The sequence below is a fragment of the Nyctereutes procyonoides genome, unplaced genomic scaffold (genome assembly GCF_905146905.1).
Source record: "Nyctereutes procyonoides isolate TBG_1078 unplaced genomic scaffold, NYPRO_anot_genome, whole genome shotgun sequence".
In the NCBI taxonomy this organism is placed as follows: domain Eukaryota; kingdom Metazoa; phylum Chordata; class Mammalia; order Carnivora; family Canidae; genus Nyctereutes; species Nyctereutes procyonoides.
The window spans coordinates 23,206,614-23,278,702 of record NW_026575082.1 but is presented as its reverse complement, the minus strand read 5'-3'; the positions used below and the strand labels follow the sequence as shown (position 1 = coordinate 23,278,702).

The following is a 72,089-nucleotide window of genomic DNA, read 5'->3' as shown; positions in this document are numbered from 1 at the left end:
CACGGAGGGGTGGAGGGGTGAGGCAGGGGAAGAGAGGGGGACAGGGACCCAGAGAGGAGGTGGCCAGTTTCTTGCCCTTGGGGCGCGAGGATTGCTCCTGGGGCCTCTTCCGCAGCCCATGTCCTTGTGGGGCTCCCTCTGCTCTGCCCCCCCCCATCTTCTCACCCCTCCTCACCCTTCTGCTCTGTCCTGGCGGCTCTCTGGGGCTGTGCTTCCTTGATGGCACTTCACCCCTCGGGCACACCCGGGGTCACCGGGCCAGCCTCCCCACTGTCCCCCCACAGCCGTGTCAGTCGAGGACCAGCAGAAAAGGGCCAAATCCAGCTCCCCCTCCCTCAGTCTCCTTCCTCCCTCCCTCTGCAGCTGCAGAGTTGAGACATTATCCTTTGCAGGACGCCCAGCTTGAGAAATCCTTAGAAGCCCTCCCTCAGCGAGCTGGGCTTTCCCTCCTGCCCCGCTGCATGCACTTGCTGTCCCACGTGCCCCCGCCAGGCATGCACAGGCCTCCACGCGTGTGCAGCAGACGACATGCTCTGAAGCCATCCCTTCTAGTTGGCGTCTCTGCACCGGAGGACGGGGCTGAGAGCTGGCCACCCTGCCTCTCCTTCTTCCTGGCCCCTCACCCCTGAATCTGAGAGCCCGAGAGAGCCTGCAGAGTGTAGAGCTCGACGGGCGCTAGAGATGACCCAGTTCGCCCTCCTTTTTCTAGATGAGGAGACTGATGCCCAAAGGTCATGGCTTGAGGTCACATATTTATAAGTGACAACTATGGGACAAGATCCCAAGTCACTTCCCTCCCAGTCTGGCAGCCTTCTTATCAAGTCCTAATGCTTACTGGATGGACTTTCCTGACCCCGGAAACCTCTAAGAGGCTCCACAGTTGTCCTATAGCTTTGTCCAAGTGCCAGCTCTTGCACCATGCTTGTATAGACGGACCCAGCCGTAAGGGAGTTCTTCATCCTCCAATTCCCCTTAGCACTTCTTAAATCATGCCAAGCATTCATAGTCTGCAGTGCTGCCACCAATTAGGGTTAATTATATACATGTTTTCCCACCAGACTGGACTCCAAGGGCTGCTTGAAGACAAGAATTGTACCTTTGTCATTTTTTTGTTTGTCCCATAATTGCTGGCGCAGTGCTTGGCACTGGTGGGTACTCAACAAAGGTCTGTGGCACAAATGAACCAGAGAATGAGTGAATGAACAATGAACCCATTGGAATAGCACCTTTGTTCCCTCTTGGAGTGGGGTGCTGTAAATCAAAGTGTGATGAATCTCTGGGGACTGGGAGCTTTGTGAGTTATGGGGAAGTCTCTCTGGCTGAGTGGGCAGTGATAACATTAAAACTGCAGCCTTGGAGGAGCTGGCAGTGATTTAGGAAGTACATTCATATGGGCTCTTCATAAATAAATCAATTAAATTGCTGCCACTTGCTAGTCAGGCAGGTCTGCCCCTCAACAGAGCAGGTTTGCGGTGTTTATCAGCTGCTGAAAACTGCTCCAGCGTCCGTGTTCCTGCACGGCTAGGGGCTTCTGGTCATCAGGGCTTGCCTCTTTGAGGACTTCCCTCACCAATGGGGAGAGAGCAGAACCACTCACTGTTGAGTCCCTGTGGTTCTACCAACCAGGGGCAGCTGCCCCAACTCAGGCTTTCCCAACAGGTGGCTGGTTTTTTATATTGGCATGGATTCCTCTACTGGATGGCTTTCCTTATGGGGGATTCAGCAGCTGTGGAGCTCAAAAGTCACATTTCAGCAAAGAACTGTGGGAAGCTCTGCTGATAAGAAAAATGCTTTGAATTCTGGTCCATCTAAAAAAAGAGTGACTCCATGTATCATCCTCCCCATTAAAATATTTTTGCTTCATCTTAGTCCCAAAGGCCAGGGGTCTCTGGATTTATAAGGTAGCAATGAATTTAGTTGAAAGGCTAATTTGTATTTCTGAGTTAATAGGAGATGATGAGTAGAGGTTCTCCAAGTTCCTTTTTTTCCTCACAATTTATTCAAAAACAAATATCTACGGAGCACCTAACATGTCTAAAACCATGGCAGGCTTTGGAGATACAAATATGAAGAAATCTTTGCTTTCAAGGATTTTATATTTTGATGGGGTTGCAGATATAGTCACTGATGAGGGTATAAAGGAGCAGCCCAGTGGTGGAAACTGCGTAAAGAGCTCTGGGAATAGGAACGAGACTAGTGTGTTGGCTTGGGGAAGGGTCACTAAGATGGGACTTAAGGGATGAGTAAGGTTTCACCAGAGGAGGGGCAGGTACTCCTGATAGAGGGAGTGACACTGAGTAAGGACCTGGAGCACTTAAGGCATTTATAGGATGGATCTATTTATAGGATGGGCATCTACTCACCCACAGGTAGTTAGTGATCCAGCCATGTGGTGGGCTCTGCACCACTCAGGTACTCGTGGAGCTGCCTCGGGCAGCGTCCCTGTCTGCCAGGAGCTGGAGGTTCACATGGAGGCTGGGATTCCTGCAGAGAGAGTGGGGGCTGAGGCTGGGAGCTTGGGTTGGTAGACTGTGTGAGCAGCTATGGCGCTGGCCCTGCGGCAGCAGTGCTCCTGCTGATGGTGTCTAAGCCTTCAGTCAGTGACTGAAGGACATTTAGGGTATTTCTATGTCTTTTTCTTTTACAAACATTCTTGCAGTGAATAACTTTGTGGTCCATACATCATTTCAAGCATGTGAAGCATGCATGTAGGATCAGTTCCTAAAATGGAATCACTGGACCAAAAGGTGTGTGCCTTTGGTGAATTTTGTCAAATATCCTTCATTAAAGGTTTATCAGTGTTCGCTCCCAGCAGCAGTAAATGAGATGCGCCTCCCTGCCTACTCTGACTCACACACGCACCGATGCATGCACACACACACGTGCTGTAGTAAGAATAGTCTTTCATTCCACTACCCAACAATTATCACTCTTGTGGAGCACAGATGGCCAAAGTCCAATACTCTCTAAAGGTATAAAGGCATGAGTTTGAGACAGATGAAATTCTGTCCTGGACAAATCCAGAAAACCTCCTGTGTCTTACCTCAGTTCAGATTTCTGTCCCATGGGTACCAGAGTGAAGCATTATGGGAAAAAGTGGTTGGCCTGCACACTTTGCTTTGGTTCTCTCTCCTTAGGGCTGTCAGGATACTTCCCTCCTTTTCTCCACTCCTTGGGAATCCATTCAGGACAGCACCACCTTCCATTCTTCCTAGGTTCTGTGGTTTACAGATTCCCCTCACTCATCACAGCAACCTGATCCCGTACCCCATAGTCCCCCTACTAGAGGACAAGTAAATGCCTTCAGGTCCTCAAAAAGTTAAACATAGAGTTAACGTATGGGGCTCAGCAATCCCACTCTTAGGAGACCAAGACCTGAAAACAGGGATTCAAACAGATGCATGGACATAAATATTCATAGCTGCCCCATTAACAGTGGTTAAATGTAAAACAACCCAAATGTCTATCGATGGTTAAACGAATTGTGGTAGAGCCATGCAATGGAACAGTGTTCAGCCAAAAGAAGGGGTGAAGTACTGATAAATGCTACAGCATGGACGAACCTTGAAAACAGTATGCTAAATAAAAGAAGCCAGACCAGAAGGTCTCATACTGCATGATTCCATTTATATGAAATGTCCAGAATAGGTAAATTTGTGGAGATAGCAAGGAAGATTGGTGGATACCAATGGTTGGAGGAGTGGTAAATGGAAAGTAGCTGCTTCATGTGCATGGAGATTTATTTATTTATTTATTTATTTATTTATTTATTTTTATTTTTATTTTTATTTTTATTTTATTATTTTTTATTACTTATTTTTTGGAGTTTTATTTTGAAGTGATACAAATATTTTGGAACTAGATAAAGACGGTCGTTGCAGAACACTGTGAATGTACTATATATTACTGAATTGTCCACTTCTGAACAGTCAGTTTTATGTGAATTTTTCTTAATTAAACAAAATGAAACAAAACAGATAACTCCTTCAGGAAACAGGCATTTGGGAGCCAATAGTTTACATGCTCTTCCTCCTGATATGACTGATTTGGGGGTCGGTGGATGTGGGTCATTGAAGAAAGAAGGTTGCGTTTCAGGGCGTAGTTTGGGCAATGACAGTAATCCATCAGATTGATACAGAGCTTTAAAGTTTAGGAAGTGCCTCGGGTCCAACCTCTTATATGTTCCTTATAACTTTTCCCCTCATGACATTGTTCTTCCTCATCTTATCGGTCGGAAAAGGTCATGGTTCACACTTTTCCCGTCACCTGGAATAATGTTACCGCACCCCTGTGTCTGAATATGATCCATTCATTAAGGAGCAGATCAAATGCCATCCCTGGAAGCCTCATCCGGAAATATAACCACCTTCTGGTTGCTCCAGACCATTTTAGGGTTTCAGACAAGCTCTAATTATGAGCCAATGTAACTAATGCCAACTTGGGCAGAGATGACACATATTCTCAGTAAGATCTGATGTCTAGACACTTTATGTGGACACCATAATGATTGAACAATGTTGGCGTGATGTATAGTATGAAGGCGTGGATGAAGTGACGGAGGATAGCATATGATTGGTCAAGGGGAGCTTGTTATGTGGCTGGTTAGTAGAGCCTCTGGGGCCAGGGACTCCCTGGTGTGCCTGTATCCGATGCCTTCCATGGCACTTGACATACAGTGAGCCATTTAAAAATGTTGATTCACTTCTTGTGTTCATTCACGTATCCATTTCTTTTTGGGGAGAAGATGGGCCTCAGAATTTAAACTGCCTGCAGATAAGAACCCCATGTCTATCACTCCCCAGCGGCTTGCAGAGTGTCTGGTATAATTGTCTCTCCATAAACATTTGTTGAATGCATGACTGAATTGAGTGGAGAGCATGAGACTTAAAACCTGGCAATCCTGTGCTTAAATCCCACCTTCGGTACTTACTAGCTGTGTTGTCCTCTAAGTAAGGAAGAAGAACAAGCCCAGTTGCACAGTTTAGTGCTGGATACGTTTGATAAATGGCAGGTGTTATTTATCCATCAAATAATTATCAAACCTGGACAATGTGCAAAGGGCAACAAAAAACAGCTCTCTTTGGCAACTTAAAATCATCCATTCGTGTGCTTTAGTCACGTGAGCCTGGCTGAGTGCTCATTTATTATTTCATTCAGCAGCTATTTACTGAGCTCTTACTATGTGCCAGGTTCTGTTCTAGGAACAATGGGAAGCCACCGGAGGGTTATAGACAGGAGTAGCACGCTTAGACAAATGTGTTACAAGGATTCCTCCTTTCTGTGTGTGAAGAAGGCTGGCAAGATGGAATAAGGAAGAACAGAGAATATATATTGCCTTTGTCTTGGGAGGCTGTGGGGCTGATGAGGAGATCTGGACTATATTTTAGAGGCTGAGCAGAAAGGAGTTGGTCGTGGGTTAGATCCTGGGGTGAGGAGTGAAGAAAAGGGGGGTTAGCTTTGTGCTTCGAGGAACTGGCTGAGTGGAGCTGCCATTTGCTAAGACAGTGGACACTTCTGAAGAGATCTGGAAAGGAATTTTGACAATCACGATTTCGCCAGGATACTTTTGAGACGTCTGTTGGATGTGGATGCGGGGCTCCGTACAGAGATTGGAGCTGTATCCATCTATTGAAAAGGTGGCCTAGGGGGTACTTAAAGCCATGATAATAGACACAATCCTTTTAAAAGGGAGAGAAGAGCAGAAGCCCTGGGAACGAGCTATGAGAGCATCCTCTGTTTAGAGCTTGGGTGGAGAAGTGGCCCAGCATGTGGGCTCGCAGAATTTAAGGCACAAAAGATTTTCTAGGAGGAAGAATGTCCATCCATATCAACAGCTGTTGAGAAGACTGAGCAAGGTGAGGACAGCGGAGGGGGACTGAAGCTGGCATCTTGGAGGTCATCTGTGATTTGGCAAAGGCAGGTGCAACCAAGGGGAGACGGGAGGGGTGAAAATACCAAGGTAATAGGTGGATGGGCTAAGGGCAGATGAGGGAACGCAGACCCTGTAGACTGCTCTCTCAAGATATTTTCTGTGAAGTGTGGCAGCAGCATGGGCTGGTAGGTGGAGGTGGATGTGGGCTACGGAAGCTGCTCTGCCTCTTTGAAGAGGGAAGCCCTAGAGCATGTTGGTAGGTGGGTTGGAAGAATCAAGAAGAGGGAAATGTTGCTAACCCATGAGGGGGAGGAGGAGACTGCTGGGCAAAGCATCCGAGAAGGTGAGAGTGAGGGCTCCAGCCCGCAGATGTCCTGTCGTACTTTGAGAGGCTCTTCTGGAAGGATGGAGAACACGAGTGGCATCTATTTTGAGAGATTCTGGAAAAGAGAGTAAAAATGACTGAGGAAAGTGAAATCAATGGGCCCGAGGCTTTCGGGAAGACCACACACACGGCAGGGAGATGCATAAGCCTGGTGCCTAAGCATTTTCTTGCAACAGAGATGTGATCCTGCAAGTAGAGGCTAACATGCCAAATGTCGCGGGAGTTCTGATGCCTCCAAGCCTGAGGCAAGAGGAAGGGAAGTAGAAACTTCTAGAGAAGGATGGAGTGCAAAGGAGGAGGAGGTTGGAGAGTAGGGAGGCTGGAGTGAGAGCAGAGAGGAAGAAAGTGGAGTCATGGAGGCAGAAGGCAAACTCGTGTTGGAGGCGGCCCAGCACACACACGGCTCTGCCCCTAACTGCCACCAAGGGCCCCAGAGTCCTAGGAAGCCACTGCAGCCAGCACAGGTGTGACAACACGGCTGGCTCCGCTCTGGCCGTGAGAAAGGAAATGCAGTGATGGGGCCTGGCTATAATTAGCGCCCTGGGCAGCCCGGAAAGCCGCCTGCTCTGAGGTCGCTGAGTTCAGAGCCAGGGTGTGAAAACCGGGGCCTGCAAACGGCCGTGGAAACCCCCTCTGGAGGCTGGCCTCTGGCCCCTGAGCTCCCTGCCGGCCGGACTGGGTGGGGGGGCGGCCCTGCGGCTGGCCAGGCCCTGGGGCTGGCTTGCCCTGGCTCCTGGGGTGCCCCAGCCAGAGAGGGGGGGCTGGCATGGGGGCCTGGCTGGGCCGCTGCAGGGCCTCTGCTGCCCGGGCCTCTCTCCCTGGAGAGTATTTCTTTCTAAGTATTTCTTTCTAACATCCGTGCTGTTCCCCCCCGCCGCCCCCCCCCCCACGACGCGGCCCGTCTCTGGCTTTATTGCTCATTGCCCACATGGGAACATCCTTTTTTTTCTTTTTCTTTTTTCTTTTTTTTTTTTTTGATCTTTGCAGTGAAGTAGAGAGGAAACCTAGAAGCTCTCTTCTCCCCTCCCCTCCCCTCCCCCCTCCCCTCCCCTCCCCTCTCTCTCTCTCTCTCTGTCTCTCTCTCTCTCTCTCTCTGTTAGTTTGGAATTTAGGAGGGAAAAGGTAGAGTGTTTGATCTTTTCCTTTACACCCCTAGACAGTGGACACAAGTGTCCCCCTTGCTGCTACTCCTCTGTTACAGACTCCTTAGGTCTCAGCTTGGACGGCACCTGTTTGGCCTAGCTAGCCTCCAGAAGCAGGACCCCCAGCCCTGATGAGCAGGACTCCCAGCAGAACCCCATCCCTCCTCCTGGGGCCGCTGCCCTTCCGGCTCTCCACCTGCCCAATTCAAAGAAAATTCTTCCTTCTGTGGATCCCACACTAACTTCCTTGTAACTCGCCATCTCCCATCTTGGTTTTCCTCTCTGTACGTCCCAGAATTAGCTGGCCCTCCCCCTTCAAATAAGAGCCCTTCCTTTTTTGATTTGTGAAATAGATCATTATTTCCAATCTATTTCCTCTTTTTCGGGCTAATCATTCCCACTTATTTTGATCACTCATTAATTCACCAAATATCTGCTTCTTGCCATTTGAAGGCCTTCTACTGTGCTAGGCACCGGGGGATGTATCCCTTAGTGAAATGAAGCTCTGGGGGCTGGGGAACTCACATTTTATTTAAAAGAACACGAGTGGGCCGAGTAGAAACCTGCCAGAAAATTCGAAGATGGGGGGATAAGAACCGTAGTAGAGACAGAAGGTCTCTCTTGCCCACAGATAAGGTCTCTCTTATCACCTCCTGTTACTGAGCGTGCTGCGCACACGATCCACTGCACGCACGAGCCAAGGTTCTGGCCGTCTTCACAAGGCCTTTGAGGTGCCGGCTGACCTTATGCTGAAGGGAGGACTTGCAATCCCACCGAGGTGGGTGTCAGGCCTCCCCCTCAGGCTTAGGCACCGAGGGCAGGGATGTGGGCCCTGGCCGCCTGGCTGCAGGGCACGTCTGCGGGCCCTCTCTGCTGTGGGGACACCAAGGGAGGAGGAGAGATGTCTCCCCAGCAAGCCTCCTGCCTCTGACCTGTGCTCAGGAGATCTTTCCAGAAGCTCCCCTGACCTATGCGGCCGTTGGGTTTCACGTGCCTGCTTCTGTTCTTTCCCTTCACATCCTCGTGGGAGCCGCCCCGCAAGTCCAGGCCACCCACAGGGGCCCATTCTGGGCGGAATCCCCTTCCTGAGCCATCCTGGGAGCTGCTGAGTTAAACCCCACAGACTGGAGCTAGTGGTTGTCCTGGGCGGGGGGGGGGTGGGGGTGGGCAGGCGTCCTCACGGCCGGTTGGCAGCCTTGCCCAGATGGCTTGGGCTGCCAGGGGTTCCCAGGTGCTCCTGTGGCGGATCCCCGTAACACCTGCGGGGGCACGGGGTGGGGGCCTGAGAGCTGCCCCTCTTCACCCCCTTCCCAGCCGCGGCCGACAGCAGCAATTCTTGGCAGGGCTGGTAGGGCTCCGCAGGCTTGAAAAACCCACTAGGAGCTCCCCTTCTAGTCTCTTCTTCTGGCTCCAAGCAGCTTTTCTGAGGACTGCATATTCCGGTGTGGGGTTGCGTGTCTGCTTATTATTCCATTCTGGATGATGGCGTGTCCCGTACTGAACATGGTGTGCGGGACACATGATAATAATTACTATGGATGATACTAATTACTATTATCATTATTATTTCTCACATCAATTGTGCATCATTGAGAGCAGTGGGTGTTGTCAGAGAAGAGAATTCTCTCCCCTCGCCACTTCTGTTTCCCCAGTCCATTCCATTCTCAATTTAAGCAGAGATTGCGCATCAACAGGACGTCAGGGCTGTGGTGGTGCGGGGCTGTTTGGTACAGTAAATTTAGTTCATTTTTTCTTTTTTTGTGGTGGGAGCAGATGTGACTCTTGTATTTCTCCTCTCTGATATGGATGATTTTTCTCGTTTAGTAAAAACCACCAACAATAATGATAGTATGCAGAATTCGGACCGCTCAGGCAACATTTTTGCAATGACTTAAAGACTCTGGGGAAACCAAAATTCATTATATTTGAATTCACGTCTGCATTTCACTTTGGGGCCTTGTGGTAGGCTGAATAATGGTCCTTCAAAGGTGTCCATGTCCTAATCCCTGTCCCTGTGAATGTGTTAATTTAGATGACAAAAGAGACTTTGCAGATGTAATTAAGGATCTTTAGGAAGAGTAGCTTGGGTTTTTCTTTTTTTTTTTTTTAATTTTTTTTAATTGGAGTTCAATTTGCCAACATACAGTATATTACCCAGTGCTCACCCTGCCAAGTGCCCCTCTCAGTGCCCGTCACCCAGTCACCCCAACTCCCCGCCCACCTCCCCTTCTACTACCCCTTGTTCGTTTCCCAGAGTTAGGTGTCTCTCATGGTTTGTCACCCTCATTGATAGCTTGGGTTTTTCCATGTAGGCCTGGTATAGTCTTAAAGGTCCTTATAAGAGGCCTACAGCCACACCATCCTGAATGTGCCCCCATTTTGTCTTAGAAGAGGGAAGAGGGGCTCAGAGGCAGAGGGGGGCATATGATGGTGGAAGCAGGGGCAGAGCCATCATGGGAGGGGGCCATGAGCCTGCAAATGTGGGAGGCCTCTAGAAACTAGAAAAAATAAGGAAATGGATTCCCCCTGAAACCTCCAGAAGGAATGCAGCCCTGCTGATGCTTTGATTTAAACGTCTGACTTCTAGGATTATAAGATAATTAATTTGTGTTGTTGGAAGCCCCTGTTTGTGGTCACTTGTCACTGTAGCAGTTGGACACTATGCACACTTGGATGAACAAAAAGCCTGTGGTTCTGTCTGTAGACTGACTGTCCTCACAGGCTCAGGAGGATTCTGTGGAATGTTTTAGGTCCTGGACCCACATAGTTTCCAGCTGACTTACACTTTTCCTTCCAGCTTCCTCTCTTCTTAAATCTAGGAAAGCCTGGCCTCACTCTGAGGCATTCTTTGGAGCGTTTTCTAGAGGGCCCACATAAGTGGGCCGCAGAGGATATGGGGGTGTTTTCTTAAAGCAGGTCATAAAACCATCCAGGGCCACAGAGGCATGATGAGGAATTCATGTTTGTCAGACGTTTCCCCCAAATTTTCCACAACCAGTTTTTGGCTGGTCCTCATTAAGGACAGTGTCATCTCTGAAAAGAGAAAGAAGGCAGTGAAGGAAATGCTGGACTGGCTGCAGTTTTCACCAAAGAGAAGGAGGTTCATTAGTGAGAGAGAGGGGAAGAAGCATCATTGTGAAGCCTGCAACTCTCAAGCTGTGCACATACTCTAGCTTTTTGAAAAGGAGAGTCTAAGAGGAAAGGTGGAAATAGCCCAAGGCTTTGAGACCCTAAAAGGGCAGCAGTTCCAGTTAAAAAGCTATCTCAGTAAGGATAAACATAGGCTGTGTGGGGAGTTCTCTGGTGAGTTCTGATGGAAATACATCCCCCATACATATACAATATGGAGGTAAATACACACCAAAGATAAGTACAAAAGAATGTGTGTGAGTTAAGTGTCAGGAATGGTGATGAGGAAAATAAACTGGAGCATCTGAAAAATGCTGAGAATAAGAACAGTTTATGAGATATTTTGTAAAGCCTGAAGAAGAATTGAAGGTGATGGCCTGGTGTTGGACCAGGTAACATAATAATTAACATCCAGTGTGGCCCTATCATGGCAAATAGTGGTCACATTGTAAAGGGAGGGACAAATATGATTAAAGAGAAGTGAAAGCCAAGGGAGAAAGTAGTAAGAAGATACCTCATGCTTTTCAAATATACTCAGATCTCCAGGGCCAGATGGATTATATCCTCAAGTAGTGGTTCCAAAGTCTGGTTCCTAGACAAGCAGTGTCAGAATTGCCTGGAAATGTCTTAGACCTGCAAATTTTGGGGTCCACTCTAGACCTACTGAATCTGGCATGCTGAGCCGAGGGCCCAGATGATGTAACAAGTCTTCCAAATGATTCTAATGTGTGGGAATTCATAATCTGGATTCCATAGATGGACTTCAGTGGGTCAGTGACCTCTCTGGAATAAGACACAAATATTTTTGTCAATGTACATGTTTTGAAGGGAAAATATAATCCATGGCTTTTATCAGATTCTGAAAAAGATTTGAGACCCCAAAAGTTTTAGAATTATTCTTCCAGGGCAGCCTGGGTGGCTCAGCAGTTTGGTGCAGCCTTCAGCCCAGGGTGTGATCCTGGAGACCTGGGATCGAGTCCCAAGTTGGGCTCCCTGCATGGAGCCTGCTTCTCCCTCTGCCTGTGTCTCTGCCTCTCTCGCTCCCTGTGTCTCTCATGAATAAATAAATAAAATCTTTTAATAAAGAAAAAAAAAAAGAATTATTCTTCCAACATATTGAAATTGAAACTTATTCCTGACTTTATAAAACTGCTGATGGTACTCCAATGAATCATAGAGACCCATAGTTTGGCAAATAAAATTTTCCTGTTTTTTTTTTTTTAAAGATTTTTTTAATTTATTCATGAGAGAGACAGAGAGAGGGAGAAGCAGGCTACATGCAGGGAGGCCCGATGTGGGACTTGATCCTAGGACTCCGGGGTCACACCCTGGGCCAAAGGCAGGTGCTCAACTGCTGAGCCACCCAGGCTCCCAAGTCTTCCTGGTTTTTTAAAGCTAGAATTAGATGGACCCTGAAAACTATAGTTTGGTTAACTTGACCTTGATCTCTGACAAAAATCTAGAATGCTTCATTAGGTGGTTGGGTTATGAACACTTAAAAAAGAAAACATTTGAGTATCAAGAGCCAAAAGAGATACACTAACATCAAAATATGCCAAATAGACTCTAGGAAGTTTTATTTCTGCCATTAAAGAACGTTCCTTATGTTTAAATACAGAAAATACAAAGAAGAAAGCAAAGTTGGGTCATATTCCCACTGCAAGATAACTAAGCTTCCATCTCTTATCCATCAGAGCTTTCTTAGAGTTCCCTGCATTCTTCTGGAAAAGGAAATTTACAGATAAAAGGATTGTTTTCTCTCTCTTCAAGTACACGTTCTGCACTTTGCCTTTACAAATAAATTAATTGTATATTTTAGAGACCATGTTCACATCCATAAAGTTACTCCATTGTCTTTAATGATTGAATACCTTTCCTTCATATCTTTTACCGTTCTTTTTTTTTTTAATTTTTATTTATTTATGATAGTCACACACAGAGAGAGACACAGGCAGAGGGAGAAGCAGGCTCCAAGCACCAGGAGCCCGATGTGGGACTCGATCCCGGGTCTCCAGGATCGGGCCCTGGGCCAAAGGCAGGCGCCAAACCGCTGCGCCACCCAGGGATCCCCTACCGTTCTTTTTTTTTTAAAAGATTTATTTATTTATTAGAGAGAAAGAGAGAAAGTATGTGTGAGCGAGGGGAGGGGCAGAGGAAAAGGTGGAGAGAGAGAGAGCGAGAGAGAACGAGCAGACCCCCATTGAGCACAGAGCCCAACTCAGGGGCTCCATCCCAGGATGCCCACATAATGAGATCATGACCTGAGCTGAAATCAAGAATCAGACGCTCTTGACAGAGCCACCCAGGCACCTCATATCCTCTACTGTTCTATCGGTATTTTAGAGCATTGCTATTATTTATATTTGTTTTGCTATTGCAAGCAGTGGTGCAGTAAACAATGCTGTACACATATTTGGTATCAATTTCCAAGTGTATCCATGAGATAAATTCCTTTAGGCATAGTTCTCAGTAAAAATGTACATGCATTTTAGAATTGCAAAGTACTCTCCAGTATGGTTCTGTTGTTCTGTACTCACATGAGCAGAACACGAGAATGCTTGTTTTTCCACATCATTGACACTACTAGGTTTTAGCATTTAAAAAAAATTGCCAATCTAGTGGGGGGGAAAAATCCATCATATTCTCGTGTTTTGATTTGCATTTGTTCATTAGAAAGCTTAGCATTATTTCAAAAGCTTATTTGCCATTCATATTTTTTAATGAACCCCCCCTTAAATCCTTTGTCCATTTTTAATATGTTGCTTAACTTTTTATTATTGATTTGAATGATACTTAGAAACTAAATTGTCCTTTGTGCATCATGTGTTGCAAATGTTTTTCTAGTTTGTGATTATTCCTCTGACTTTGCTTATGGCTTTTTGTTTTGTCACATTGATTTTTTTTAATTGTAGTTAAATTTATTGTTCTTTTCTTTTATGGCTTCTGAGCTCATGGTTTTTAAAATCTAAATGGGGTTTCTAGATTGCTTGATTTGGGAAATGCCACAAAACTCTCTTAAGAATTTCATCCACATGTTTTATAAAGTTTCCCGTATCTTTGTAGACAAAATGAAGAAATAAATGTTGAATGATATATATCAAAGTGGCTTTACAGTTGACTCAGTGAATGTACATGAAGAATGCTGATTAATGAGTCCATATCAACCTGGATTCCTTTGGCCTTGATGAAAATAGAAGACATAATTCTCATATTTTCAGACAGAAGAAAGGTCAAGATAGTTTCCTGGGTAACAGGACCAAGATTCAAGAAGATCTTGACAGGCCGGAACAATGAATTTAAAACCAATGAGACCATTTAAAAGAGTTAAATCAACAACTCGTATTTTTCTGAAAGTCCAAGTATGTAAGGACGAATGGGAAGGCCTGAGATACAGATATTCATGGAAGTCACATCATCACAACAAAAATGGAGCTCAGTATGAATTAATGATGTGCTAGGAATTCCAAGAAAGCTAGTGTGGTCTTAGGTGCTCTCTGGACTATGTAACAATTTAAACAAATAAACTCCTTAATTCTGAAATCGAGGCTTACAGACACTCTAAGAAGAGTACAGAGAGGTTCTATGTAGATTTTCATCTAGATTTTCCCAATGGTAACATTCTACATAATTATAGTACCACTATTAAAACCAGAAAATTGACATTTGTACACTCTATAACCTTATTATTATTATTTTTTTACTAGTTTTTACACTTACTCTGCATGTGTGTGTGTAGTTCCATGGAATTTTATCACAACTACTGACTCATATATTTTTTTAAAGATTTTATTTATTTATTTGAGAGAGAGAGAGCGAGAGAGCAATAGAGAGAGCACAACTGGGTGAAGGGGCAGAGGGAGAGGTGAAGCAGACTCCCTGCTGGGCAGGGAGCCCAGACTTGGGGCTGGATCCTAGGACCTCAGGATCTTGACCTGAGCTGAAGGCAGACACTTAACCCACTGAGTCACCCAGGTGCCCTCAGACTCATGCATTCTTAACAGTTTTTAATTGGTAAAAAAAGTAAGAATGGACTTATATGTAGAAAAAATTTGTTCCTTTATTTCAGATAAATCAAGCTTGGAATTTTATGTAAGTGAGATACCCTGGATAAAAGTATACCTGGAGGTGAACTTGCATAAATACTCCCGTGGTTCCATGACTGTGCTATATTTGCATTCCCAGGGCCATAATGAAGCTGTATATTGAAAAACAATAGAATTAAAGAGAAATGGGACTTTTAGCAACATTTAAAAAAGATTCTATGATGGGCAGCCCGGGTGGCTCAGCAGTTTAGCGCCTGCCTTCGGCCCCGGGCATGATCCTGGAGACCTGGGATCGAGTCCCACATGGGGCTCCCTGCGTGGAGCCTGCTTCTCCCTCTGCCTGTGTCTCTGCCTCTCTCTCCCACTTTGTGCTTCTCATTAATAAATAAATACAATTTTTAAAAAAAGGTTCTATGAAGGCCTGTCATGCAACAAAAGAGGTAGGCTTATATGTCATGACAGTGTCTGTTAAGAGAGATTGGAGGCAATTATAAGAATTGATGATGGATAAATACCAACGAATATCCTAAAGGAGCCGGGGATGTTTGAGAGGGTAGGTTTTGCTTTCTATTCCAGACTGGGGAAGGAAGAGGAGAGGGAGGAAAAGCAGCGAGAAGAGATAGAGGAAGTTCTGGTGTCCTAGTGGCACACATTGGTAAAGAAATAAATAAAAGCAGTTATGAAGATATATCTTAAATGCTTTCCCATCAACTCTGTAAAGAATAATGATTGTATTCAGCTATGGCACCTGTTAATTATGAAGATACAGAGAAGTTTTGAGGGGTCTTTTTGTAACTACTTGTCATTCTCTCTCCTTTGCCTTTCTGTTTTTCTTTTTAAAGAAAACATGATGATGCATGTTTTAACCCAAAGAATGCCATATTTTATAGGCTCCTGATACTGCTTTGACTGCTTTTTTTCCTAATCTAACTTGAGCAGACCTAGATTCCTGACTGGTGAGTTTACAGTTCTATATGTCACATGTTTGTAGATGGCAAGGATCCAGGGAACCTGGAGGTTTCTGAGAGAGGTGGCTGCTGTCATGCTCAGAGGACAGAAGCTGTAAAGGAGAGTATCTGCTCTGAAGGCATCTTGAGGGAGAGGAAAGGTATCAGGTGTATTGGTTTGGATTTCGTCCAGTTGAATATAATAGAATACTCAAATACAGGGACTTAAGCACATGGAGATTTATTTATTTTTTACATGACAAGAAGGTGAAAGGTAGCAGTTGCCCAGTCTAGTTCAGTGGCTCTGTCATGTTAGGGCTGAGTCTCTTCAGTTTTCCTCACTATTCCTCATGGTTGCAAGAGGGCTGCTGCAGCTCTAGGCAACATGTCTATATTCAAGGGAGGAAGAAGAGAGAAAGAGAAAGGAGGAAAGGAAACAGAAAGGGTTGCCATCAACCATTTCAGGAAATGCAAATGTCTTCCCCAAAGCCTTCTCTCATATCTTACTGGCCAGAATTTTTCCTTCTCCCCACAGTTTTGAGTCACACAATTCGACAGAGAGATTTGTACAAGCTTTAATAACAGGAGAGGAACCAAGAGAGGGGGACGGAGAGTTTTCCGTAATGTGCACATGGTTTAAAGACATTAACCTGTGAGGATGGACTATTAATCTCAGAGGCTTAGCTTGATATTTATTTGTAGAATTCTGTTATGTACTCACTTATGTCTGGAATTAAGAGAAAGGAAGTAGGGCAATAAGGATTTTGATAATTCTCCACTGAACTGAAATCATCTGTGGGGGATGAAATGAAGTTGGTCATAAAAGCTCTTCTTGAGATTTTCCTGCAGCTCTTCTCTGGCAAAATATCAACTTAGAGAAATTTCTTCATAGACTCTCTGTTTTTAGTTGTAAACATGGTGGGATGATGTTCTGGGCTGTTGCATCTGGGAGCCCAAGTAGGGTTCAGGAGATCACCCTTCTCCATTTGAAAGCTGTATTTCTGTAATTGAGACCAGAGCTTGACTCCTTGTGTCCGCAATGCTACTAAATTGAATTAGGGACTTTATGGGAAGAACAATGAGAGCCCAAATTCATGTATGAGCATGCAGATCTTTTAAGTGGTAATATGAAACAGGCCCAGCATTCTTGGGTTCTAAGCGTGGGTTTTAGAAAATGTGTTTAGTAACACAACTCTGATTGTTTAAGGGGACTTTGAGCATCTGAGGAGGGAGGTTTTAATTAGCCCCCTTTTATAAATGTGGAAATCAAGGGTCAGGAGAGTTAAAGAAGTTGCCTGAAGTTTCTCAAATAGAGCCGAGATTCAAAATGCTTCTTGTCTGATCCATGGACCTTCCTCTTCATTAGGAGGACACCCTAAGCTACTACTAAGCTCCACAAAGTGAGTAAAATCAGGTGTAAGTAGGTAAAGAAGTGAGGCCCTGATTGAAAAGGTTGTTTTGTAGGCCCGAGGTCATGGAGTTTGGTGTTGGTTCTGCCCTTGTGATTTAGCGTGTGTATGTGATACAGTGATTTAAACGAGGATTTATGAGCTCAGTGTTAATGTGGATGTGGGTGCTGTCTGGCTCTGCTCCTCAACACCAAGAGGACTCCACCTCAAACGTTTGTCCTTTTGTATACGCACCTGGTCCTGGGCTGGTGTCTCGGTGGACGAAGGCATGCCCTTATTCTGCAGCCACCGTTACATACCTGAGCACTAGCGATGTGCTGACTCCACCCACCTGGCCTCCCGGAGGGAGGACATGGCCCCCAAGAGGACACTGAACATTTCCTAAAGAGCTTTTACTCTGTGTGTGTGTGTGTGTGTGTGTGTGTGTGTATGTGTGTGTGTGGCAGGGGAGTTAAAAAAGATGAAAACGTATAGAAAGAGGTGCATTTAGCAGGACTTTTGGCTACAGATATGCTTGGGTGGCACAGCTCATTTTTCTTCATTTCCATCCTAAGGGACCCCACGCCACAGCCTGTCCTTGGAAGTTTCTCCTTTCCCTTCTTTCTTGTGGGTGCCTCTCCCCTCCAGTACAGAGTTATTGCAGATGGGGCGGAGGAACATGTTCCAGGGTAAGTATATATGTGTTCCCTCCACATTCAAAGGCTTTGTGGTTGGCAAACACTGGTTTTCCCATATTTTCCTTAATGCCATGACTCCGAATGGATATTAATAGTACTGGTCAAATAAGAATTGATTTAACAGAAAGGTTTTATTTGCATTCCTGTTTTCATCTCCAGCTTTAGTGTTGGGCTTGGCAATGCCTCAAAACAAACCTTTATATATTTTGTATATCCATACGCATGTGGGTGTATCCACATACATGTGAATACACACTTTATGTGTATACACACTCATCTCCGTATTTTGGATATGGTTGCTGAGAGTCCTGGAGTAGTGGACTAAGTACACTTTTATCCATTTGTTTTCAATTTAAGCAATTTAGCCATACGTCTCATGAATCACAAACGTGGACCTACTCTTGGACACAGTAATTTCTCTTTGGGAAATGATACCATGTAAATCTTTAAAAATAAAGAGAAAGTCATAAAACACATAGTTGTATTTTTTTTAAACATACGGGATATTTTAATTTACAGTTCACAGATTCTTTTCACACGAATTATCTCCTTTCATGTACGCAGTGACGCTCTAGGGGAGGTGGTTTTGTTTTTCCTCATTTTATAAATGAGGGAACAGGCATAGAGAAGTGATATGGTTTCTTTAAGGTTGGAAGTTGGATCTAATGGTAGAGTTTGGACAGTTTTGCCTAGTTTGGAAAGCAGGGAAACTCAACCAAGAGGATAGGACACTCGTCAAAAAGACGACAAAGCATTTGAATGTGCCTTAAGGGAGAAAATGGGAAATCTATGTCTTCCGGGCAATTTCTCTTTATCATACAATCCCCATTTCCCGATGGAGGAACTTGTTAACTATGGTGTGCCAATTTAATGCACATCGTGGAGCTCTTTATACTATAATTACAGAGACTGAAATGTGATGGAAAGTATTTATGGCATAATTTAACTTATAATTTAAAACATAAAAATTATATTCATAGAATAAGTATGAATGTGTAAACTATGCATTTTTAAGGATAAAAACTGGAAGAGGACATGGAAACAAAAACAGTTGTGTTCATGGGATGGGATTGTAACTAAATTTTCATAATATTTTTTCCTTCGTACATATAGAATTAACAATAAGTTTTAAAAATCCAAATACTATCAAAAATGAACATTTATTGAGTGCAGATACTGGCCTAAACGTTTTCCATGCCTAATTCCATTTAATCACAACTCTGTGAGGTAAATGTTATTATAATTTCCACTTGGTAGATGAGAACCATTTGTTTTAGGATGGTTAAATAACTTCTCCAAGGTTCTAAAGGGTAGGAGTCAAGATGGGGGCACTTGGGTTTATGCTCTGTTTCTTCCAACTCCAAATACCAACAGTCCTACAATATACGTCTTATAAAGGTGATAGTCATTTAATTGTGAAACTCATCTTAGGTGCCTATAAAGACTCTTTTGTCTCATTGTGGAAGAACTTTAGTTGATTGACAGATATTACCCATTCACACAGCGTTTAATTAGTTAGGAACTCTTTGTGGACCATCTATACCTACAGGACGAAATGCATTGAGGAAGTAGAGATTTACAACCTGTTTTGCACAACAAAGGTCCAGAATAGCAGAGGCTGCCATGAAAGCTGATTCTGACACCTTGCCCACTACCGATTTAATGGCAGCATTGACCAGCACCTTAGTTCAGGAAGTAGGTGTGTGTGACAATCCACGGGGTGCAAAAAGGGTTGCTATAGCTCCCATGCCAAGGAACAGTGCTAGCCCCAGGCTTTCCCCTGAATCTCCAGGAAGAAGGTCAGTATTTTATTGCTTCTGTTCTCCATTGGGAGGATAAATGCTTCAGTTCTCTACTTCACTTTGCCCAAGCATTAGCTTTGAGTTGAGAAGAAAAGATGTCCTCTTCTAGCAGAAGGGACCAGCCCGCGTTTCTTGGTTTTAATGGGGCTGGGATCTTTCCAGCGGTGTGGAATTCCTTCTAAGGCTTGAGTAATGACTCTATTGTAGAAACGTCCTTTCTTGCTGCTGGTTACAGCATTGCTGGTTTGCAGGAGCAGACTGCTCTTTGAAGGCGGGATTTACAGAAGGCTTTGGAGAATGGAACACAAAGTCGTTCTTCCACACTGCCCCCACCAGAGAGTTGACCTTCCAGCTATCTTTCCTTCATAGGATGGAGTTTCTAATCTGTAGGCTTCAGGTACCTGGCTCCTTACCTTTCCCATTTCCTTTATCAGAGCATGTGCACTTTCAAGGTCTTTGTTGTGAATCTTTTTGATTAGTGTCTTATCTTTTTTTGGTAGGGCTTCCTTGCTTTCCGGACTGAGCAAAATAGAATCACCCCACTCTATCCCCATCCACTTTTGTCTACTGCTCTCAGTTATTCACAGTCTTGAAATGTGTTCTTATTCTGGGGCTTTTATTCTTTGGTGTGAAGTTGATTGAGTATTAACGCTCCTGAATACTATGGGTAGCATTTCTGCTCTGCAAAGCACTTCACAGAGGTTAACTAATTAATCCTCTCAACACCTCTTGTCCTGTGGGGACAATTAATAGTTGGCCAACAATAGGAAGGAGAAGGGAAGCGATTCTTACTCTTTTCATAAAGGTCTTCAACCTTCAAAGCACATTTCCTGCCAATAGCTAGAATACAGACTATGGGAGACAGAGGAGAAGGGAGAGATTTTGAGAGGAAATTCCTCTACCACCTTCATGAAATTCCCCATTAAAGGTTTCGGTGCAGGGTCTTGAGTGGGTAAACTTTGTGGAGCTAGCTTTGTCTAAGGACTTGAGCAAGGGCTTAATCTTAATCCTCATTTTCCTTCTGATTTAGAATCATAGAATGTTAGGGGGTTCAGGCCTTGGAGATTCAACAAGGCCTTATAAATGCAAAAACTTGACCTTATAAATGCAAAAACTAAGGCAGAGGAAGGTTAGATTATTTTAAGGTGATAGAGAACTGATTGGTTTATTTATTGACACACCCTCGGCTTCTCTGATAGATAAGGTGTCTGCTTATCTTGAAGGTCTTATGAGAAAGTAGGAATTGACTGTGTCACTGGCCAGCACTAGGCTTAGCTATTGGACTATGTTCAGCCTGTGGTTCCTGAGTGAAGTGGCGGGACCTGGGGGAGCCAGCCAGCTGGTGGACCGTAGAAAAACAGAACCACCACCATTGTGCAAAAATGCCTTCATGTATATTCGGGGAAGACAGGGTATAGAATACATCATTTATCTTCAGAGAGTCAATGGATATTTGATATAAACAAACAGTCCATTATAGTGTTCACTGTAGCAAATTCTGTAATTACAAATTTTATGGCAACTCCCATTACTGAACCATTTTCATCCCTCTCCTCGCTGTCTGAGAAACCACAAATTGGGTAGAAATTTTCATGGCTAGACTCTGCCTGCTGGAGGATGGATGACTTCTGGGAGCACAGGGAAGGAAGGAAAATCTCATTAGCTACCTCTAAGTTATTGTTGAATGCGAAGAAATGTAAGCATATTCCTTTTCCAGTTTGCAAAAGAGTCGAATGTTTCTTTTCTCTGTATCGTGAAATTGTGAAAAATGAGGCAGTAAGACCTCATTTTCAAGGCTGTATAGAATCACTGAGAAATGTTGAGGGGAAAATGCTTTACTGAATCACTTCTAAGCGTGCTGGAGATGTGACTGCTCATAATTTCAGCGTCTACTCTGCCAGTGTTTACACTTTACATTTTCCTCTGCTCTGTCTTGATTGTGTCCATGCAATCCTGGGTTCCTGGAGTTAAAAAGATTTGAAACCCTGGCTGGGAGGAGAGAAGCTCAGCACGTGTCCGGGTTGGTGGTGTTTTTCTGAGGTGGCAAATTCTAGCCTCAGGGGTTAAAAGGATCAGTGTTTTTTTTTTTTTTTGTGCAGAGTCGATATTCTGCCAGATGCCAATAGGTGCTTGACAAACACCTCTTGAAAACACATAGTTGAGTAACAGAATTCCAGACACTAAAAAAAAAGAAGAAAAGAAAAAAACCAAAACAAAAAACACCCTCCCCTCACCCTGTCCTGTAGCTTCTTTGCTTAATCATGAACAGATTTCTTATCCTCCAGTCAGCCGCACGCTGTCTTCTCTGTGCATTGTCTGCCTGGGAACTCTCTCACCTCATTTTCCCATGGGTCTTGAGTCTAAGTCATCTTTCAAGACTTACCACAGTTTCTGGGTTTCCTCTGTTCCCCTAAGTGTCTCCTGATTATCTTAAGCTATAGGTAAATCTTCATTCTTAAAATTCAAGGAGCATTTGTTTTTTGTACTACCAGAATAAGATACTCGCTTATAAATGTTTTGTATGGTTTGCAAAGGGTTTCATATACATTCCTTGTCTCCCTACCTAGATTGTAAGTGCTTTGGGGCCAGCGGTCATCTAGTATGTATCTGACTTTAGTGTAAAGGGGAATTCTGAGGCAGTATATGCTTCATCTACTGTTGCCGAGTAGTAATCCAGGATGTGTGAAAAGGCGGTTTTTCCCTTCTAGGCTATAAGCTCTTTAAGGAAACATCTTTTTGTAATTCATCTTTTTTGTGCTTTACACTCACTTAATGCTTAAAAAATATTTGTCAAATGAATGATTTGTAATCTTCTGGGCTTTTCAGAGAGGACATTTGTCTTTAGCTTCTCCTCAAATCTCTAGGTGCTCATCAACTGTGTAGACTTTGGGGACCTCCACTTCTGATAGAACATTTTTTTAACTTCTGCTGATAATTATTTGTAGGGATTGTAGGTGTTTGGGATTATTTTTGATGCCGTTGTTCTTCCTCTAATACCCATGTCTTTGCAAAAATTGTTTCCATGGAAAGTGCCCATTGTGCATTTTTTCTTTGTCAATCATACATAAAGACACAAATTTGAAAAAAAGTAATATTGAGGATCCCTGGGTCGCTCAGTGGTTTAGCGCCTGCCTTTGGCCCAGGGCATAATCCTGGAGTCCGGGATTGAATACCACGTCGGGCTCCCTGCATGGAGCCTGCTTCTCCTTCTGCCTGTGTCTCTGCCTCTCTCTCTCTGTGTGTGTGTCTCTCATGAATAAATAAATAAAATCTTTTAAAAAAATAATATTGCTCTGTCATACACCTTCCTTGTGTTGTTGGTTTCTGCTTCCTTAGGCTTTATTTGGAAATAAATGGGGAGAAAAATATTGAATAACAGTATTCTCAAACTGTTGACCTATATAATCTGAAACAAAGATTTCCATGGTCATTTCCCTCCCTCTCTTTCTCCCTATTGCTATGGATCCATAGCTATACAATTGTATAACACCATCTTCTTGCACCCTTCTTCTTCACCACATGGTATCATGGACATTTTGTCTGAAAACCTGAATCCAACTGCTCTGTTGGCCTAGTTAACCTTTCTAGAAAATTTATTTTCCTACTTTTAAAAAAGCTCACCAGTATTATTTCCTAGAGTAATAATAAACTTATTTTTGAGTTGGATTCTGTGGTTGCCCTATAAACCATTCGCTGGTGAAATTATTGAGGGATTATAATTTACATAGTTCCACAGATGTACTAAATACTTAGAAATATCCAAAGAAGATGTTTCATGTATCTCTTCATTTAACAAACATATACTCAACATCTCTGTGATGTTTAGCGAAGCAGTAAAAAAAGGATGCATCTTATCCTTGCTTTCTGGAGGTTTGCAATTTAGAAGGTGGTAGGAAAAACATCAAAGTCAAGAAATTGAGACTTGAAATAGGGGTAGCCTGTCTATCTGGGACCTTAGAGACAAGATCCATTTGTTATGATTTTGAGTAATCTGAAGAGCTTAAGAGGGAGCTTTTAAATGAAGCCTTGATAGTTGACTAGATGAAGGAAGGGATGGGGTAGGAGCAAGGGAAGAGTGCTGTGGGCGAAGGAAAGAGCTGGAACAAAGACCCATGGATAAGAGGGCATGCGTAGTTTAGAGATAGGAAGGCCAGCAGGCAGAAGTGGGATGTCAGGGCACTGTTATTTGGGAGATGGGAAGGATGACAAAACAAAGCATTAAGGTTATTTTTTTAGAGAAAGAAGTAATGCTCATTCCTCTGTTTCATTTGTTGCTGCTGAAATGAATAATGTGGCAACATAATTATCATTGTTTCCGTAGATGAACCAAAAGTGCTGAGGCCAATGCCAAGGGAGAGAAAGGATTTGGGAAAGATAGCAGCAGATGTAGAGTTACCAAGTCATTGGCGGTAGCACCTTGATTGACTGGAGGAGCCTGGGTGGTGGATACTCAGTTGATCACTGGAGTGTCCTTGACAGACAAAATGTCACCATGGAATAGTAAACACTTGAATTTGCAAAAACTCAAAGAGAGAGCTCCTAAGGTCTAAATATGCTGTGTGACCTTGGGAAATAATTTTACTGTTCTAGATCTTAAGATCCTCTCTGAAAAATGAATTGGTCTGACAAGAAAGCCTTTGTGGTTTATTTGGCTCATCCTATGACTTTTTAAACCAGCGATTTTCAAGCTCCCTTAAACATCTGCTTCATTCCGGAGCCTCACTTGAGAGTCAGTATTAGGAATCAATTGTACTTTCCACTAAAACTGTCAGGGGTCCTCTACCCCCCACAAAGATTCTTCTGTAGATAATCTATGCTGAGAACAATCTGCAAAGTCTTTCCAGACTGATCCAGTCTGGATCAATCTTGCCCTTTCCAACCCTGGAATTCCTGGAGTTCTGGAAGAAATTCTAGAACTTCCTCTGATTCCTGGAGGATGGAGTCCTATTTTTAACCTTCTCTTACTTTTCAGTACTGAGCCTCATGGAATCTTAGGCTTATTCATTTCAAGAAATCTGCATCAAAAGTTCATGGGTATCAGATACTGGGGACACAGAGACATAACTTTCCCTTAAGGAGCACTGTCCAACTGGTAGGACATCTGTGCAAATGAAATAAACAACTGGCATTTTGTTGTTTGATTAAATGGACATTTAATACTTTTTCAAACGTGAAGCCCTATATATTTAATATTTGCTGTTTTTTCCCCTACTGGTCCATTAAATAATCATTCTCCAATATCTTTTTTTTTTTCATTCTCCAATATCTGAAGGAATATAAGGTCAGGGGAGTATGAAGGTTACATCACTCATTGTCAATTTATTAAACACAAAAGCAAAGGATGATTTATAAAGTTCTGCTACCAGTACCAGTGCCCTCTTTTATTTTTTAAAAGATTTTTTTTAAAACTTGATATGTATAGAGAGCGACAAGCAGAGAAAGCATGAGGGCAGGGGAGAGGTAGAGGGAGAAGGAGAGAGAGTCTTAAGCAGACTCTTCACAGAGCATAGACCCTGAAATCATGACCTGAGTTGAAACCAAGGGTTGGAGACTTAACTGTGCCCCCCAGGTGCCCTATACCAGTGCTCTCTTGAGGAGCTGGCCACAGATATATGTGCATTCAGTTGATTTCAAAAAACTTTAAGGACGTGTGTCCTTGTTTGACACTCCCCCACCCTCCCCTGCACCACTACTTCTCTTTCTCTTCAGCTTCCTCTGACTTCTCTTATTTTTATCCATTTTCTCACCCTCACCATTTTTCCTACTCTTTGACCAGTTTAGGTCCCTCATCCTCTTATAGACACCTTCACCAAGGGTTAATTATGTGCCAGGTACAGATCATTAATTTACTTAGATCATTATTTAATCCTAACAATATTTTTTATGGAAAAGGACATCGAAGCTCAGGGATGCTGTCATTTGGCCAAAGGCACACGACAAGGGGCAGAGCTCCAAGAGGAATAAACCGGTGAGTCTGCTATATCCCATTTCAGCAGATACATCTTCCTTGCGGAGCAATTTTCTTTCATTAACTGTGCCTGAAACGCTTCAGACAACCTCCAGAAAGTTAAGATGGTTTGTGTCTTCTTTTACAACAGATACAATTATTTGAGAAACCGGTGGCTAAAACTTGCAAAGTCTGCAGGGAAGAACTTCTGGGCCCTTTGGAGTTTTTTTTTTTACCAAGCACCACCGTCTCCTCAAAGGCAAGGAACAGCAATTAGGATAAAAGAGACCAGGAAATAAAAGGAATGAACAATGTAGTGATTGCCCTGGGAAAACCATAGCCTATCTTATATTTCTGTTTTAATAATGACCCCTAAGCTTTCCAGGGTGTTTTGGAACATACATGTTATCTTAAAACATGTTTTGAACTTTGGCATTTCAATGCCTTTACAAGGGCCTCCAAGAAGAAGGGAAGACTCTCTTAGCTGCAGTGAGTAGAACCATTAAATGTGTTTACCCGCTGACGTCCCAAACTACTTCTTGATTGGAAACAAAGGGGTGAAAAAGTCCTGGTGTTTATGTGTAAAGGGGCTTAGGGTTTTCATTCCTTTCCTTTTTTTGGCGGGGGTGGGGGGGTGTATTATTTTCCTGGAAGCTGTTTGGAGTGTTGTGCTTTTGATATATAAACTCTCTCTATATAGTTTAGCTGTGCTTGAAAACAATGTAAATTCAGAGTGAAGTATAATTCCTATTGCTACTTTAATTTTATATTGTCTACTGACCCAATAGTGGCTGGGAATTAATCTTAGAATCATACCCTAGTAGAACTAGTTATTGGATCCCTCTATATCTGACATTAACGATATGACTGGGGGACCTAGGAACCTGGTTCACTATCTTTTACCTTGTTTCAGGGGGCTCTCACATCTGGGAGTAAAATTTCCCTTAAATCAGAGGAAAGAACTGATGTGATTAGAATCCCCCTCGTTTGGGAGTTATAGTGCTTAGTGTTCTTCTCAGTTATGACTGCAGAGTCTATGCCTAGCAAGGGAAGGAACGGCTGCCTTCACCATGCTGAGCCGGGGCCTCTCCCCAGAGATGCTGCAGAGTGGGGTGTCAACCACTATGGAAGGTGTGTTTTCTGAGAGCTTCCAGTAGAGTCTCTAACTAAGGATGGAGGAGGAACGTGTCTGTTACAAATTGTACCAATGTTGTGACTTAAAGCAATATTATGCCCTTTATTGACTGATTGATTGATTTTATTTTTTTAGGGACTGGGGGGACAGAGGGAGTGGGAGACAGAGAATCATAGCCAGGCTCCAAGCCCAACTCAGGGCTTGATCTCACAACCCTGAGACGGTGACCTGAGCCAACATCAAGAGTTGGGCGCTTAACTGACTGAGCCACCCAGGTGCCCCTAAAGCAGCATTATGTCCTTTAAAGGGCCTATAATTGTGCTAAATTATATCATGACCAACAAGCATTTTTTCAGTATTTCCTATATGCCAGGCAATACACTAGGTACTAAGCATGCAAAACTAAATAAGGCACAATTCCTGTCCTCAAAAAGTTTCTTTATCCAACCAGAAATTGGGGAGACCTGAGCTTTTCTAATGCATTAGAGTTGCAAGGAAAAATGCTGATTGCATCCCTTAGTGAAAATTATAAGCTCAGATTTGAAATAATCAACTGTCATTACTACTAATTACCATAATTACTATTTGTCCACTATTAGTAATTTTTTGAATATTGTGAATAAAGCTGTTATGGACATGTGTGTAAAAGTCTTTGTGTGGACAGATTTTCATTTTTCTTGAGTAAATATCTTGGGATGGAATTGCTAGATCACACTGCATCTGTATTTTTAAATTTATAAACTTAAAAATAAACTTTTCCAAAGTGATCATCTCATTTTATATTCCCACCTGCAAAGCCTGAGAATTTTAGTTGCTCCACATTGTTGGAAATACTTGGTATTATTAGTCTTTTAAATTTTAGCCATTGTAGTGGGTGTGCAGAGATAGTTCATGTGGTTTTAATTAGCACTTCCAGATGACTCTTGATATGGAGCATCTTCTCATGTGTGCATTGGTCAAATATCTTGTTTTGTGAAATGACTTTTGCCCATTTTAACTTGTATTGCCTGACTTACTACTACTGAACTACAGAGTTAAACAAAAGATACTCTGGATACAATTCCTTCATCATATACATGAGTTTCTCCCAGTCTGTGGAGAAAATATGCATTTTATCCATGGTATCTTTCAGCAATTAAAGGTGTTCAAGTTTGATAAAGCCCAATTCATTAATTGTTTTCATATTATGATTTGTGCTTTTCATGACCTTATATCTAAGAAATCTTACCTTCCCTCAAGGTCACAAAATTTTTCTTATGCTTTCTTCTAGAATGTTTATATTTTATGCGTGGGCCTATAATACATTTTGAATTAACTTTTGTATGTGGTGTGAGGTAAGGGTTAAAATTCATATTTATCTATGTGGACATCCACTTGTTTCAGCACCAGCTGTTGAAAGGCTATCATTTCCCTTCATTGACTTTCCTTGGTGCCTTTGGGAAAATCAAGTGATCGAATATGTGTAGGTCTGTTTCTGGACTCTATTCTCACCCATGGATCTGTATATCTGACCTTATACCAATATCACATTGTCTTGCAAACTGTCTATTTATAGCAGGTCTTGGTAACAGGTGATGCAAGTCATTCCAATCTTTAAAATACTTTTTAAAAAAATATTTTGTTTATTTATTCATGAGAGACACACAGAGAAACAGAGGCAGAGACACAGGCAGAGGGAGAAGCAGGCTCCATGCAGGGAGCCCGATGTGGGACTCGATCCCAGGACTCTGGAATTATGCCCTGAGCCAAAGGCTGATGCTCAACCGCTGAGCCACCCAGGCGCCCCTAAAATTCTTTTCCTTTACAAAGATTGTTTTGCAATTTGTGGTCTCCTGCATTTTAGAATCAATGTGGTCAATTTTTACAAAATGCCTGCTAGAATTCTGATTGGAAAACATAGAATCTGTAGATTAGTTTGAGGATAATTTGTGTCTTAAGAATCCTGAGTCTTCCGATCCCTAGGGGTGGCATATCTCTTCACTTCAGTTCTTTTTAGTTTCTTTCAACAATGCTTTATTGACTTTAGCTATAGATCTTGCACACGTTGTGTTAAATTGTGTTCTTAAATATTTTGCTTTTGTATGATAGTGTATATGGCATTGTTTTTATATTGTGATTTTCAATTGCTCATTGCTAGCATATAGAATATATTGATTTTTGTATATTGACTGTGTCTGTTGTCACCTTGCTAAGTTGAATTCAGGCTCATAGAGGGACTCAGCTGTGCTCTATCAGCAGCCAACACCCTGAGGCTCCAGTAGAATAAGGGTCTTGGCCCTGCACAGGGAGTGTGAACAGTGGATGGTTGTGGCTGCAATTATGATTCCATTGCAGTACACATGCTGTGACTATCTGGCTCTGGCTCCTTTCCCCAGCTCATCTCTTGCTACTCCCTTTCCTACATACACAACTATTCTGAACTACCTCCAGCCTTGTGGATGAAGCCGTGGATTTTCTTGCTTCCTTAACTTTGTGCCAGTTGTAAAGCAGGCTTGAATCCAGAGCAAAGTGAAGGTACAAGGGGCCGGGGGGCCTGTACAGGTACAGAGGAGGAGAAACAAAGAACGCAGTGGTCTGGGCTCTTGCAGGGAGGCAGGCAGTAGGCCTCTTGGGAAACCATTTCTGTGACTCTTAGGGTGTCGGTCCCAGCCTCTGCTCAGATCGAGGGTGTAGCTTCTGTATTGTACTAGTTGGGTGCTCCCCCTTTCCAAAGGCTACGGGGACCTAGATATGGGGGTGAGGAAATGCAGAAGGGCAGGCCTGGGCTTGGGCGGGGGGAGAGCTTCTAAGAGCTAGATCTGGAAACAGCAGAGAAGAAAACTCAGGAGCTGGCAGGCCAGCACCTCACTGAATGTGGTGAATATTCACCTCTGAAAGGGGTAAATATCACATGCACCATTTATTCCTAGCAAATGGATTTAGTAATGACGGAATAAATCTGTTGTTTCTTCCTTCTTCCTTGTACACTTGGCACAAATTTGTTTTAATTATTTCAAGAGCTTATCAATTATACAGTCTGTTCAGATGCTGAACCTTTTCTGTCAGAATTTGACTCGTCCTTAAGATCAGGTGACCCTTAATGAAGGGCCAGTGAGACAGTGACAAGGCTTTTAAGAAAGGAAATGATTGCTGCTTGTAGAGGTGGACGTGTTCCCATGTGGAGTCAGTATTAGTAATGGGCACCTCGCCTTGAGAAGTACACTGGCTCTTCCTGAGCAGCTTGGAGGGGGTGGGGGGCATACAAAGCAATTGAGTTAAGCCCTTACTGAGATTGCTTTCTCTCCTTGGGATGAAAAATGATCAGATGTGCGGCACTTTGCTCAAAATTAGGAAAAGCTACTAGTGAATTTATCTCCAGAAAAATTGTTTGTTCCGATTCCTAGTCCTTGAAGAACACTACCCAATCTAGGGCCAACTGAGAGTTGGATGATTAAGGGTAATATTTTCTGAAGTTGATTTTAATCTATACTCTACAGAAAAGCTATTTGCTTAGATGAGTTTTGACTTGGAGGACACCTCTAGCTTGGCTGAGGTCCTAGAACTTGAGAGATAATTAACAGGTGATGTACAATTACCTCTTAGTAGGGCCAGTGTTAGCATAACAGGGTATCTCTGCTGGGCGCAGGTATATGTGGGTGCAGAGTTAGGAGACATTTCCCAGTTCTAAGCAACTGTTCACATTATCCGAGTAGCTTCTTTGATAAACAACGGCAACGCTGAGCACAACAACATGCTCTGTCTACCATTTGGGGTGAAGATACACACGAACCCTTCTGTTTGGTGTGAGAGAAGAATAGAGGTATGGGGGATAAAGATACTGGGTAAGCCAGAGGGCAGAGAGGAAAAAAGGTGTCCCCTAGAGAAGGTTTCCTGCAAAGTAAGAATTTGTTCTGAAGAGTAAGCCAGATCCTGCAACAAGGCCTTGGGGCAGAGAGGGACAGTGGTTGGTTATGGTGGGCAGTTGCTCGGATTCCCTGTCCAGCTACCCTTGTGGGACCTATGGACCCTCCCTGTGCACAGGTTATGAGAGTTCAGCAGGATCACTGTGCTCCCCCCTCCCCCATTTTAAATCCAGCACAAGTCAGAGCACTGTCCTTACACATTTTAATTTTTTTTTTTTTATTTATGATAGTCACACAGTGAGAGAGAGAGAGGCAGAGACACAGGCAGAGGGAGAAGCAGGCTCCATGCACCGGGAGCCCGACGTGGGATTCAATCCCGGGTCTCTAGGATGGCGCCCTGGGCCAAAGGCAAGCGCCAAACTGCTGTGCCACCCAGGGATCCCTGTCCTTACACATTTTGAGGAAGCCAGTGGGAACACCATGGTCCTGTTTGCAGGCATATCTGTGAAGGCCAAGAGGGCGCTCTCGCCTGTAGGATTCTGGCTCAGCTCATTTTCACTCAGGTGGATGGAGCAAAGTACTCAGAACAACAGTGGCCCGGAGGGAAGATCCTTGGGGGTGACCTCTGGTTCTGGTTGAGAAGGACTAGGAGCAGAGAAGTCTGGAGAATGAAACTGAGGGAAACCGAACTTCCCAAGAATCTATGGGCTGAGAAGAGGGGAGAGAGCAAAGGAGAGATGGGAATTCAGGAATTGCTAGGGGAGAGCGGCTGATGTGGAGAGCCTGGGCTGCTGTAAGACGCAAACAGGAAGAAACATAGGCAGGACACTTCTCTGGTCAGAGTTTGAGTGTTTTTTGAAATGGCAGATGGAAGTGGGCTGACCTTGAAAAAAAAAATGCCTCCATCTAGGCTAGAAAAAAAAACTAGAGGGATTACTGGAGAGGCATGAAAACAGAATGAGCTTCGGAAAACTAGTTATGCTTTAAACTCATGCTGAGCTGACTTAATTAAATATAAGCATGTATGCATATAATTCATAAGATCCATTTTATTAAACTCGAGATTCCATCATGCTGTCGTCAAAGCATATGTGCACCGGAACGACCTCAGCCATCATGCAATGAACGTGTCTGGGGAGAAAAGAAAGGGAAAGAGCTGTGGTACCGAGAGGAGGGCTCTTAGAGGAGCAGAGGTCTCAACCTAATGAACAAAAAATTCAATAAATAGTACTTACCAAGTGTCCATCCTATGCAGTATGCTGGACAGTCTAACGTCTGCTCTCAGGTGTTATTCTCTGGTAAAGTTCATAGCAACCATGTACCAGGATGCTCAAAGGAGGCGTGGCAGGACTACATGTCACAGGCCAGGTGGTACCAGCACTGATTAAGGCTATTCATAAGACGTTTTCCTGAGCATATTCATTGCATATCTAGAAACATTATTTTTATTAAATTTTTTTAAGGATTTATTTATTTATTTGAGATGGGGAGGGGAGTTGGGGACAGGCAGAGAGGAAGAGAGAGTTTTAAGCAGACTCCACAGTGAGTGCAGAGCCCCATGTGGGGCTTGATCTCATGACCCTGAGATCATGACCTGGGCCCAAACCAAGCGTTGGATGCCTACCTAACTCACTGAGCCACCCAAGTCCCCCAGAAATAGTATTTTTAATGAAATATTTTAGATACACAAAAATTTATAAAGGATAAAATGATGGATAGTATGTACCACCCAAATTAAGAAACAAAAATCAAAAACACACCTGAAGTGCCTTGTGTAACTATTCAAAGATGAGACATTTTGGTAAGTCTCATCTTTGAAATTCCAGCTGGTGGACTTCTTATGGGACGTGTCTTAGTTTGGGCTACTGTCACACTGTGTCGCAGACTGGGTGGCTTATAAGCAACCGAGACTTAGCTCTCATAGTTTGAGAGGCTGGGAGGTCCAAGATCGAGATGTCTGGGGAGGCCTGTCTGCAGCTCACAAACGGCTGTCTTCATGTGGTGCCTCGGGGGGAGGATGTGAGGGAGCTCTCTGGGCCTCGTGTCTGAAGGCATCAGCCGCATTCCTAAGGGCTCTGTACTTTCATGACCTCATCACCCCCCCTCAAGACCTCACCTCCAAATACTAGCACCTTGGGGGGTGTTAAGTTTCCGTGCATGGAAGGGCGGGCAGGGTCCCGAGCATGCAGCCTTGGAAGAATCAGAACTGTGATGAGGGAATCCAGCAAGAAGATAAGGGTGATTCGTCCCAGGAATACCCGACTGGAGAAACTTCCCTTTAATAAAGGAGTCTTGTTCTTTTGGTTTAAAACGAGGGGATCAGGAGACCTCCTGCTAACGCCTAGGCTTGGGACTTGATTTCTCCGAGAGGCTGAGGGTTTGGAATAATCCAGGGCAGAAATAAGAATGTAAAGGAGCACTTAGTCACCCCATAAGCGGGCCTAAGCTGCTTATCTCTGTTAGAACATAGGAATTTTTAAAGGAACAATTGTCTCCCTTTGAAGAAACTGTCAGCGCAAAAGCTTTTAAAAATAATTTCCTTGAGAAATGCATAATGCTCTTCTGCAGAACTTTCCGGCACTGTTTTGCAGCCTCTTCTATTTGTATGAGCTCTGGAATATTAAACATCCCTTGTGCAGACTCAGAAAATAGCTTGCTTATCACGCTGTGCCTGTCAGTTGCGTTGTGGATGCTGGGCCCGGCGCAGTGGAGCGGCGGGCAAGGCTGGCTGGGCGCAATGTGTGTGTGTGGGGTTGAGATCGGGCCCTTCAGGAGTCCTGGCCCTTGGGCATTCATAAAGGAGCAGGTGGGTTAGCAGGAGCTTTCTCCCCGCAAGCTGCCCGCCTTGCCTTCCCGGAGCTCCGATGGGTGAAATAGCTCTGTTCGGTCCTTAGGGCCCAGAAAAGCCTGCCTCGGAGGTCCCCGTGGGGGTGACGATGATCCTGACGATAAGGAGGACCTTCCAGTTTGGGCTGTGGCAAGGCTTTGGCTAAAAGGTTCCAGAAAAATTTAGCAGTTCCGAGGACCAACGGTAGGTTTGATCATGTGGCTAAATTCCACCAACCTAGGGTGACGGAGACAAAGGTGACATATTGAGCATGTGCCGTGTAAATACATAAAGTGGCCTGAGCCTTTTTTACATATTATCATTTTTATTCTTACGCCAAACGCTGTGACTTTCTCCATTTTAGAAAAGAAGAAGAGGCTAAGCAACTGGCTAGAGGTCACGCAGTCCAGAGGTAGCAGGGCTGGCTTTGAACCGAGTACAGCGTACCCTCAAGGTCTGTGCTCTTCTCACCTTGCCAATTATTCCCAAGTCAGTATGTATAAGAATCACCTGCAAGTGTAATCCAAAAAAAAAAAAAAAAAAAAAAATCAGACACTTGGCTCTTACCCCTTTGGGATTCTGATTTATTTAGAGTAGGGCTCCCTTTTTAAAAATGTGCATTTTCAACACTCCGTGAGTGATTTTGATGCAGGTGCTGAGACACCACAGTTTGAGAGCCCGTGGAGTACGGCTACATGGGTGGCGAGCTTCCTTTCTGGTGTCGGTAGCCGCGTAGGAATGGAAGAATGTGTCACGCGGGTGGAAGGTTAATTCGGATGGGTTAATTTCCTTGTCATGGGCAACCGCAAGGGGTGGCCTTCAGCTTCCCCTGTGGTTTGGGTTCCAGGCCCAGGTTAGCCCAAGTGTATGCCAATAGCCTGGGCCTCTCGCCTGCTGAAGGGACGCCTCACAGCCCAGGTGACCCTTGGAACTTCTCTGTTGTCTGCTTAAGGTCGGAAATTCTAGAAGGCAGCCAGTAGGGTCAGGGTTTTCTTGGACTTCCTGTCCCTATTTATCTCCGCTCCAAATTCCTCTAGGATAATTGGTTAGAACTGCAATGGTCTTGGACAGGAAACATGACCCCATTTCTTGGCAACTCATCCTCAGTGGCACATAATCCAACCATGGGCTCCAACCAGGAGCCATGGGGGCCAGTTCCAGAATGAAGCCTGGAAAGGAAAAACAGTTCAACTCAATCCTCCTGGATCTGGAACAAAGTCATTCATCAAGAAATACATATTGAGTGATTTCTCCTAAAGAACCCAGTGCAGCAGGTCGCAGCCCCCAGCAGCCTCTGTGGCAAGCAAAAGAGCAGAAAAGGCCAAACTGGCAAGGACCTCCATCCTCTCTTCTGCCCTCTGCTGTGCTGGACCGGCTTTTCTTTCCTCCCCCAGCCTGGGGCTTCCCTCCTGAGGCATCCACACACTGGTTGGCATGTCCTGGAGTGTGCGGGGCTAGCGCGGGGAAAGCTCCCCTCAACCTGATGCCCCAGGTCAGCCAGTCCCATCCTGGCACATGGGTGATGGAACTGCAAAGCCACCTACTGAGAAGATCCAGGGACAGAGCCGGGGACAAGGTGGCCACCGTGTGTCTGATTTCCACAGGGCTTTGAGGGCAAAGGGTTGTGAGCTCACTCTAGATAGTGTTGGTGATGTTCCGCGCTCTCCTGGGGGGACCAGGCTTTAAAGGGGAGAGCTTGGGCAGAAGAGAGGCAACCCTCCAACAAAAGCATTTCAGGAAGTGCCGGCAACGCGGCGGTAGGGGGGGGGGCACGACCTCAGAAGGCGTGATTTGAGTTTTGCGGGTGGGAGGCCTTGCGGGGGGTGAACCTGCGGGCCCTGGCACAGGTCCTGCGCTCCGGGTGCACCTGGCGCACCTGGCGGCTGGGCACTGCTCAAGTGCCCGGGCGAGCCTGGCCTCCAAGCTGAGTGAGTCTGCGGTGTGCGGGGCTCCCGTCCACGGACCTCTTTAGAGGGTCACTCCCTCCTCTATAGAGGGCTGCAGGGGGCTCCCTCCCGCAGAGGGGCTGCTCCGTGGCACTCAGGTGACGTGGGCCTCCGGCTGGCGCCCACACATCGTCTGAGCAATCCTTCAGCACAGAGGCAATGGGTTTTGATGGAGGTTGATTCCGCCCGCACCCAGGTAATGTCAGCAGGGCCCGAGCCACTCTCAGTTGTCACAATCGGGCGGTGGTGACGCTGCCAACCGGGATGCGGTGCGCAGAGGCCACAGACTGGCCGCTATCTGACTGTGCCCAGCAGCTCCCGACAGCCAGGGACCGTCCCACCCAGAGGCCAGCGGGTAAAGTGGAGAAGCCCGTTCCCACTTTCGTCAGGACGAAAGGACGCTTTTCCGATGGGCAGCGGGACAGGTGAGCAACGGCATTTAGGGCCAGGTGTGGGACTCCACATGCTCATTCAGGGATTTCAGGAGCGGCTTTGAACTCTAGCTGACATCCATGAATTCAGTGATGGGAAATAGCCTTGTTCACCATTTTCCCTGCAAGCTACAGAAGGGAAACTGGAATCGAACCTTCCCCTCTTCTCATTTTCCCCAGGCACCCCTGAAGGAGAAACTGTCCCTCTGTCCTGGGTCTCAGGTGCCCTGAACTGAATGGAAGGGCCGTGGACGGGCCGTATGTGGCTCTGGGAACAGCCACCTCCTGTTCCCGGGCAGGTCCTTAGCCCGCAAAGGCCCCTGTGCTGCTTGGCTCATAATTGTGTCCACAGTTTCCAACACACGGTTTGACACACACAAGACCCTTATTAAATATTTGTTGAACAGATGAATGACAGGGCACCCTACTGAGCTTCAATAATTCTTAGAAAAGTCCTTGCTCCACACTCTGAGAATGATTCCTGGTTTTAGAGGAGGGAGACCGCCAGTCGGGCAAGCTGGAGCAGGCCCTCGCTTGCTCGTCTGGGCCTCGGTTAACACCACGTCCCTCGCTTGTTCAGTGAAGGGTAGTGGCCCGTGTGCTCCGGTGGACTTGTCCCTGCACCCGGGCTCAGCTACTTCCAGTTGGTATCAGGGTTGGTCATGTGGCTTATCTCAAGGAGCTTTGGCTTCCTCATCTGTAATTTAGAGATGGTCTCTACTTGGCTCATAAAGTTCTAGAGGATTACGTGGTATAATGCGTGATGAGTGAAGACGTCCAAGAGATTTTTCTTGGAAGCTTGTAGATAGAAGGTCAGATAGAAAAGTACACAAAATTAGAACTATGTAAGTGTCATGGGACAATGATAAATGAGATAATAGGTGAAAACATCCAGCATCACGCCTGGCACTCGGAGGGAGTCAATAAACATGAATTCTCTTCTTAAGAAAAATGCCTGGGGACCACAGAGCAGGGATGGCTGGGCAGGTGAAGCTGGGGAGCACGGTGAGCCATGGAAGGGGGGTGTTAGACAGGTTTGCATTTGATGACCGCTCTAGTCCGTGTAATAGAGAACGATGTCATTTCCGGAGGAAGGAGAGGAAATGGGGACAAGGGTTGGAGGGGCGCGGATTGGGAAGCTGATGTGGGGAAACCGGAAAATGAATCACATGGGGACGAGAATACACGTGCTAAGACACAGCTAAGGCTGATGCGACAAGTGGTTTTTAGAGAAATAGATAGGTAAGGGCATATGCTTTTTTTTTTTCTAGATTTTTCCTGCAGTATGGATCTGTGCTGGAAGAGGCAGGCCTCGTGCTGGTTGGGTTGTTGCAGGGACAGGGACATTGGTGGTGCCAACAAGGGTGCAGCTCCATGAGTGGGGTCCAAGGTAGTGAAGAGGGATGTGAGTTCAGGAGGAGGGGAGCAGGCCAGGAGGGGAACCGAGGGCTCCGGCTATGCCGAAGGTGAGAGAGGACAGGGAGTGGCTCAGATGGGAGCACCCCACGGCTGCCGTTTTGCAGGAGCAGGAGTTCAGGGGGATGAGAAGCTCCACAGGGAGACTGTGCAAAGGGGTGTGGTGGGAGAGGTGGGTCCTTGGAGAAGAGGGGACGGAGCTCCGGCAACACTGACTTTGCCCAGAACTGGTGGAGGGTGAGGCAGACCAGGATGGAGTCAGCTGGGGAACCCTTGCCACTCGCTATGGGTCAAGTCGCGTCCTCCCTGAAGAGACATGTTGAAGCCATCACCCCGGTCCTTCAGGATGTGACCTTATTCGGAATCAGGGTCCCTGCAGGTGTAATGAGTCAAGGCAGGCCATGCTGCGGTGGGGGCCTTCGTCTCACAGTCCTAGTGTCCTTGCAGGATGGGAGAGAGCCAGGTGCGGCCTGCCACGGGGGAAGGAGGGGCGGCAGGATGACAGAGCAGCCAGGGGGCCAAGGCGGCCGGCAACCGAGCATGTGTCTCGGGTGTTGCAGGCCCCCCAGGCTGTGGCCCTGGGCCCTCCTGGCCGCCCTCACACAGCACGCGGCACCCCGGGTGGGGTCGCGGGGACCTCCTGCCCCCTCCTCTGGACCCGACACCTGGCCGGACCATGCCCGACTTCGGCAGGTGCTTCCTATTGCTTTGGAATCTCCTTCAAGCTGATTCAGGCTCTCCCCGACCTGCGGAGCGGGCCCTGACTTCTGCTCCGGCCAGCCACGCCGCCAGGGACCGTACCCCGGGTTACGGGGCGCCCTCTCCTGGGTTCGCTCATTTAGGTCACTTACAACGTGCTTTTCTGGGGCACCAGCGTCCTGCTGGGCCTTGAGTGCTGATGGGCTCTCTTGGCTCGTTACAGAAAACTAGAAAGCACACGTCTAAAAAGTCACGATGTAATTTTTTTTGTCATGAGAACAATCCAAACGCAGGCTACTCGGCCTCAGGGAGCCCCAACACCAACACACGCACACAACTGATCAAATGGTGGGGAGGGGGGAAGCAAGACTCTTTGATTAACTCAGATATATTTTGGGGGGGGGTTGTTTTAAATTGCCCTAATAAGACATAGGACATGTGTTTTTTTTTGTTTTTTTTGTTTTTTTAAATAACACCTTCTCTTGACATCTGTCACAATACAATCTGATTTATACGACCTTCTGGGCACGTCTGCACATTGTAAAACTAGATCTACTTAGACTGAGACTGAATGGAACTTAGAAAAACCAAGAGTGGGACCTTCTTCTGAAAGGGGGGCCGTGACTGCATCTGCACAGCTCAGCGCGGGGAACAGCTCCTGGACGTTTATTTAGGAACATGGCACTGGTGACTGTCTCTGGAGAGAGGACCCCAGACGTAGAGTCAGGGGGAGGGAAGAAAGGGGGACTTTTCACCTTGTAGGATTTTATGCTGATTTTCGTTTAACCACGTGTGTGTAGGAGAGAGAAAGGAAGGGAGGAAGGAACGGGGAGGGAAGAGGAAGGAAGAGGCCTGGAGAAATACGGGGGCTCAGGCTGGACGAAAACTAGATGGCAAAAACAAGGGCCCTACAAGGAGGGGTCAGGCTTGGGTATGGGGTATCTGCCCCTGGCTTCTGTCAGGGACACGCGCGCACGCACGCTCGGCCTTAATGACCAAGTCTGCTATCTTTAGAAAGCCAGATTCTCAGTAGGCTTTTTAGGGAGAGATGATGTCATTTCTGACGTGAACCCAGGCTCCCAGGCACAGTTCCCCTGGTGGTTTACATGCTCCTTGTCTGCACCCCGGTCGTTGTCCCTGGGGAGTCTCAGGCACCTTGGTCCTTTGAACACTACAGACTGCTCTTGGGCCCTCTTCCCTGGGGCCGGCCACTTCCCATGTCATTTCCTCATCCTGGTGGCTTCCAGGTCGGCCTTTCCTTCTCTGTTTGATGAGCTGCGCGCAGAAGACGGGATAAGCGCTTTGCAGAGCTGGAGAGGTTGCTGGAAAGGGGGGCTCAGCGTCCTCAGGTGGCCTAGTGGTGTGCAGAGGGACATGGGCCCATTGCACAGCTCGTTCCCACGCCCGTCGCAGGGCTCTTCCCACAGGCTGGCACCCACGTCGCCCGCCTCCTGCTGTGCCGGCAGAGCAAGGGCGGCATGGGGAGCCTTGGGGACAGGCTGTGGGGACCGCACGGCGGCTGAGCTCCGTCACTGCTCAGCCTCTCTGGAGACCATCGTCACCTCGAAGGTGTCGGTTGCCTCCACTGAAGGGATAGTTTCCGGATGCCTCACTCATCAGTGGTTTGGTCTCTAACCCTCTCCAGCACGTGCCTGACTCGTGTTCGTACTCGTGCCAGCCAGCCCAACGGGTGACACGTGGTGGGCGTGCCGCTACTTTGTGCTGAGTTGATGCACCGACTTACCAGTTACAAGGGAGACAACGGAACCATCCATGTGCAAGGAGAATCCAGATGAACAAAAGTGTGTCAAAGGACAGAAAGCAGGGACAGAAGCTGTGTGAACCCATGTCCTGGAGGGTGTGTGTGTGAGTGAGTGAGTGAGTGAGTGAGTGAGTGTGTGCACAGAATAGGAGAGAAGGGGAACCAGAATTGACTCCAGGCTCTGTGGGCCTCAGCAACAGCGGGGTCACAGGCCCCCGGCCAGATGGCGTGGCGCGGCTGAGGAAGGGACGCGGCTTGGGGAGAGGTGGGCGGCCAGACATCGGGGCTGCGTGTGCCAAGGCAGCCTGTGGAGACGAGAAGACCAGCTGGGATGTGCGACAGTCCAGGAACCAAGAGCTTGTGCTGAGGCACATGGAACTTGGCAAGCACAGAGCAGGGGTATGTGGCGTTGCACGGGGACGCAGGTGTCCCGAGCCGCGAGGCAGCGTGTGGGGGGCTGGCCACCTCCCTCTCTCCTGACTCTCTGCCCCTTTGTCTACACGCCAGAGCCGCCGAAGCAAGCCTACAGAGAGCTGAAGAGACACTTACAGTCTAGGGTGTCTGGGGACTGAATTCATAGCCTGAGTCCATTGGCCACCAGGACCCAGATACGTCATCCACTTGACTCCATGGGAATTTGGGGGAAAAACCATTGTCTCCCCCCCAATAGAAATCCAAGCAAGGAGCATGGCAGGTCCGGGGTTAGAGGGAGGCTCTCCTCGCTTGTCCTGTGCCCTCTGCAGGGACTCTGAGGAGCAGAGCCTGCAGAGAGCTCTGAGATCACCTGCTCTAACCCTCATCTTACAAACGAAGACGTGAAGGTGCAAAGGAAGGAGCGAACATGACTTGCTCGGTCACGGCACTGGCAAGAAGCGCAACCAGTCGTCCACACCACGTCTTCCTGTTTGAAACGGCATGATGTTTCCGGCCAACAGCGGCCTTGCTACAGCCTCGGCGTGGTGTTTCGGGGCTCAAGGCCCGTCCGAGCCTTCGCTAATGCCAATGCTGAGCTCTGAGGGTGGCCGCAGGGCCCTGAGCAGCATCACAGACCGGGTTGTGGTTTCCTCTGGGCTCTTTCACCGGCTTTCTCTAAGCGCCTGTTTCACTTCTTCTTTCCTCCTACGTCCTGCTACCCCTGGCGTCTGAATGCCACAGAGGTTGCGTCCACCTGGTCAGCTCTTTCCCTTGAAGAGTTTAGATACCAAAGCACCATTTTTTCCTCTGCTCCTTGGGTCTTGGGTCCGAAATTCTAATCCCCCCAGGAGAGCAGCTCTCAGCTATGCGGTTGGGTGGATTCTGTGACTCAAGTCATCCGGTGGGTGGTGTGAACGATTTGTGCTCAGCTCTACCACCGCGTTAGGCCTGTTAACCTAGCTGATTCATCCACTGGTACTCTATTTATTTGCCGTGTCCCCATTGTAATCAACCCCCCTCTTCCATCAGAGGAGTCGGCGGGGGGAGGAGGCAATAATATGGCACAAGTGATCAACTCCTGACATTGTCAAAGTTGAGGTGGGGGCAGAGGGGCAAGCAGCACCAGATTCCGTCAATGCCCCCGGAATCTCTAAGTGTTCCCTACTCATACCCACCTGCTCGTATTCACACATGGCTCATGGTCCTTCACCGAGCAGCTTTCTGGGGCTGCAAACTCCTTGCCTCACCTGACTCTCCCAACCTGGGGTACAGGCACTAGCCTGCCTTGCAGACGAGGGCAGAGGATTTGAAGGATCAAGCACGCTGCTCATAAAAGGAGCCAGGATATTAACCGAGGTCTCTCTGCTTTGAAGTCTTCCAAGTTTTCTGCGGCACCATCCTGCCTCCCCAAATCGCGTGCTTTTCTGCCTTGCTTCTTCTGTGGTTTCCATAATACCTTCTTTCTAAGGACTAGCTGCGACATTGACTTTCTGTGGATGAAAGGTGTAAACTTCCTTACTCTCAAAAAACCCGAGCAAAAGGGGAGACCCTCTGATTTCAGTGGGTGGTGGTGTGTGGATGCTTAGCACAAAGTCATGGAGTCCCCAGCATCTTGCCTGACCTCCCTACAGCGTCAGCAGGGGATTTGTGGATTAATTCGAAAACTTTGTTCTGCTACATGTTTGGCATTGTTTTGGCCTGTGGTGGAGACAGTGGCCGAGGGACCTCCCTACCCAAGCTGGTCCTGGAAAGCCAAGTTGCTGGGTCAGCCTGACAGGGATGATTGGGGCTGCTGGAATTCAGCCCAGGAAATAGCTCTGCTTCATTCTCCATGGACGAGGTCCCAGGAGAGGCTCAGACGCTCAACAGGAGAAGCCACCGTGGAGCTGGTGTCACTGTGCAGAGGCTGGGAGTCCAGAGACCTAGATTCTCCCAGGCCACTGGAGATGTCCCCTCCCGGACCCTCGGTAAACTGTGTATCTTTCCATCTCTCATATGTTTAGTTTCTGCAACTCTGGTCTTTCATACCATAGATTTTAAAAATAATTGTCACCATTCACCTTTTCCTATGTTTTCCTCAAGAGCTTAAACATTCTCCTGTGTTGCTCTTTTAGACTCAACCCCTCTGTTTCCCTGAAGCATCAGAATTGAGCTATAACTCTGCCTGGGGAATGTGGTGAATTTGACAGATTCTCTAATCTCTTCAAAAACTCCCTTTAAAAAACAGATCCTTAAAAAAAAAAAAAAAAAAAAAACAAAACAAAAAAAAAACAACCAAAAAACAAAAAAACAGATCCTTTCTTTTCATCACTAACAAGGACCTAGTTCCATTTTAGCTTTGCTCCTACTTTGGAAGAGTGAAAACAAAACAAAACAAAACCATCTAAGAAATGGGAAGAGGAAGCAGTAGAAAGGGAAGGCAGATTTAGACAATCTGACCCCGTGGAAACTCAGGGAATGTTTCAGGCTCTGCCTGGTAAGTCATCTTATTTCAGCTTTTGCTTCCTCTCAGTCCTTCCCACAATTTGACAGGTGCCAGAAGCTCCCGCCCCACACAGATAAAGATAAACCTGCTTCTCAGTGGAGCAGAGTCTTAAAGGGTTAATGCCTTGAACATTCAGGCGCTGACCTGGCCACCTAGACCACAGCTCCGGGAAGGAAAGCCTGCAGCCCGGGAAAGCTTTGGTCATGTCAGAATGGAACTCAGAGGTTCCTCTCGATAATCCTGCTCTCACTGCCCAGTGGTGACAGAGGAGGGGGTGTCTTTCTCTCCTCTCAGCCTTAGGTCTTGAGCCCCGTTCCCTCCTTTCACGCTGGTTACTCTAAGTTGTGTCCAAGTATAGCCCTCTACTTATGGGCTATACTTGGATCCACCTGAGCCCTGCTAGGCCATCACTCTCCAGCTAGGGCAGCATAGGGAGTAACGTGGCAAAAATCAGAAATACCCACCTGTCTACCCAGAAGCGAAGGTTGTACCCTGTGTAAGCTTTGTGCTCAGCTCTGGGGGGAATTCAAGGTAAGGGACATCTCTGGGTCTACCTTGAACACAAATATGGAGTCAAAGACCTAGAGTTTGGCTGTCCTCAGAGCCCCACCAAGAAGGCCCCCAAGCCTTCTTAGAAATCAGACATTCGTGAACTCTTTACCTTCTCCCATGCCAGCTAATCAGAACAGATGCATAGGCGGGTGCCTTAAGGGTTTCAGGAGTATCTACATTAGCATTCTCTAGTGTAGGGTTTGACACACTTTTTCCTTAAAGCTCCAGGTAATAAAGATTTGAGGTTTTGCTGGCCATATGGCCTCTATTGTAACTGTTCAGCTCTGCCATTGTCACACAGACGCAGTCATAGGTAACGTGGAAATGAATGAGCAGGGCTGTGTTCCCGTAAAACTTTATGGGCAAGGAAATGTGAATTTCATGTAATTTTCATGTGTCATAAAATATTATTCATCTTTTTCTTTGAAAAAAGCTATTAAAAAAGGTAAAACCATGCTTAGATCTTTGGATGTACAAAAACAGATAGCAGGCCAAGTTTGGCCTATAACCTTGCCAGCTCTTGATTGAACTAACAGCAATGGACACCTACCTAAAATTTCTAGGAACCACCCCAGACTGTTAGCTCCTGCTTTTCTGGAACTTCTATCCTGGAGACAATTCAGAGAGGCCCCACCAGTGGTAGTGGCTGGGGTTACTGTTGTAGCTATAGGCCTAGCTGCCTCTTGATTTCTTGCAATTTCTTAGAGAATTTCTGGAGTTTGTGGCATGACTTTTTTCTCTCTCCAGAGCTGGCTTAGTATATGACTTAGTTTTCTATTGCTGCCATAACACATTACCACAAATTTATCAGCTTAAAATAATGTATTTATCTTACAGTTCTATGTGTCAGAAGTCCAGGTTTGGGCCATGTTGATTGGGTTTCTGTCACCTGCAGTGGAAAGAATCCTGGATAATATAATGGTGTACAATATAACTACCCTCCATTCTGCTTATTATGCCTCTAGACTGTGGGATCTTGAAGAGCAGGGCTTGGGTCCCTTCCACGAACTCCTACAGGAACGGGCACTTAGGGTCTGAATTATAGGGGATTGCCAACGAAGCCTGTAGTAGGGAAGGAAGAGAGACCACTTGACCACAAGAAAATCTGGGGAACAAAATGGGTGCAAAGGAGTCAGCCAAGGAATCCAGGTGCTCAAACATGGAAGTTTGAGCAACAGAAAACAGGAGAAAGAGGTGGCAAATACAAGCCTTACTCCGCTGTCCCTCTCATTCCCATCCATGTCTGTCAACCTGGCTGTAATCTAGGTACCATGACGTTTTTAGCTCCCATCTTTCTGGAACTTCTCTACTTCCCGAGACGATGCAGAGCACCTTAGCAAGGCCCTACCAGTGATAGGGACTGGATTTCCTCTTGTTACCTGGTGTGTGCATCCTTTGTGAGTAGTGCTTAGAAGATGCCTGAGACCCAGGACATGCTCAGTAAATATAACCTATTATTACTTTTACTATTATACATTTTTAGTATTCTTTTCAAAAATGAAAGCTCAAGTCAAGTGGGCCCAGCTCCCCAAGTGTTTTGATGTTGACCGGTTGTAAGAATATATTTCGTAACAAGCTGAAGAATAAATCTAAAGTTTCTGTTAACTGTGATAGACAATTCTGATCTATGGAGGTGACATTAGCATAGAAGCTGTGACGGCAAAGGGACAAAGCTGGTGTGTAATTGTGGCTCATTCAGAACTCTGACAAGTCACGTTGGATTCTGAAAGATGGACTTTGGGTTTATAAAAGAAGGATTATAAATTCAGGGATTTTAAGGAAAATTATTACTATCTTAGTTTCTGAGTGTGGAGAAAGAGGATCAAAAGTAATTTTCAGTATGAACAGGAATTTCAGTAGCCCATTTGGGGAAAAGGTTTTATCTTCTCTTGTATGTAATAGTCATTATAAGATGAATTATTAGCTTTTACATCTCAATCTGATGTCACATTTCTCAACTTTATTGCTGTGATTTAATATTCTAACTTAAGCATGTTTCCAAAGAGAAATCACAGACGAATTATTGCTGGGAAGGAGATTTCAAGATTTCCAATGGGTGAGCATGAAAGAAGTATAAAAAAATAGGCTTTGGGTTGTCTTTCTTTCCTTCTTCTTTCTTTTCTTTTTTTTTTAAAGAGCTTGTAGAATTTTAGAGCTTCATTCTTTTCTCTAGAGCAGGGTAGATGCAGTTTTGGTAAGTTGGATCACTGGACACAGCTCTTTGATCACATTAGTTGAAAGGGACTGGCACATCCTTTCATTTCCTTCAAACACTATGTCACTTTGACACATCCTGTGACTTCCTCCTGTAGTCCATTTATATTCTATTTCTCTTTCTGGATTGTAACTTCTTTTAGGGAAAGAAGCTCATCTTATACATATACACGTGCCCATCTTTGCTGATAGCTAACTGAGGGCCCTGTATGTAATAATAACACTTGAAAAATGGATGTGTTTGTGGAAGTTAAGCATAGTGCAGAGAGAGATTCCAGAATTCTCTATAAGACCACAGACACAGTCCACTGTCTAGCTCTCACATCATCCACTTCCTAGGTGGATAGCATTGGCTATCAGGACTCTGATCATCCTAAAACTGTGGGGGACTTCCCTACAAACTTACTTTGTAGGGAAGATTGATTCTGTACATGGTACAGCCTATTTTCTGGCATGAAACCCTTCCCCAGTTACACAAGGCTTGAAGATAATAACCCTTTACAGGAATACAGATTTTTAAATAGCTTACAAAGTATTTTCACTCTCTACCCATTGCTTACCAATTGGGGAAGTCATCTTACATTCTTTGGAGAGTTTAAAGGTTTGATTTGTCTGTCCTACCTTCAAAGCCAAGGTTATGGATTCCTTGTACCATGTAATGTTAGGAGTTGGAGAAGCTATCCAAGATTGCCTTGAATCATGTTCCTGATGCAGAAACTTGAGTCTGGCTTTGTGGAAGTGGGGGGTAGATGAGCCTGGACCTTAAGCAGAGAGGATTGACTAAGTGGGTGGTGTAGACTCCAGAAGGAGTGTGGAGGTGATGGTGGGAAAGGGGATGGAAGGAGGGGATAAAGGGAAGTAGAAACCTACTAGGTGTGTTTTAGAAATAATGAGAAGACAAGTATGACTTGTAAGCACGGTGGGAAGTGAAGGGAACTTGCATTTCATAAACCAGGCCCTGGGCCAAGCACTTTACTTAATGTTCACAGTACAGTCGACCTTGAACAATGTGGAACTAGGGCACCAATGCCCCATGCAAGCAAAAATCTGAGTATAGGTTTTGACTCCCTCAAAACTTAACAGCTAATAGCCTACTGTTGGCCAGAAGCCTTACCCAGAACATCGACAGTCGATTAACACATATTTTGTGTGTTATATGTTTTATATAGTGTATTCTTACAATAGAGTCAGCTAGAGGAAAGAAAATGTTATTAAGAAAATCATAAAAAAGAGAAAAGACATTTACACTGTATAGTATATTAAAAAATTCACATACGAGTGGAACCACGCAGCTCCAACCCATGTTGTTCAAAGTCAACTACAGTTCCATTGTATCCCTGATGCTCAGTCCATTTTACAGATAATGAAGCCGCGCATCCAGCTCGACTTGCCCTTGCTCACGTAGCCAGTGTGTCTTCCCACCTCTTGTTCTGTAAAGGCTCACAAAGGGAACCAATTCAGCAACATTACACAGGAAGTGAGGTTAGGGCTATTCTATAAAAGGCTTTGATGTCCAGCTAAGGAGGAGGATAGGCTCATCTTAGAGACAGTGGAGAGGCATTCAAAGTGTTCAGTTCGGGACTTTGGGAGGTGGGGTTTATGACACGAGAAAGGAGGTGAGTTAGGAGGCTTTAACCTGGTAGCCATAAATTCCTCAGCCCATCTTTGAAATTCGAGCTTTCCACTTTAGTTCCCATTGGCCCTAATGTGTTTATTAGGTTGTACCCATTCTCAAAGGGGAACGGGGACAGGGAGAGTGTCTACAACTCCACTGATCCACACTTGCACCTACTCAAGCTGTTAGAATGAGGGTGAGGACATTTTCCCACTTGGTGCTGGCAGATTCCAGGGGAGAGAAGGGCGTGCTAGCTACTGCTTTCTTAGCGGCACCAAGCAATGGTAGCCAAGAGAGCATTATAAGCATCCATTCTGAGTTTTTCTTATCTTCCCCATTCTCGTTTTAGTCCCTCAAGTAATGTCCTCACTTTGGGGCTGGAAATTTTTCAGCTCGCCATCAATTTCCTTGCTGTTGAGGAACAGAGGTGAGTCGTTGACATTATTACCTTATTGCCCACAATAAGTTTAATGTGAAATGGAATTATGGGACAGGGCTCGACGGCTATCTATTGCCTGAAGATTAACACCTCACCTTCACCCTGGTGTTTATATTTAATAAGTGCATGCCTTCATCATTTGTCTTTCAGCAGGACTGTTATCCATCCTCTTGTGCAATTAAAGCAGCTGACTGCCTCATTAGCCACGAATCCATCTTGGCATAGTTTACCTTCCCTTTTCATGCTGTGGGCCTGCTCAGTTCCAGATCTCCTGGCATCGCCCCCTGAACTGCCAGGGTGACCCTGGAAAACATTTTAAGTAGGTAAAACTTATCGACAGTATGCTCCTTTTTCTAATGACTTCATGCTGACCCTGGGCTGCCCAGAGATGCCCACACAACGCCCACAAAGGCATGGGCATTGATTGCCAAATTCTTGGGACTTTCTTGGCTGCCTTCTTCTCTATTAAAACCTACCCCTCTTTTCCCCCCTCTGCTGCTGCAGGGTCTTATTCTCAGCTAGGTGAACATAAGAGACAACAAATCAGTCCAAAAATTTCTAATCTTCACTAATGAGTAGCTGAGCTAGTGTATAAACTTCTAAGGTAACATTTCTTCTTTTTCTTATAGAAAATTTAGAGCTGCAGGGAACTTAACAGACCATTGTAGTACAAGCCTCAGAGGTTCTGAGTCAGTAAATCTGAAGTGGGGTTAAGTACATGAATTTGGAAAAGCTTCAGTTGATTCTCCAACGTCACTGTGGATCAAGATACTTCTCTCAAGAGATAATAATTATGAAGCTCTAAAGCTGCACTGTAGAACACAGTAGCCCCTTGTCATATGTGGAATTTACATTTAAATTAACTGAAATTAAAGTTGAAAATTCAGTTCCTTAGTCACACTAGCCTGATTTTAAGTACTCGTAGCCACATGTAGCTGGTGGCTAGCATATTCAACAATGCAGATGTAGACTATTTCCATCATTATCAAAATCTCTCTTGGTCAGTGCTGCTGTAAAGCATGAATCCTATATTGTTTATTGTGTTATTATAAGTCAAGAAACAGCCCACTGGGAGGCAGAGCAAGATGAGAAGTCAGAGGGAGGCCTTAGGACCTGCCTTTGCTGAGGGGGAAAGTACTGGTCAGTGGGCATTTCCCTGCTGCCTGGAGTATCAGCCCACCCCGGTTAGATTGCAACTTCTAGCTGTGTTTCATCACGTTTGTAGCAATTCATATAAATACCACCTTATGGTGACAGGCTAATTCTAATAAAACTTATATTCTACTCCTTGGCTTTCTAGCTTCATATCCATTCACTTACATGATGCTCACAATAATCATAGGAAAAGTAATAATCCCTCAAATTTGAAAGCGCAAGAGCATGAATACTCATCAATGGAGGGATTCCCCCAAGGTAATGTTGATTGAGAGGAGCAGATGTGGGGAAGTGTGCATAGCATTATACTGGTTTTTTTAGACATTTGCTCCCTGGCCCGTTCCTCACTCTTCCTCTGCTTTCTGGATTACAAAATGGCAGATGCCTATGGATCGTGTTTTCCAGGCTCCCATGTCAGCTGGCTTCCAGCTGAGTTTAGGCAATGGGAATCATGGTGGATTGCTGTGGACTATAAGCAAGAGAGGGCATCATCTTCAGCAGCAGTGTCTGTCCTCCATGGCTCTGACTGCCTAGACAGCTTCGCTGTGGAGCCAGCCTCCACCAGGTGACCATAGCTCCTGGGATGGGATAGCATTATGTCCTGTGTGCCTTCAGCCTCAGGTTGATAGCAGTTCATTGCTCTTGTCAACTTCTGAGCTGTCTCACCATTCCGTACTTGGCTTCTTTGTGCATCCGTTTCCAGTGTAACCAATATCCTGCATTGAATTCTCTCTGACTTAGAATGGTTTCTGTTTTCTTGACTGCATTCCATTTAAAACAAATATGATCCTGCTATGTAAAAAATGCCGACCTATACAAAATGAGTCTGTGTGTCATATATATGTGTGTGTCTGATTATGTGACTTTGGGGAAACCATAAAAGGATAAATACTAGATTGCTCACATGGAATAAGAGGACGGGTGTGAGGACCTACATGGTGAAGAGGTGAGAGAAGGATGGAGTTAAACTAAAAAGAAGGAAAAAACTGCATTAAAATTAATGATAAAATTAATGATATAATTATGCATTTATATAAAATCATGTGTGCTTATGTTCAAATAAGAGAGATAATAAAACTCGCTGGCACAGTTTACTGACCTGCCCATGGGTCAGTAAGTGGTGCAGCTAGATTCTGAACCCAGATCTTCCAACTCCAAATTTGGGTGTAGCATGGTAGTCAAGAATTCCAATTCTGGATCCAGACCGCCAGTGTCCATGAGCATGGACCCATCATTTTCTGCTTTGCCTGGTGTCCTAACTGGTAAAACAGGGGTAATGATAGTGACCACCTGGAGTTGTTGAAAGGATGAAATTAGTTACTATTTTCAAAACACTTGGCACATAGTAGGTTCAATTAAGTGTCAAAGAGGTGTTATTCCTCTCTATCACTTTGTTGTATTATGAGTATCAAGAAAAATATGAATATTGCTTCCACTGTTTTAATTTTTACATTTGCACTTTGAGGAACAGGCAGTTTTAAGATCTGATCAAACTTAACCCAACATAAGCAAAATAATGCGCCTCTGCCTAGGGACAAAAAAAAAATTAAAGGAATTGGAATAGAAATTTTACTTTGGGGAATCTATCCTAGTGAAACAAAGGTAAGTATGGAAATAACTTTATGTACAAATTTGCTTCTTGCTGCATTTTCATAATAACAAAAGATTGGGAGATACTTAAATGTCCTACCATGAGGAATTAGTTAAGATAACTGTTGGGGATCCCGGGGTGACTCAGCGGTTTACCGCCACCTTCAGCCCAGGGCGTGATCCCAGGGTCCTGGGATCGACTCCCACATCCAGCTCCCCACAGGGGCTCCTTCTGCCTGTGTCTCTGCCTCTCTCTCTGTGTCTCTCATGAATAAATAAATAAAATCTTAAAAAAAGATAACTGCTTAATATCTATTTCATGGAGTACAATTGCTTAAGAAATTAGGTAGTAACATCTTAAGTACTCATACTATAATGTTGTGTAGACATACAGAATTTTAAATTATAGGCATTATTATATTGAAATAAAATTCTTGCATGGAAATGGCTAGAATGACATATATTGTTATAATGAAGAAATCAGAGCATATCCAATTTTATATCAAGCAGAGACTAATTAGAGGTGAAGCCTTTCCAGTCCTGGCTGTGTGATATTGGCAGTCTTCCCTGATACATCAGTCTTCTCTTCGGGATGAAAATCAAGATTGGAGGCAGCACACTAGACTGTGAGTCTTTTTCATGAGCTGATGTTTCATTGGAATGTGTGTGTGTGTGTGCAGGGGGACATCTATCAAGGGAAGGGGGTTCCTAGATTTGTGGAGTGACTAGGGGAAGAATGGAGGGTGTGGAAGGAAAATGTGCACTATCTTACTTGCAAAGGTTTATCTCAGAGTCAGGCCAACAGTGACAATCAAATGAAGTCAGAACTCCTTTCTGGCATCCAGTCCAGATGACCCTGATTAAACCCGTGGGTCAGAGCATCCTGGGAAGACTTAGTGGTTCCCTCTCTTCAAACACTTACCATATTTTGCTTTGTGTTTGTGCAATATCTTCACTGCAAGCTTTTGAGGACAAGGCAAGGACACTGTGTTCCATTTTATTTTTTGAGGTATAATTTATATACCATGTAATTCACTTATTTCACATGTGCGTGTTCATGGTATTTAGTATATTCATAGAGTTGGGCAACTATCACCACTAGTTAATTTCAGAACATTTTCATCACCCCAGAAAGAAACACCATACCCATTAACAGTTACTCCCAATTACCTCTTTTCTTTAGCCCCTGAAAATGACCAATCCATCTTCTGCCTCTAGGGATTTTCCTATTCCGGACATGCCAAATAAATGGAAACATAAAATTTGTGGCTTTTTTTTTTGCATGTGGCTTATCCATGTTGTAACATTTGTTCCTATTTTCATGAAGCTTATGACCATTAGATAAGTAATCACATGAATAGATAAATAATGGTAAACTATGGAACTCATGTGAAAACATTAAGACCATATTTAACTTGGGTAAGGAGGGAAATCTTCTTTGGTGAAGGAACATTTAGGACAGGTCCTAAAGGGTGAGCAGACACTAGCCAGGGGGAAGGACGGAGGGACATAGGATTAGCACATGAAGATCCAATGGCAAGAATAGGAATGTGGGTTGTAAATTCCAGGAAAGAAAAAAAGGGCATCGTAGGCGGTTCATCATGAACAGAGAAGTGGGTGATATATGTTTTGGCTGGTGAATTAGGCAGGGGCCAGATCATACAACATCTTATAACCCTTGTTAAGGGTTTTAAAATTTTATCTCAAGTGCAATAGAAAGCAATTAGACTGTTTTAAGTAGAGAAATGTGAAGAGTCAGTTGTTTGTTAATAAAAGATCATTCTGGAGACTATTTGGAGAAGGGAGGCCAGATAGGAGAGCTTTAGTAAACCTGGAGAGAGCTGATGGTGGTCAGGCTAGGGTGGAGGCAGTGCAAGTAGATGGGTTTGAGGTTTTTATTAAAAGTAGAACCTGTAGGATTTGGTTATTGGTCAAATATAAATGCTGAGGAAAAGGAAGGGCCCAAGGTTGACTCCTAGTTTTCTGGCGTGAGCCACTGCATGGAGGAGAGGGCCATTTAGTGAGATGGGAAGGGCTGGAGGAGGAGCCTAGTGAGGGCTTGGGGTCAGGATCAAGAGTTGGTTTTGGACCGAGTAAGTTTAAGATGTTCCTGCGGCACAGCATCTCATAGCAGAGAGCAGAGAGGCAGTTGGATCATCTACCGGAGCCGGAAGAGAGGTTCCTCCTGGAGATAGGTATTTAGAGTCTTTGGCACATAAAGGGCTGTGGACGGTTTAAGATTGCCAGGGCAGATAATGATGAGAGGTGTGAGGAAGGCCCAGGTCCAAGGTCCTAGTTAATTTCTAGATAATGTTCAAATAGAGGAGGAGAGCCAGCAAAGCAGGCTGGGAATGGATAGCCAGAAAAGCAGGATGAAAGCTGGAAAGTGGGGTGTAGAGGCACAGAAGCCACAAGAAGACAGTTTTTTAAAACAGAACACAGCTACTGAGAAGGTTACTAAGATTTTGGTAGTAGTAGGATTTTTGATGTGCCTGGTGACAGCCGCTTTCGTAGATTGGGGGAGGCAGGCGCTAAACGGGGGTAAGTGGGAGAATTAAGGCAAAGTGGGAAACTGGAGACGGGCTATATTGACAATTCCTATGAGTAGCTGGCGGTCCGGGAGAGTAGAGAAGTAGAGCAACCTCTGGGTCAAGGAACATAGCTTAGTTTTAATTTTGGCTCCTTCATTAGGATTGGAGAAAGTAGAGCCTATTTGGTTTTTTTTTTAATAAATGATTTTTTTATTGGTGTTCAATTTACCAACATACAGAATAACACCCAGTGCTCATCCCGTCAAGTGCCCCCTCAGTGCCTGTCACCCATTCCCCCCCAACCCCCACCCTCCTCCCCTTCCACCACCCCTAGTTCGTTTCCCAGAGTTAGGAGTCTTTATGTTCTGTCTCCCTTTCTGGTATTTCCCACACATTTCTTCTCCCTTCCCTTATATTCCCTTTCACTATTATTTATATTCCCCAAATGAATGAGAACATACACTGTTTGTCCTTCTCCGATTGACTTACTTCACTCAGCATAATACCTTCCAGTTCCATCCATGTTGAAGCAAATGGTGGGTATTTGTCATTTCTAATGGCTGAGGAATATTCCATTGTATACATAGACCACAGCTTCTTTATCCATTCATCTTTCAATGAACACCGAGGCTCCTTCCACAGTTTGGCTATTGTGGACGTTACGCTATAAACATCAGGGTGCAGGTGTCCCATAGTTTCACTACATCTGTGTTTTGGGGAGTAAATCCCCAGCAGTGCAATTGCTGGGTCGTAGGGCAGGTCTATTTTTAACTCTTTGAGGAACCTCCACACAGTTTTCCAGAGTGGCTGCACCAGTTCACATTCCCACCAACAGTGCAAGAGGGTTCCCCTTTCTCCACATCCTCTCCAGCATTTGTGGTTTCCTGCCTTGTTAATTGTCCCCATTCTCACTGGGGTGAGGTGGTATCTCATTGTGGTTCTGATTTGTATTTCCCTGATGGCAAGTGATGCGGAGCATTTTCTCATGTGCTTGTTGGCCATGTCTATGTCTTCCTCTGTGAGATTTCTCTTCATGTCTTTTGCCCATTTCATGATTGGATTGTTTGTTTCTTTGGTGTTGGGTTTAAGAAGTTCTTTATAGATTAAGGGAAATAAATGACAGCCTGAGGAAGAAAAACCTACATTTAATTGGGGTTCCTGAGGGCGCCGAAAGGGCCAGAGGGCCAGAATATGTATTTGAACAAATCCAAGCTGAAAACTTTCCTAATCTGGGAAGGGAAACAGGCATTCAGATCCAGGAAATAGAGAGATCCCCCCCTAAAATCAATAAAAACCATTCAACACCTCGACATTTAATAGTGAAGCTTGCAAATTCCAAAGATAAAGAGAAGATCCTTAGAGCAGCAAGAGACAAGAAATCCCTGACTTTCATGGGGAGGAATATTAGGGTAACAGCAGACCTCTCCACAGAGACCTGGCAGGCCAGAAAGGGCTGGAAGGATATATTCAGGGTCCTAAATGAGAATAACATGCAGCCAAGAATACTTTATCCAGCAAGGCTCTCATTCAAAATGGAAGGAGAGATAAAGAGCTTCCAAGACAGGCAGGAGCTGAAAGAATCTGTGACCTCCAAACCAGCTCTGCAAGAAATTTTAAGGGGGACTCTTAAAATTCCCCTTTAAGAAGAAGTTCAGTGGAACAATCCACAAAAACAAGGACTGAATAGATATCATGATGACACTAAACTCATATCTGTCAATAGTAACTCTGAACGTGAACGGGCTTAATGACCCCATCAAAAGGCGCAGGGTTTCAGACTGGATAAAAAAGCAGGACCCATCTATTTGCTGTCTACAAGAGACTCATTTTAGACAAAAGGACACCTACAGCCTGAAAATAAAAGGTTGGAGAACCATTTACCATTCAAATGGTTCTCAAAAGAAAGCAGGGGTAGCCATCCTTATATCAGATAAACTAAAATTTACCCCGAAGACTGTAGTGAGAGATGAAGAGGGACACTGTATCATACTTAAAGGATCTATCCAGCAAGAGGACTTAACAATCCTCAATATATATGCCCCGAATGTGGGAGCTGCCAAATATTTAAACCAATTAATAACCAAAGTGAAGAAATACTTAGATAATAATACACTTATACTTGGTGACTTCAATCTAGTGCTTTCTACCCTCGATAGGTCTTCTAAGCACAACATCTCCAAAGAAACGAGAGCTTTAAATGATACACTGGACCAGATGGATTTCACAGATATCTACAGAACTTTACATCCAAACTCAACTGAATACACATTCTTCTCAAGTGCATGGAACTTTCTCCAGAATAGACCACATACTGGGTCACAAATTGGGTCTGAACCGACACCAAAAGATTGGGATCGTCCCCAGCATATTCTCAGACCATAATGCCTTGAAATTAGAACTAAATCACAACAAGAAGTTTGGAAGGACCTCAAACACGTGGAGGTTAAGGACCATCCTGCTAAAAGATGAAAGGGTCAACCAGGAAATTAAAAAAGTAGAGCCTATTTGGATGCTGACAGAAAGCAGGTTGAAGATACTTGAAGGCATGAGAGGCAATATTGACGTAATCAGCTCCCTGCAAGGTGGTGAGGAGAGTGACCCAGGGTACACGGGGCTGGAGGGAGCTTGTGGAGGCTGGGGCAAATGTGGCAGGAGGAAGCAAGAAGGTGGGTGGAGACAGACGGGCAAAGGGCAGGAGCAGGCATCTCCTTCTGGTGGACTTCTGGTGGGTTCCTTATGAAAGGAGACATGAGGATCTCTGAAAAGTGAAGAGCTGGGTAAACGTCTGAATTATGAGAGATGTGAAGAAGGAATAAAATAATCCTTGTGGGGGATGGAAGAGAAAACTCAATACAGAGACAGTAAGGGAACAAACACCCAAGCATTTTGCTTGTCGTTCACTTGTACAGACACCCCCTCTTCTGTGCCACACTGAACGAGACCTATTTGCTGCCCGAGTGTTGCTCACTGGAGACATGGCCATAAATATCGGACATCATTGAAATGTGATCAATGCAGAAATAGAAGAAAACAGAGTGGACTGTGGAAGGAAGGAGAGGTGTCGAAAGGAAAGGCGGTCTGGGTGTTGGGAGGTGTTGGCATTGGTTAGGGAGGGTGTTTCTGGAGAAAATATTTGAGTGAGAGCCGAGAGCAGAAAACTAAGTGTCAGACAAGAGCCCAGAAAGCTGGAGAGATTCCAGAAAGTTCAATGAGAGCGGAGCCTAAGGTGAAGGTGGAATGGGCAGTAGTAAGCGAGGGACTTGGAAGGTTGGAGGGAGCCGATCCCCAGAGAATACCCACTGTGGCTCACACTGTGGCCACGTGCGTTGGGGAGCTCCTGCAGGCCCGATGGGGGGCGCAGCCGACTCACCCTCACAGTGGGTCACTGGCGACTGTGGGGAGCGATTTGAAGGAACAGGGAGCGCGACCAGGAGAGATCGGTCACTAAGCTCCGGCAATAGTGTGATGAGGGACGGATCAGGTGACCTTGAGTATCCCTCCACCTCTGCAGTCTCCCCTTGAGATCCAACATCTGGGCGGGAATTTGCTGTTGGTCAGACCGGGCTCATTGCCCAGCGCCTGGGTGGTCCGGAGAGGGGAATATCTGCCCTGCTCGGCACACCAGCAGAGCATGCAGCTGGCCTCCCGGTTACCCCCTAAGTCAGGGAAGTCCACCCAAAGAGAAAGCTCTTGTCCTTATTGCTGAGCAGACAAAACAATGGCAGGTGTCCACTCTACTCTAGATCCAGAACTAGCCATTCCGGAACTTCCCTAAGGCAGCCGTATGCTTTGCAGATTTCTTCATTTTATTTTATTTTATTTTATTATTTTATTTTATTTTATTTCATTTCATTTCATTATTTCATTTTATTTATTTATTTATTTATTTATTTATTTATTTATTTATTTATTTAGATTTCTTCATTTTAATAGGTATACATTTACCTCTTTCTTCCTAGCAACTGCATGATTAAATTCCTAATTAGATAGATCTCAAGATATGATTTGTCTGGACCTCTGGACTCACCCAAGAAGGTGTGATTCTGACTTTGATTCATTTATTTCCTAGGTTTAGACCAAGGCCAGGCCAATCCTAGTGTCACAGCTCTGGCTACAGAGCGAATTGCAGTTCATTACACTACATTTTTCTAGTTTATCCTCCAGATAGAGAAAACAATTGGGTTTCGGTAGCCCCCATTCAGGGACTCGAGATGACCACCCAGACTTCGTCAAGGTTCTTCCTTCTTACCCAGCATCTAGAACCTTTCTCCAGGAATAATCCGGGCACTGATTATTGATCTGGGCACAAATATAAACACAGAGCTCATGTTTGTTTACCCTCGCTCAGGGCTCACAGTCCTTTGTTGCCTGATCTCCAATGTGTGAAAACTTCTGTGTCATGTCCTCCCTTTGTTTATTTCTGGCGGGAGAGTAAATATAGTCCCTTTCCCTTCATCTTGGCTGGAGGTAGGAGTCTCTTTTGCTGAATAACTGGTTTACGTGTCAACCTAAATCTCATTGGAAAATTCAATTTTCTTGTCTTTTTCTATTGTCCATGTAAATTGTATAAAATATCTATAACATATAAAATATCTATTCCTTGAAAATATGGCTAATACTTGTAAAATCATGTAGGTTTAGACCTTTTTATTTTTGCTGGTTTTTTTGGCTTTTGTTTGATTTTTGTACTGGGACAAGAAGGAATAATTTTGTTTCTCATTCTTTTCTTTTTTTTAAGATTTTATTTATTCATTCATGAGAGATACAGAGGGAAAGAAGCAGAGACACAGGCAGAGGGAGAAGCAGGCTCCATGCAGGGAGCCCGATGTGGGACTCAATCCCAGGACCCCGGGGTCATGCCCTGAGTTGAAGGTGGTGCTAAACCACTGAGCCACCCAGGTGTCTCTCATTATTATTATTAATTATTATTATTATTATTTTAGGATTTATTTATTTATTTGAGAGACAGAGAGAGAGCACTAGTGGAAGGGTTAGAAGGAGAAGGAGAGAGAATCTTAACCCAACTCTGCAGTGAGCTTGGGGTCTAATGTGGGATACAATCTCACGACCCTGAGATCACGACCTGATCGACACCCGGAGTCAGATGCTCAACCAACTGTGCCCCCAAGGTGCTTCTCTCTCATTCTAATTTTAAATTATAAATTGTCTTTTTTCAAATATCCTACTTCTTTTTTGTGCTGATTTGTGCATTTTTACATTTGTCTAGTAATTCAAATTTTGCATCTTGTTTTTTTAAAAGATGGGCATATAATTATCCATATATGCTTTTATGGTCTTTATTACTTCTGTGTCTGTGGTTGGATAGAGCCCATTTTCTCTCCAATTTATTTTATTTGTATCTTTTATTAGGCCTTCCAGGAAATTGGCTCTGGTTGGGGCCATGTGGCCAGAAGGTTGTGGTGCCTGAGTCACATGCCCTGCCCACTGGGGGCAGGGGTTTGCCCCTGAGACAGGGGAGGGTGGTTTCCTGGGATATGTTTAGGGTTCAGCTAACCAAACAGAGTGGATGTGTGCTGGGAACAAAATACTCCCTGGCGTACGAATTTCACACGTGGAGCTAATGTAGATTAAAACAGGTAAACAAATTTGTGAAATGGGAATAAAGTGAGTAAGCGCTTCCGGCAGTCGAGCTGCTGTACTTAGCGGGGTCAAGCTGTTACCACTAATAGGAAACAGACACATGACGTCATTTTCCATCAGGAGAGACTGTGTACATTCTTGTACACGGAGCGCTTCCGAAGACAAGCGTTTCCCAGATGCTGTGTGTGGAGCTGGGGGGTCGGGGCCAGGTCGGCAGGTGCCCAGCTGCCCTCTCGGCGCTCGGGCTGACAGTTCACGCAGCTGGTGGCTGTGGTGGAGGAACCAGATGCGGATGGGGGAGTCTGTACCTGGATTAGCCCCGAGCTGGGGTGTTGCTGAGGTCTCACTGAGTGCTCAGTGCTCTGCCTGGCCTTTTACAGGGAAACATCCTTCCAGAACTTTCTGAGGCTGGTTGGCTGATGGCAGGTGCCCTGGGCCTGCACCCAGAGCCGGTTCCTGTGGTGCGAACGAGCCGTTAGCCAGGATGCAATCACGCCCCCGGCACCAACACTGGCCCGAACTCCTACAGCTCTTTATAAATGTAAGGGGATGTCTGGTTGGCCCAACACCCAGGCTTTGCTGTATGGTGGCACACACGTCACATGTCGCTCCTCCTGCCGCAGGCCAGCACTGGCCTCGAGTTCCCTTCCCACGTGATTATTCACTGGGTCACCAAGTCTTGTCCTTCCGACCCGCAGCTGCTGCGAGGATACCTGCACCTGCCGGCCCACGTGGGCTGTGGCCGCAGGGGAAGCTCCTGTGTCTCCTCCGCCTTTCGTCATCCTAGGAGGATCCGATGAAGCCGCAGAGAGCAGCGCCGGTGACTGGCTTCTGGAAGGCCGGCGGGGAGCCTGGGGCGCCCTGCAGGGCCAGTCACTGTAGCTCCGAGCCAGGCCCTGGGCGCACCTGCCGGCCCATCCCTAGCACTTGCACCGCCCCCTGCACCGTCCGGGCGCCAGACCAGTCCCTAAGATGGCAGTTGTGTCACCTTCCTGCTTAAACAGGCTGTTTTGAAGCTTCCCATCCACGTGTCCTCTCTGAAGAAAAGACTAAATGCAAAATTGTGTGGCCTGGGGATAACACTTGAATAGACAAATTCTGCAAAATTGCCAAACGAACGTTTTTTAAGTGAATCCTTGTGTTTTGCCTGTAAGAGGCATGAAGCTTTGCATTGCGTGACGTGCTTCTGAGGATTTAACGTGATCATCTTAAAAAACGATTTACAGTTCCAGTTTTCATTTCAATCTCTGCACATACCCCACCAATACCTTTTGAAAATTTGATCCATTGGAAATACGCCTCTAGTTCTTCTGTGGCTTCTCATATGCTCTGGCCTGCCAAGGTGTATTCCCAGGGACGTGGTGACCCTGAGAAGCTAGACTTAGGGAATTAAAACCAGAATTCTTTGCCTGGCTGTCTGGGCCTCCGACAAGCTGCACTTCTGGCTACGAAATTATCTTCTCTAAACCCACCTACTCAGAAGTGGGCCATCAGGGTAGCCGGGCAGCCCATCACACCTCCCCAGGGTGGCGGCCCCCGGATATTCAAGGCTGTGGTTTGCTACCCCTGGAGGCCTGCCAAGTGGGCAAGGACAGCTGTTTCCCACTGTTTAATCCCATCACAGGTAGAGGGCAGGGCACCAGCGCTGTTTCTTCCTTTCTCTTTTCCTTTCCCAGCTTCCTCTTTTCTTTCTGCTCTTTCTCTTCCTCTTTTCTTCTTTACAGAAAAAATTAGTACAAATCATCATTCCTATCACCTTTTTTTCCTATTTGCTATTCCCATTAAAGTTTAGGATGACTGTACTTTCCAGGGTCCTAGGTTCACCAGTCCTCCTGACGTAATTATCAGCACTTCTCCTTTCACTCTCGAAAATGTCTGGGTTTGCATGATGATTTATATCACTGCCCCACTGTCCCGGGAACCTGTTCCTGCTAAATATGTTGGTGGAGTTGGGAACATTGATCCATGGGTGGTGACCCCATGGCCCCTCCAAGCACCTGACACTATATCCCCCAAAGAATGGCAGAGAAGGGGCGAATCAATTCAAAATGATCCTTTTCCATATATCCTCCTGTTGAGGTTTTGAAGTTGTGAATACAGATCCACAGAATCCCCAAGTTAGTAATTTAAAAAGTAGTAGCATTGTAGGGGAACTGATAAAAACTTCTCCGTGTGGCAAATTGTGTATAGTCTTGAGCATGTGTTTAGCTACTGATGGTGGGAAGTGGGTTCTGATAGCCCCGACAGTAACCTAACAAACCACCACATTTTATAATAATGTGCGACTTCTCAAACAATTTTATTTCCACCCCCTCATGCTCAAGATGACATTGTGAGGTAGAGAGAGGATAGGTGTCACTGTCACCCATTCTGTGGTTGAAGAAACAGGCTTGAAGTCTTGTTGATCGGCTTCTGATCACATGGTAAGCGAGTAGCTCCTAGTTGTGTTTCCCTCTAAACAGCTGTTCTTATTTTTTATTTTATTTTTTAATTTGTTATTTGAGTGTAGCTGACACACAACGTTACATTAGTTTTGGGCACAGAATGTAGTAAGTTGACAAGTTGGCACATTACGCTATGTTCCCCACAAGCATCGCTACCACCGTCTGTGGAGTTAGGGCACTATTGCAATATCATTGACTATATTCCTTATCCTGTGCCTTTTATTCCGTGACTTATTCATTCCATAATTGGAAGCCTGGCTCTTTCTCTCCCCTCACCAACTTAACCCACCCCTCACCTCTCCTTCCTTCTGGCAACCATCAGTTTGTGCTCCGACTTATAGGTCTGATTCCTCTTCTATTCGTTTATTCACTGTTTTGTTTAAGAGTCCACTTATGAGTAGAATCATATGGTGTTTGTCTTTCTCTTTCTGATATATTTCACTTAGCATAATACCCTCTAGATCCCTCCATGTTGTCTCAAATGGCACAATCTCATCCTTTTTTATGGCTGCATAAACCAGGTGTTCTTTTATTTCAGCATAGGCGGAGATAAAAGAGAAACTCCCCTATTTTAGTAGTTTGAGAAAATAAAGGCTTACTTCTCACATCAAACCTGCTCTGAAAGAGCAGCCTCCTTCTACTTATATCTATGTCCCTTGGATTATCAGAATGCCAAGGTCACCGAAGTAAGAGGTCATCAATGGAGACCGTCCCTAGCTCTTAATGCCTCAACTTGGAAGGATACCAGGTATTTCTGCCCAAAGCTATTGGTCAGAATAAGTCACCGGCCCTGACCCAAACTACATGGAAGACTGAGTTTCTAGAGGAGCCTGTGGAAGATATGGTGACCATTAAATGTTTCTGTCATAGCCGTCCCCATGTAAATCATCCAGGGAGTCTTTAATAAGCACACACAGCAAGTAAAATGCCATAGTGTTTGAAACTTGCTTTAATATACTACAAAGAAAACATGAGGATTGAAGGAAAATTGGCAAAATGCTGTCAACTATTGGAGATGAGTGATGAATACATAGGAATTCATGATATTATTCTACTTTTGGGGTACATTTCCATCACAAAAAATATAGGAGCACCTGGGCAGCTCAGTCAGTTAAATGTCTGCCTTCAGCTCAGGTCATGATCTCGGGGTCCTGGGATCAAGTCCTGGATTGGGTCCCTGAACAGTGGGGGAGTCTGCTTCTCCCTCTCCCTCTGCCCCTCCCCTTGTTGGTGCTCGCTCTCAAATAAATGAGTGAAATCTTTCAAAAAAACATAAAAAAAATAAAAGAAGAATCACTGATGCAAGGTGTGCTTATTCTGTACATCTAAGATAAGTCTTAGGGCAGCCCTGGTGGCTCAGCAGTTTAGCGCCGCCTGCAGCGTGAGGTGTGGTCCTGGAGGCCCGGGATCGAGGCCCACGTCGGGCTCCCTGCATGGAACCTGCTTCTCCCTCTGCCTGTATCTCTCTCTCTCTCTCTCTCTCTCTCTCTCTCTCTCTCTTTCTCTCTCTTTCTGTGTCTCTCATGAATAAATAAATAAAATCTTTAAAAATAAAAAAAAAGATAAGTCTTAGAAGTGAATATTTTACAAAGTCAAGAATATTTATACTATATATATATCTATATCTATCTATCTATCTATCTATCTATATATATATATATATAATAGCTCTTGGACTTTTCAGTTAATGAATAATTGATTTTCATCATATTCTGATTCCACATTGAGTATTCCCTTAACCTTGAGCCTTTTCAATAGTGAAGATATGAAGTGCTCTTGCTATTCTTACAAAGTAAACATTCCTTTCGTATGAAGAAGAGAAAAACAGAAGTCTGCTGAGGTTGGAATATTCAGTCCTCTCTATTCTGTGTTTTGGATATTAGATGACATGCTTGATATAAAAGGGCCACAGACTGTTTATAGTTTTTGCTGTCAAGAATGGACTCTGTTCTCCTACCCTTGGATCTGGACTGGCCCAGTAGCCACTTTGACCAATAGAGTACAACAGAAGGGATGCCATGGAGCTGTAAGCATAGGCCTAGGCTTCGGTTCTCAGCCCCTAGTAATCAGCTGTGCTGTGAAGAGGCCCAGTCCAGCTGGCAAGGCTTGTGTGATACCACTGATAGCCACACCAAGGCCTGGACATGTGAGGGGAGCCACAGAAATCAAACAGCTGCAGTTGAACATACAGACACCTGCAGGTACACAAGTGACCCTAAGAAGAGACCAACAGAAGAACCATCCCTCTGAGTTCAGTTCGAATTGTTGACCCACAGAATCATGAACAAATAAAATGACTGTTAATTACAACTACTAAGTTTTTGGCATGGTTTGCTATGCTGCAATAGACATCAGATCAGATAGTGTTTTACCTACAGACCCTCAAGTTACTGATTAAGATTTTAAAATGTGTTTTCTTCATCATCATCATCTTCTTCTTCTTCTTCTTCTTCTTCTTCTTCTTCTTTTTTTTTTTTTGTAAGTTTTTCTTTTTTCAATTCTTGGAAATCCTTAGGCTGCACATCTTAGAGATGATAAGAACTGAGCGTCAGAAGTCTTAGAGTTAAAAATATATATCAAACTGTATTTCCCTCCAAGGAGAACTGGTATCCTTTATCCACTCAATTTTAGTCTTATCTGCTCTTATGGCATCTGAATTGCACTAGGATGTGATTTAATTTGGGACTTGGAAGAGAGTTTACATTGGTATTGGGGGAGTTTTCCTGAGAGATAAACTTTCAAGGAAACACATTTTAATTCAAGGGAAAGTGGATTTCAAACTAGTGTGATTTCCAAAACAACAGTGTTCAGTAGCTGAAGCACTAACTGATTCCCCAGATGCTGTTGATGATATTTACCTCTTTGGGGATTCACTCAAGAGCCCCATGAGAAAGACATAATATTAGATGTTTACTACAGAGGTGATGAAAATAGAACTGAATGGGAAAACTTGATTTGCACTAGTTTCTTACCATTGCAGTTGGGCGAGATTACAATGTTCTGCGAAATTACACCAAGGACCTAGATTTTAATGAAGCAAATCTTCCCTTCCCTTAGATCAATCCCTTAGACTCTGTTCTGAGTCTGTTTGCATGAAGAGAAATTTGAATGAGAATCTTGCATTTCAGCTACACATGCCTCCTAAAGCAGATTAAAGCTGTCATGAATTCCTGAACTACACCCAGTGAGTCTGAGCATCCTTGGGAATGATTTGCTAAGCTGCTCTTTTTAAAGTTAAGGTGCCTTTGCTACAGATTGAATCTTGCCTGTGAGAGCCAGTCTAAAAAAGAATCATGAATTAAAAGGTATCACTTTGGAGTGTGCCTTTTATCTTCAAAATGCTCACTATACCTAGCAGAGTTTACAACCCAGACTCTTTGACCCTAGATAAGCATTTTAAAAGTATATTTTAACCAAGAATAACTGTTTTCCCCTGTCTCCAAAAGCCTATATTAAATTTATTTTTAAGTGATGTTGCTCACATCTTTTCCACTAAAAAAAGCCATGAATGAGAAGAAAGGTATTTGCCAGGGGACAAGGCTAAGCACTGTAGGAAGGTTTGAATGGCAAAGTCAGGCAACTCATTCAAGCCTGAAAGCCTGCTGACAAGGACAGCACCTAGAGCAGCAGGAAGCCTTTCAAGAGAAATACAAGAAGATTTTGATGAGCTGCATTTCTGTGCAGGGCCCTGCACCCAGGGCTGCTGTTGATTCCAAGAATAATGAGGAAAGGTCCCGTTCCCAGGAGCTTACAATCCACACGGTCATGGAAGGCATAACACATCTGAAGTTAAGAGAAATAGAAGAGGTAAACAGAAAACACAAGACAGATATGAGACATCACAATAGTGAGTGATAAATGTGAAATAAGCCTATGGGGGCATGGTACAAGAGCTTGGAGCAGAGATTGTTGAAGGCTGGACCCGAGGGGAGATCATACATATACAGCCGGGACGGTTTTTGGATCCCGAAGAACGGACAGGATTTGGAAAAGCTGAAAGGGATGGGGAGGTAATTTAGCTTGGAGCCAGATAGAAAAATCGGTATATAGGATGACAAAGGAAAGAGGCAACACGGCATACAATACGGAGCACAGTTTGGAGCCCCTGAGTAGTAGAGTTTAGTTAGAGCAGAGCGAAGCTGTATGCTGATGGATTTTGGGGCCATGAGCAGTATTTGAGCCTGATTATGGAGGCTGTTAGTGGTCAAGGCAGTTGATCTACATTCCCTTGGTAACTGGAATCTTAGATGAATCTTTGGGTGTCTTCAAACATTTGTTATGATGGCCAAAAGACTAAGGGCTTCGTGAGATCTTGATGAATGGACGGACAGGTTCCCAAGAGCTACAAGCTGAAATAAGATGCACTACTCTTTTTAACCTTTGGACTGGAAAATGATTAGAAGCCCAGCTGATTTTTTTTTTAACTTGGACGAGACTGAGACCCTTTCTATACCAAAATATGAGCTTGGCTCTATAATCTAGTTAGGTTTCTCTTATATAAAACTGAGCATAAAGAAATTAAACACTAATCTTCACCATGCTCTCCCACCAAATACACTTTTTTACATGGGCATTCAAAGGTGCTATGCAACATATTTAATGCTCAGAAGGAAATAGAATACATATGTCCTATATAATAAACGTATGAAATACGTGCATTCTAATATTGCTTATCGAGTGATTTAAATGAGGTGCAAATTGATGAGTAATTTAATAATTTTTTTTATTTATTTATGATAGTCACACAGAGAGAGAGAGAGGCAGAGACATAGGCAGAGAGAGAAGCAGGCTCCATGCACCGGGAGCCCGACGTGGGATTCGATCCCTGGTCTCCAGGATCGCGCCCTGGGCCAAAGGCAGGCGCCAAACCGCTGCGCCACCCAGGGATCCCCTTGATGAGTAATTTAATCAGAAATGGTGATTGTAAACTTTTGCTTGGAGGGACTGTCGTCCAAACGTTATTGTCAGTCTGGATCTTGATTTGATGAGGGAAGGTGCATCCGGCTATTTCAAAACTACGTCATTGAATTGTAAGCCATTATGTCCTTGGTGCCCAGAAGCTTTGTGCAGCCAGAGGCAACTGGATGCTTGGGCTGTGCTTTGTGGCTTGGTAGACACCTGAATGCCGGGGCTTTCCATGAGGTCTGGACCTGGAGGTCCTGTGTGTAGGCTTATGACAGCTCTGCCTCCCCTCTTCACCACTGCCCACCAAAGTTAGCCCTTGGGTAGGAAGTGGAGGTGCATACAATGCTTGCTTCCCCACGTGAGTCAGCCAGTAAGAGCCTCATTATTACTGGGGTTGTGGTTAATGATGTTATGCAAGAAATAACAGTGGCAGGGCTTCCATCTTCTGAGCAATGGGGGCTCCCATTTCTGCTATAATTTCAATAGGAAGGACCTCTGCCTGCAACACTTCCAACTGTAGCAAGAGAGTACTTGGGCACACGCAGATTTTCTTAAGTCAAATGTTGGCAAAAATATGCAGAAGGACAAATGCACAAAATTCTAGCAGTAGAGAGAGTATCTCTGTCCCAGGAGAAGAGAATGCAGACTGGGTGAGCTCTAGTATTTTGTAAACATGGTCACCATTTTTTTGCAATTAGGAAACTATGGTCAAAACTCAGCTATACGCATGTACAGAAGATGGAATATGGTTTTCTGCAAAGAATATCTTGAGCTACTCTGTCATATTTTTAAAATCCCAAGTGAAATAACCTTCTTCAGAATTGTCTTCTATAAAAATGTGGACAGGAGAGACTCTTTTTTTGCTATAAATATCAAGATCCGGTGCTTTATCAGAGAAAGTCATGCAAGCAGCCTCCATTTCAGTGTTCTATGACCATGAACTCTAACTATCTGGGCACACTAACTACTGGTAATTTTTGAGCTAGATAATCAAAGATTATGGCAGAGAGGTTCAGGCCTTAGGGTGCATTATGATCACTTGTGAAAGATCCAGATCTTGGGCCCTGCCCCTAGAGACTCTGATTCAGCTGGGAAGGACTCAGGAATCTTTATTTTTAGCAAATGCCTAAGGCATTCTGATGCCCAGGTGACTCTGTACTATGTACCTTAAGAAACAACAAACTAGGGCTTTCTGTTTGAGGAGATTGTAACTGCTGATTTTTTGAAGGAAGGAGGGAGAGATTAGGGTATAGGGTAGAGAAGAGGTAAAGGTTGTATTCTTGACAGCTAAATCAAGAAATAAAAACCTCCTTGAGGAGTTTCTCTCTTTCTAAAAACTGCGACAGAATACCACAGTTCTTTAGAAGCTGTACAAAACAGGAGGCTACAGCGGTTACTTTCTCACAAATTTATAATCAGATTAAGACAGAGGTCATTATGACAGAGACAGCAGGCAGGGAGTGTGTTTGTGTGCGGTGGTGTCATCCTGCCATTCTCTTACCTCCAAAACGATTATCATTTATGAATAAAATGAGCACACTGCCAATTCTGACTCTAGGTCATTAACCAAGAGAGGAAATTTAATAAAATCCCAGACTAATCCAGACAATTGGTGGCCAGCTAGAAACTTTCTCATCATTTCTTATATTATATCCACTGTTGTAACATGCTGATGGAGTCAAAATCAATTATCCTGCTAGAGAATAGTATGCATGAGTCAGAAGAATGAGCTAGATTTGCATGTAGCAACATAGATGGGTCTCAAAAACAAAAGACTGAATAAAAAAAAATAAGGTGCAGAAAGGGGTAGTGAAATGCCATTTATAGAAGATGCAGGCACAAGACAATGCTACCTTTTTCCAACGTTGAACACATGTCTAGGTGATAGTAGATATAAATGCACTCAAAAGACTCAAGCAAGTGTCTGTGTTGGAGGATGGGAAGTTGAAATTGATGGTGAAGGATAAAGGGGGAAAGTAACAAACCAAACCAGACTAGCGCCTTTTCACACACAGATCAACGGTGTTTGTGGATCTTGAATTGAGAAGTGGGATGGACTCAATGGTGAGTCTCTTAGGAACAAAAGGAAAAATGTTAAGAGACTTGGTATCTGCCCTTATGGAAATGCAATTTGGTAGGAGTCTATGTGTGAAATAAATAAGACATTATATACTCATGTGTTAAATAGGAAGTACTATGATAACTTGGAGAATAGAGAGGAAAAAGAAAAAAAATGATAAAAGTTTAAGGCAAAAAGAGGGGAAAAGACAAATGTTCCGTGGTGTTTGCTGATAATCCTCAGATGTGTTCCACAGTATGGCCATCTTTGGAAGTTCCTTATTTTCCTCATTTTTTTCAATGGTCTATAGGAATTAACATCAGTCTCCATCTCCCAATCCTGTCCCAGTTCCCAAGGACTATTTTGTTTACTTCATTCTTGTCCGTATGTGTAGGCGATATGATTGAACTTTGCTGAAATGAGAAAAATGTTATGTCAACCTAAGTTCATTTATTTCTTCTTATTCATTTTTCCACTGATTTTTTTAAAAAAAAACTTATTTGAGGATAGTGGACACATAATGTTACATTGGCTTCAGGTAGGTGTACAACATAGTGACTGGACAAGTTTATACAGTATGCTCTGCTCACCACGAGTGTAGCTATTGTCTGTCAACACTGTTATCATACTCATTGACTATATTCCTCTTGCTGTGGTTTTTATTTCCGTGACTTATTCGTCCTATAACTGGAAGCCTGTGTCTCCCACTCCCCTTCACCCACTTTTACAGTGCTCAGGCTCTGTGAGGGCAGGTTAACACTTGCAAAATTCTCCAGTACCAAAGTGTGCTCCTCGATCAAACATTAGTGAAGGCAACGTTAACAGTTGTAGTAGCTACGCCTCCAACATCAGAGGCTTAAAAGTGAGGTCACAATATAATGATGGCTCTTCCGGATCGGTGGCTCTCCTCCATGCTGTGATTCAGAAACCCAGTTTCCCTCAATCTTGAATCTTTGCCATTCTAGACACATGAATTCGATTTGCCCTGGGAGCCTTTACTGTTCCGGCCAGCTAGAAAAGGAGAAGATGCAAGACTATGTTTGGGTATTTTTGATTGTCCAGGATTGGAAGAAACATTCCATTACTACTTATTCCCATCCCATCTGCTAGAGCTCAGTTAGAGAGCTGACAGGAAGGCTGGAAAAGTAATAAATATACTTGTATGCTCAGGTACATGGGGAGATGGGTCTCTCAGAGGACTCTTATTTATTTATTTACTTATTTATTTACATCAATCTCTTATTCATAAGAGGTGTTCACTTGATGTATCTGATGTGCTTCGCCAGAGGTTGGACCGAAAATCTGGTTGTGCCTCTTTAAAGTCTTCCTCATCAACATTCACCGACCATAAAATAAAGAAAGCCACACGGACAGAACGATGGTATGAATTGGAAGGTCTAGCAATCCTTCGCTTGAAGACATACTCCAGATACATGCCGCATGGGGATGGTGATCAGCGTTACCCCTCTGCCCTCCAGCTGCCTGTTTTGACTCCTTGGAGCCAGTATATAGATGTCTGAATCTTCTAGCCTTGGTTAAATTTTTCAGATTTTACCCTGACCTGCCCCAATCTCTGAGACCTGCCTTGTCCTTTATGCCTTAGCTAATTTCCTTGGGCCCCATTTTTTGACAGCTTGAGTGTCTCTGGTCTCTGGCGAATTGTTTCAACACACGCTATGCTGGTGTGAACTTTCCTTGTAATTCGTGTGAGTCAGCGATCAGCTGTCTCCTAAGATGTAGCTAAGACATAGTTCTGGGTTGTTATTTAAGTCCTGGCTTGTGTTCTTTTGTTGCTCTCTTCACCTCAACATGATTGTACTAATTGTTGGGATTTCTAGGTGAAATCCCCACCAAAGAACTTAATATTTTATCTAGCATATATTTGCCCTTGATGAGAAAAGTGCTGAGTTATCTAGATATTTCAAATAAAAATTTAAATTTGAATCATGAAAAGAAGTTCTCCTGGGGACACTTGCTCCAGGGTTTCTGCTACATGTTTAGGAATTTGTTCATTATATTTGGGAACTGTTCATCAAAATGCTCTGGAGGGAAATGAGCCAAGTTTTTGACACGGACCTAGGAGGGTCAATGTGACGGACTAGAAACTTTGTTCCTGGGGCAACTGGGTGGCTTGGTTGGTTAAGCATCTGCCTTTGGCTCGGGTGATGATCCCAGGGTCCTGGGATCGAGCCCCATGTTGGGCTCCTTGCTCAGCAAAGAGGCTGCTTCTCTCTCCATGCTTGTGTGCTTGCTCTCTCTCTCTTGCTCAAGTAAATAAGATTTTAAAAAGAAAAAGAAAAAGAAAAAAGAAAGAAAGAAAGAGAAAGAAAGAAAGAAAGAAAGAAAGAAGAAAGAAAGAAAGAAAGAAAGAAAGAAAGAAAGAAAGAAAGAAAGAAAGAAAGAAAGAAAGACGCTTTCTTAGGCTAACCTGTGTCTACAACATGTGCCATCAGGTAATCAATTCCTGATGCCGATATTGATAATATATCTTTTTCTCCTACATTGACATGAGCTGATCAGTCATATATGGTGCAAGAATTTCTTTGTCTCAGATTTCTAAGGGCCAGTTACTGGTAAATGATAGCCTGTAGGTCAAATTTGGCCTGGTGCCTGTTTTGGTAAAGTTTTACTGGGACCCAGCAATAGTTATTCTTTAACATATTATCTATGGCTGTTTTCATGCTACAGCAGCGGAGCTGAGGTGGCTGTAATAGAGGCTGTATGGCCCTCAAAGCCTATAATATTTCCTGTCTGGCCCTTAGAAAAAATTCATCAATCCTCGCGTTAGCAGAATACGTTGAAGGCCCTCAGTAATTCCTAACACGGAGTAGATGCCAGTTAATGAGCTGCCTATCCCAATCTTCCTTTGCTTATATGGTTTCTTCTACCTAGAATGCTTTGACTCTCCAATCATCCCTTTATTTATCCCCCAGGACTCATCATGTGCCTGTGATGTGGTGCCCACTGCTCTCGGTGCTGGGACAGTGTCGGCTTCACGCAGTCTCTGTCCTCCCAGAGCTCATGTCTGCTGGGCTGGGGAGACCGTGAGACACCGGTGAACAAGTAGATGTATAATATCATGATTTATGTCATGAGGGTAAATAGTGGGGGCTAAAGAGGTTTCTGCCTGTTTAATCCCTACTCTGCCCCAAGGGCTTGCTGAAGCCTTCCTTCATGAGATCAACCTTGGTCTCCCTATTTGCTCGTTGCCTCTCTCCCTCCCTGTAAACCCACAGCTCTTTTTATTTTGTATTTTTAAAGCATTTATGTCATTCTACCATCAGCTGGAGGCCTTTGTGGATGTTTCTCTTCTCCACCATAGACTATGAGGCCATAACAAAGGCATTGAGGCAATTTTTTGTTTCTCAACAGCAACTAACACAGTGTCTGAAAATTTCTAGGAAATCAGTAAATATCTCAAATACAGCTCTAATTATGTAGGTTTTCAGTACCCAACGTTTTGATGCCCCCTCCCCTCCCAGTCTGTGGTCTTCCTGAGTCTGTGGCCATCCCTGTGACCCATCTTCACTGGCGTCAATAGGAAAAGGGACTTTCCCACATTTTCAGAGGCTGGGATCCCTTCAGGAATCAACTATACCCACAGGCCCGTCTAGACCAGAAGGTTTATCTTTTGGTAAAGACATGAGCTAAAATCTTCTTAATCAATTAGACCCTGAATTTACCCCAGTAAGGAGGAAAATGTTCAGTGCATCCTCCAAGTAAAAGGGAGAAAGGGGCTGCATGTGAGGGCTGTCCTTAGCCCTCCAGGGCGAGCAGTGCCTGTCCTCACCATCACGACCTCGGGTGCCCCGCAGTCCTGGGGCAGGTGGCAGCACCTGTCGGGGGGCCCTGAGACCCAGGACACAGGTGCCGTGGAAGCCCTGGGAGCGGTGATGCTGGGGGCTGGGGGCTGTAGCCCTGGGTGCTCCGAGGGGGCCCGGGGGCACCAGCCTGCCCCACAGCATCGCATCAGAGGCCCGACAGGCTGTGCCTCTCAAGGACCTTCTAGAAATGATGAGCACGTCCCTGCTCTTCCCTGGAGAGCAAACAGTAAACAGCCTGCGTTTATCATTCACGTGGATGAAGCAGAGTGGCAAAGAGGCCAGCTCAGTCTAAAGAAACCAAAAATCCAAACACCAGGCACACACACACACACACACACACACACACACACACACACACAGGACATGCAAATGTCCTGGCCTTAGCTGCGCTGTTACTTTAGGGCCCCGAGAGGACAGCGGGGCCTGGCCATGGTGAGGAGCGCAGACCCCGCCCCGAGGACTCTCACCTGCCATGCAGGGGACGAGCCCGGCTCCGGGGGAGAGGGGGGGCAGGGTCCTGCTGCGGCCTGGCCCAGGTAGGAGAAGACTGCGAACCGCAGGCTGGGGCCCTGCCTTTGGCTGTGAACCACACCAGCAGGTGCCGGGAGCAGCGCCGAGGCTCCGCCGTGGACCCGGTTTTGAGAATGCTCTGCTTGGGACCTAGTTGCACCTACACACATCGGCCCGGGGTGGGGGGTGTCTTGCAACACTTCCTTCACGGGCAGCCTGCAAAGTGCGGGGCTGACAGCTGGGCGACGTTTTGGGGAGAGCGGATCTGATGGACGCTGACCCGCCCCTGCAGTATTTGGCGTCACTTACTTCCCCGATGGCTTCTCATTTAGCTTCCTAC

At 44.9% G+C, this 72,089-nt stretch overlaps 1 long non-coding RNA gene across 1 annotated transcript; it reads left to right on the top strand.

Annotated features, from left to right (window-relative positions):
- Nucleotides 1-16,824: 16,824 nt before the first annotated feature.
- LOC129514626 (uncharacterized) lies at nt 16,825-58,465 on the top strand. Its single transcript, XR_008665470.1, has 4 exons — nt 16,825-16,918; nt 17,482-17,595; nt 50,386-50,501; nt 58,388-58,465. It is a non-coding gene; the product is annotated as an uncharacterized LOC129514626 (long non-coding RNA).
- Nucleotides 58,466-72,089: the final 13,624 nt, after the last annotated feature.